We start from the raw sequence: 72,089 nt of genomic DNA, 5'->3' as shown, positions 1-72,089 counted from the left end.
CCAGCACTTTGGGAGGCCGAGGAGGGTGGATCATGAGGTCAGGAGATCGAGATCATCCTGGCTAACACGGTGAAATCCCGTCTCTACTAAAAATACAAAAAATTAGCCGGGCGTGGTGGCGGGTGCCTGTAATCCCAGCTACTCGGGAGGCTGAGGCAGGAGAATGGCATGAGCCCGGTAGGCGGAGCTTGCAGTGAGCGAGATCGCGCCACTGCCCTCCAGCCTGGGTGACACAGCAAGACTGTCTCAAAAAAAAAAAATTCAGACTCGCTCTGAGTGCAATTCCTTACCATAATCTATCCAAACCCCAACCTTCTATCCCAAAGCTTGTTCCCAAATTCTTTTTCCAAATAAGAATTTTTCAGTCTAGTCAGTGAGTTTTTCAATTTCAACAATATGTTCATTCTAATTGTCTGCCTTTAATCTCGTCTCTCCCAGCTGCAAAAACAAAAAAAACAAAAAACAAAAAAACAAAAAAAACAAAAAAATAAACCTCTTCAAGCTTCTCATCTAAATCATGTAAATATTTCTAAACTACAATTATCCTTCAAGGATCACATGAAACCATCACACTCCATAAAGACTTCTGCTGACATTCCAGCCTGCATGAATTCCTAGTCATTCTCATGTCATCTCTCATATCTATATGGAGTAATACAGTATTTAACTATAAACAAAACCTTTTAATTCAATATTTTGTTGGCATCAAAAGTTTGCCAGCAGATCAGCTGTTGGGAACATGAAGCACAATTTTCTATAGAAACAATGGTAGATTTGTGTCTGCCTCTCACAGACCCACTTAACCAATAAAGTGGAAAACATCTGGAATTCTCCCCGCTGGCAGTGGTGCTACACAAATGAATGCAAGCACGCCCTTTTAAAGAAAATAAGCAGGTTTTTGCTGTATTGTCAGGCCCAATGCAAACCTTAAAAAAAAATTAATAGAACTGTATGAGTTTCTTTTTAAAACTAAATGCTGCTGCTTAAGAAAAACACAGTTTAGTTACAGAAAAAAGTTGATAGAGATATTTGTGAAAATGCTGAAAGTTTCTTTCAGCTTTAAAGGTTGAGGCTAGTTCTTGTGATGTCTGATTTCAGAAGTAGTCACATTCCTTGCCCTTAGATGCCTTGACGTGGGAAGAGGGGTTACAGTTTTGACACGCAAATGAAACAAATGGACACTGATATATTTCATTAAATCAGAAAATTAGAAGTCACAAATGCAGCGTGGCAGCCACACATTCTACCTCTATTCTTGCTTGTCTGCTTCTCTCATGTTCTACCTGCTTCCCATCTGCCTGTGATTCTTTCTGAGAAACACCAAAACCAAGAGACAGCACATACATGCAGTTAGACATGAATGTTATTCAGTGTTGAAGAGGGGTTTCTGACCTAAATTGATGTAAAACAGCTTATTTGAAATATAGAAAAATCGTATGTTTCAGTTTTTCCTAATTTAGCTGCACCCTTTCTGCATAGGGTGCTTTAAAAAGAGATTCTCCTCACTGGTCTGGGAAACAAAGGATTAACCCCATTCTCATTCTCTGACCTTGGCCCAGAGCATAGCTAGCCAAGTGTCCTGGCACACTTTCCCCTGGCATGGATGTAACTCTGAAAATGCAATATTAATGACTCCTTCGAGACCTCTAGGGAAGTTTGAAGTTTTATTTCTAGCCAATTTTCTCAGAGGGTAAACAGGCTAGCTAAGACTAAATAGTCATTGGTTTTTTGGGGGGGACATATATTTTTTTTTTTGGACATAAGCAGGATATTTTTTAAAATCACCCCTGGGATGTACCCAGCCCCTGCATTTCTATTTCTCTCTCTACGCTCCTTAGAGGGGAACAGTGGTCTTGCCCCAGGCTGATGTGGCTCAGCTATCTTGGCCTTTTCAAGGGTGTTCTAGCTGCTGAGGTCCTGCACAGTGCTTCCTTGTTTTGAACCTATGTAAAAAAATGTTTAATTTCTCATTGTAGTATGTATTAGTCTGTTCTCATGCTGCTAATGAAGACATACCTGAGACTGGGTAACTTATAAAGGAAAAATGTTTCATTGACTCACAGTTCCACATGGCTGGGGAGGCCTCACAATCATGGCAGAAGGAGAAGGAGGAACAAAGCCATGCCTCACGTAGCTGCAGGTCCGAGAGAGCTTGTAAAAGGGAAGCCCCATTTATATAACCATCAGATCTCGTGAGACTTATTCACTGCCACAAGAACAGTATGAAGGAAGCTGCCTCGTGATTCAATTATCTCCACCTGGCCCCACCCATCACACCTGGAGACTATTACAATTAAAGGTGAGAGTTGAGTAAGGAAACAGCCAAACCATATCATAATGATTGCATACTGGGATTAGAGGTTAAGGAAAAACAAAACCTGATTTTTATTCAACATTTTTATTCAGAGGAGGATTGAGAACAGTAGGAAAAATATTCAGGCCATCATCTGAAAGGGGATGTTTGTACCAATAATTGCAACCACCCCAGTTTGTGACCAGGGCTCACTCCTTTTAGAAAGCCATGCTCTCTAACCCCTCTTCCCCACTTCCCACTGCAATCCCTCACCATCCTGTGGCTCCCATCTACGGGAGCAAAGCCAGCTCCCAGATGTATCACCTCATCCAAAAGTAGTTATATCAGAACTGACTTACCCTTTTTTGTGTTTTGTTTTGTTTTGTTTTGTTTGGTTTTCTTTGAGACAGAGTCTTGCTCTGTCACCCAGGCTGGAGTGCAGTGGTGCGATCTTGGCTCACTGCAAACTCCACCACCCAGGTTCCAGCGATTCTCCTGCCTCAGCCTCCCAAGTAGCTGGGACTACAGGTGCCACCACACCCAGCTAAATTTTTTTGTATTTTTAGTAGAGACGAGGTTTTGCCACCTTGGCCAGGCTGGCTCAAACTCCTGATCTCAGGTGATCCACCTGCCTCAGCCTCCCAAAAGAACTGACTTATCTTTCATTGGTTCCTAAGACATGGCCAGAGAAGTGAAGTTCCAATTATCACTAGTTTAAATATTTTCTCTTAGAGAGAAGAAGAATTAACTAACATTTAGAAATTAAAAGTCTTCTTGTAGCCAGGACTCGCTGGCTAGCATAATTTCATTTCTCATTTATTTTACATTTACAAACAAAGCATGCACCATACCTAATCCTAGACTTGCTATTGCTATCCAGGACAAAATTCTTCAGAAATTTCTTTATGCAGGCTTATATATGTTTTTGCTTTCCTTATCCCCTAATCCCAATGTGCAATCATTACAATGAGAAGTTTAAAAATGTTTCCATAGGCTCAAAATGAGGAAGCACCATTTGCAGGACCTCAGCAGCTAAGACACCATTGAAAAGGCCAAGGTAGCTGAGCCACCATCAGCCTGGGATGGGACAACTCTAAGGAGGGTAGAGAGATAAATAGAAATGCAGGGGCTGGGTAAATCCCAGAGGCTACTTTTTAAAATATCCTTCTCATGTCCAAAAAAGAAAAAAAGATTTTGAGGTTATTTCCCTAATGATTCTTTAGGCTTAGCTAGCCTGTTTACCCTCTGAGAAAATGGGTTAAAAATAAAGCAGACAAGGGGAATGGCACTGTCTTCATAACAAATTAGTAATGAATCACTTATAACAACAAGAAAGAGAAAGGAGGTTAACATTCCTTGAACTTCTATTACGATATGCAAGATTCAGTGACAAGCACCAAACGTAGAGCATATCATGTCATCATCTGTACAACCCTATTAGGTAAAAAGTTATTCCATTTCACATAGGGGGAAGTTGAGGCTCAAAGAAATAAAGTAACTTTAATCACCCATCTAGCATGCATTAGAGCCAAACTTTGCCAAGTGTGTGTAACATCAAAGTCCATGCTCTTTCTCCATTATGCTACTCCGTCATATAATAATATTCCTAATAATAATGAAATAACATAACATTTGCAACACTCATAGCAATTTATGTAGTGATTTAATATAAATGTCATTTAATTAACTTTCATGATTAACTCTCAAGGTAGGTATTATCATTATCAGAAAGTATCTGTACAGTGGAAACCGTATTTAGTATCTGTTTTTATGACCATTTCCTACTTGTTCATATATACGTGCTTTATTCCTTCAGCAAGAATATGAAATATAACTATTTGATTTGGGGAAGGGGGCAATGGACTGTAAATTACCCTCCTCACTTTTTAATCTCCTATAGGTGCCAAGCATTGCTTCTAACACCCAGTAGGGAAACACGATACCTTTTATGTTTGTTGCTTTATTAGAAAACTAAGTCATTTGAAGTCCTGTTTTTTATTTGATTTTTTCTGATTGCACAAATATTTCATATACCATGAGCAATTAAATGCATTACTTAAGGGAAAAATGAAACCACCAAATTGTACTGTACCTGAGGTTAAATATTTTGACCATTGCATTTTAACATGAATTGCAGATCAACAATTATTTATTGGTGTAAAATGCCATCTTTTACATAAGTTTTCAGTATTTTATTTGTAATTTGGGCATACTTAGTGCTTCATACAAGTCAATTTAACTGTGATTTTTCAAGAAATTAATTTGCCTTGATGGGAATGCTGAATCTGTATCAGGGACAAAGCACAGCACAACATATCTCTATTTACTTTATATAATTTATTCTATCAATTAAATAATTGAAGCAAATATCATGCAGTTTACTTATTATTTGATGTGTATTCTGATATTATGTACACTTCCTCTAACTAGAAGAAATGAGCCAATTTTTGTTTTGCTCTCTTTGTAACTAAACAAGGGACTTTATTCAGATTTCACCAGTTTTTCTACCAATATCGCTTGTCAGTTTTGTTAAGAATTGACATCTTAACAATATTGAGTCTTTCAATTCATGAACACAGCTTATCTTTCCATTTCTTTAGCCTTGTTTGATTTCCTTTATCAGCACATTGCAGTATGTCAACATATAGGTTACACATGTATTTTGCTGGATTCATTACTATTTTTGTGCTGTTGTTAAATGCATTTCTTAACATTTGAAATTCTACTTATTCATTGCTAGCATATAGAAATACAGTTGACATTCGTATATTAACCATGTATCGTGTGATCTTGCTAAGCTCATTTATTGATCCAGAGCTTTTATCGGACATGTTTTGGCTTTTCTGCATTGTCTATCATATCAGAGCCATTTTTGTTTATCTTTTTCCAATTTGAATGCCTTTTATTTCTTTTTTGCCTGACTACATTAGCTATTATATTTTTTAAAGAATGCATTTGCAATATTTTCAGAAAGAAAAATTATCCTAAACTCAGTTAATAGAGTTTTTGAGTACATGCTTTCATAAAGTCCTTTTTTGATTAATAAAATCATATTATTTTTCAGAAGCAGCACCTGAGTAAAGAGAAGACTTCTTAGTCTGGCTGTCAACAAACTGTGGGGTGTCGCTGAAATCAATCTTATCTCTCAGAATCTCAAATTCAAACTCATAGATTGCTTTTTATTTAAAATGTCATAGAAGGCCTTTCAGGAAGGACCTTCACACTCTCCCATTTTACTGATAAAGAAACTAAACAATGGAAAAATAATGAGATATGCTTAAGATTACAAAATAGAGTGCCATTGCTGAGACAGTGGCATTACAATGACTTGAAAGTGGACCTTCCAATTGCTACTCCAAGGGCTCTATTTGTATATATCAGAAATGTGACAGACCACCTTTATGACTATTATTGCTCCATGTTCAGATAGAATCTTGTCCTTGGTTTTCCTGTTCCATTTTCTTTATTCTTCTAATCATCTGTTCACTAAATCGTATGAGAACAGGAGTGAAGATTTGCCTCTTTGCTAGACTGTGAATGCCTTGAAGGTCGGGACCATGACCATATAGAAATCAGCTCTTTTCATCCCTAGCTCTTAAGTAAGAGATTCAGAATTTGGCAGGCTGTTTGCTAGTTAGATATTAATTGATGTATATTGAAATTTAATTATTGAAGAATGACAATCTGAAAAAACAGAAAGCGTAAAATTTCAGATAGTGCAGTGTGGTAAAAACATCAGGATGTCAGTGACTGGGAGTTTATCCATGATTCATTACATAAATCCATGACCCTTAGCCTATCAAACCACCTCTTCAGGTCTCACAGTAATGTGACAGTGATAATGCCTCAATGATTTGAAAGCAAAGAGCAGGACCAGCTGATAACCTAAGATTCTATCCAGCCTTAGGAGGCATATTTCTGTGAAAACAGCACAGCCACACACATAACATTGTGTAAAACACATCAAGATATCAATATAGGTGTGTTCGCGTCCTTGTCCCCTCCCCACCTTCCAAAAGAAAGGAGTGTTTGTTTGAGAACTACTCGGCTTGGCATGTTTTGGTGAGACTATCTACAAAACCAATAGCCAGGAGAATTGAAAAAGATCCAGAAAGGCTTGACTTATTTACACTGAAATAGGGAGACAGGCTCAGGAAAACAGATTGGAATCCTGAAAGAGGAGGGGAGGTGCGGAGTAATCAACACAATGTGGAATCACCCTGATGCAGCATGGAGTCAGCCGAAAGAGGAGCGGAATAAGTTTCGTGAGGGGGAGGCAAATGACCTTCTGGAGGCAGCTTCTGTGCTTTTTGAGTGAGAGAGAGAAAACAAGAAAAATTGCTAAGTTTTTAAAATGTGTTCTCTGAAAAGAATCTCCCATACTTGCACCACACAAAAGTCTTTAATATTTTTTCCATGTAGGACTAATGATTCTTTGAATGGTAATATCATGCTGAGACAGGTTCACAAAAAGAGTCAACTATATTCAAGTAACATTTGTTTTCAAAATTTAGTTAGTTTTACAAGATACATGATTTTCACAAAGCTACCTCAATCCCAGATGCTAAAATGATACTCCTCAATAATATTCCAACTTAAATGTCACCTTCCCCCTGAAGCTTTTCCTGTCATTTCCATCAGGATACAATCTCTCCTGCTTTAAACTTCTATAATGTTATAGTCATTAAAGATGCTCACATATATTCTGGCTTTCCTGCTTCCAAGAACATGGTAGGTAGAACTTGCTTATGCCCTTAAAATCAGTAACCCACCTGACTTGTCTTAAACCAATAGCATGTGGAGAAGACTAGAAAAGCCAGTGGATTTTCATGTTTCCCCTATCCCTGCTGTTTCCTCTGGCACACAACAGTAACATTCCAGGTGGTGGAGTCTCCCTTAGGCTGGGTGCAAGTGTAAAGAGACACAGAGCAGAGCCTCCAGTGGCCCCAGAACAGGCACATAATATGCATGAAAAATAAACACATGCCATTACAGGCCATTATGACTTGGGGGCTGTTTGTTATCTTAGCACAAGCTAACCTTTCCTGACATATATAAAATCTATGTGAGTCTCTGATGCAACTCATCACTTTCGATTCCATGATAATACTTATTGACCATAATTTTTTAATCTCATAGTCAAAACTATAAGCCCTTTGAGGATAGAATAATTTTTTAATACATGTCTTCTTATTTCTCATCATCGTGAGTGCTATGATATGGGTAAGAATTAGTGAATGGATAAATATATAGTAAATGCATTATTTATTTTAGCTATTATAGATATATGTTATTATTATTTCCACATTGTAACAAAATTATGGTGAATTAAAACTCTACATACAGTATTTTCCTAAATTTCTTGAGCCTTTCTAATGCCCTATATTGAATGAACCTCTATGATCATAATTTATAAATAGTTTTTGAAGTCACCCACTGACATACTGAGATGATCTTACAGAGGTAATTATGTCACTGTCCTAGGATAATAAAAAGCAATCATGAAAAAACTATTTTAAAGTAAATATTAATGAACATAAGAAATGCTCACTAAAGAAGAAATCAATAAGAATCTCCAAAATATACCCAAAAAATGAGCTTTAAAAGAAAACATGAATGAAGTAAAGCTCACCAATATTTAAATGGTTTTAACATTGCAATTCAAACATCAGACTTACAAATTAACAAAGAGATTTTGACAAATAAAACTGGTAAATTAAACTTAATGATTATTTTATTATGAAAACAAAATTTTAGTGGTGAATGTCATGCATCAGCTAAATAAGTTTTCCTTTTCTTGACGAACAACAGCTCAGTAAAAATCAAATGTGTAGAAAAGCACAGAATAGCTTAAGGTGAAAAAGTAAAATGTTTATTTGAACTTAGATTCTTTAGCAATCCTCATAAAGACAAAATTTTCTCAGATTAAAAGTGAAACCTAGAGAACTGACAAAAACAATACAGGAAACAAATTATTTATTATCCACATCTGAGCAATCCCAGAGCCACTCTTCACTTTTCTAAAACAGAAGTAAACAGATTAATATTGCCAGCCCCCGCCCTTTATCTCATTTATCAAGACACTGGCCAACCCCACAATCTGGGGCATCTACACAATTGGAGCTGGTGAAACCTCCCTAGCAGCAGGTCCTGCCCCTACTGGCATCATAAAGAGAAATTCTTTTAAGATACAGTCTGAAAAAATAGGGGAAAAAAGTTTACATCACCTAAAGGAAGAAATAAAAGAATTATCAGAAACTTATTTTTAGAAACTTTGCCAGCTAGAAGACAATGGAACAATATCCGAAAGAAATAGTTAACCAATAATTTTATATTGAGAGAGAAAATAAATTTCTGAATTAAAGGTAAAATAAAGCATTTTCAGACAAGTAAGTTCTAAGAGTCTTTGTTACCAGTGTATTGTGTAAACAACAAACGTTAAATAAAGTTATTGAGGTACTCCAAATAAAGCCTGAACTTTAGTTAACAATAATGTGCCAGCGTTGGTTGCCTAGTTTAACAAATGTCCCCTGACAATATAAAGTTCTAACAACAGGTAAAAACTGGGTGAGGAACTCTCTGTAACTTTTCTGTAAATCCGAATGTTCTCCAAAATCAGAAGTATATTGAAAAAAATTTACAACTCCTGCACTTTGAACGAAACAATTATGGAAATAGAAATATAAGCCACAGAATGTGATAAAATATTTGCAAAACATACATATAATAAAGAAGTTATATCTAAATGTATAAAAACCCTCAGAAGTTATTAATAAGAAAACAACCCAAAAGAAATAGACAGAATATTTAAACAAAGAACAGATACAGATGACATATAAACACAAAAAAAAAGGATGTTCAATATCATTAGTTATTGGGAAAGTACAAATTAAAACCACGATGAGATGGTACTACACACCTATTGGAATGGCTAAAACTCCTAAATCTGACTGACAGGCAAGAATATGGAACAAATAAAACTTTCACACATTGCTCACAGAGATGAAAAATGGTGAAGGAACTTGGAAAATATGTTGACAATTTTGTATAAAGTTAAACATACTATTGTCATACTAATCATAATGTTATCCCTACCATTTAGCCAAGACACATGAAAATATATGTCCGATCATAGACCTGTACACAAATGCTCACAGTATTTTTGTTTATAATTGCTAAAAACAGGAAACAAGTCAAATGTCAATGGGGAGCAGATATACCAGCTATGTAATGGAGTGCTACTCAGCAATAAAAATGAACAAGCAGCTGATACACACAACAGCATGGATGACTCTCAAAACCATTTATGCTAAGGGGAAAAAAGCTGGATGAAAAGCTACATACTACAGGATTTCATTTTTTTTTAAATGAGTAACGATTTTATTTTTTTAAATTTTTTAGTTTTGTTCTTTAAACTTTTATGTTCAGAGGCACATGTACAGTTTTGTTATATAGGTGAACTCATGTCACGGGGCTTGTTGTACAGATTATTAGTACTTAGGTACAAAGCCTAGTACCCAGTAGTTGTTTTTTCTGATCCTCTCCTTCCTCCCACCTTCCACCCTCAAGTAGGCTCCAGTGTCTGTTGTTCCCCTCTTTGTGTCCCTGTGTGACATTCAGATAAAGGCAAAGCCACAGAGAGAGAAATCAGACCACTGGTTGCCGAGGGCTGGAGGTGAGGATAGGTTACCGTTTAAAAAGGGTGTAAAGGAACTTCCAGGGATGATAAAAAAATATTCTATGTCTGGATTATGGTGAATGTGTATGACTATACACGTTAGTCAAAATTCATGAAACTATACAACTAAAAAGGATAATTTCTTCTGTATATAAATTATACCACAATAAACCCGACTTTTAATTAAAAGACAAACAAACAGATGTCTTTGGAAGTGAAAGGTAAACTTTTCATAAGTGTTTATGCTTTAAAATAAAAATTCAAAGAATCATTTTGCTTGTTATACTTGGCTAAGGCTCTGCTGACACTTATGCTGGATGTATACAATCACTTTCCTTTGCTTTTGAAATATTCCAGTAGAAAATATTAAGAGAAACTGGTATTCTGTGCAATTTGTCAGGCCTTGAAGGAAAGTTTGTTTAGAACTGTCCATAAAATATCTGGGTTATACATGTCTGAGTGGTTTTTAACCTGAGTTGAAGAATATATCGAGTATGAAGAAAAATTTGTACAGCTGCCTTCAAGCAATGACAATATAAGGTAAATGTCACTGAAAGTGTGTTACTTTGAAGTGAGTTGTTTAAGAATTACCAGGAATTGTGCTGGGTTGAGATCTTTTTAAGTTCCAAACAAAAGACTAATATAATAAAGATAAAAATTGATAAATATATGAACATTTAAAGCTATTGGATGTCAAAATTATGAAAAGTAAAATTAAAAATCAAATTAAAAACTGGGAAAAATGTTAGCAAACCACAAAATGGACCAAGAGTTAATAAATTTAGGGCTCATAAATAACTACTGAAATAAAAAAACCTAGTACAAAAAAACCCTAGAGAGGTATAAATTGACAATTCACAAAAGAATAAATTGATTATTCAAAAGATAATGAAAACATTTCATCTGATTGGTAATAAAAGGAATAAAATTTGTGTTTATTGCATTGGCCAGAATTTTTAAATGAAAATTATCCATGTGGTGTAATAAAATGGTATGCCAACATTTAATTTTTTCAAAGATTTTTAACGATGGTTGAAATGCAAATTAACACAAATATTCTGGAAAATACTTTGGCAATATGTATCAAAAACCTTTCAGCTGTTCATACTGTTTGCCTTAGCAATCGTATCAGTATTGATATATGCAAATATTTAACACATGGGTATTCACTCAGTGTTATTTATAATTCTGAACTGGAAATAAACAATAGAGTTATTTAAATAAATTATATCATACAATGGGGCTACTATGCAAATATTAAAATAATGTTCTAGAAAAAATACATTATGAGATATTTAATAAGAAATGTGTAGAACATTTCAGCAAGTAACATACAAAAGTTTGATCCCATTCATTCATTTATTTTTAAATGGAGAACAGAAAATGTACAAGATAAGCCTGAAACCTTTTGTCATATCAAAAAGCCAAGAAGCATCTGCACATTATGAAGGTCTTTATAGGACTCTGAAGTAATTCTACAAGAGACTCTTTCCCTGCAAAAGTTTAAAATTTGGGTATCTATAAGCATATCTACAATGGACTTAAAAATATCAAATATATTTACATCTATGTCCGTAATACTCCAAAAGAAAAATGAAACTCATTGATTACCTTTGGACAATATTAGGAAACCAACTGATTATTTTCTGAGCTGGCACATAAGGGAAATTAAGAATTTATTCTCTTTTCTATATAGAATATAATTTGGGGTAATCAAAAGAATAATATATTTAAATATATAAAGTTAAAATGTATTTAAATATATAAATATATTTATATTTATACATTTATATGTTATGTATATTTGTATTTATTTAAATATGTAGAATATATATATTTAAATAAATTTTAAATATAGAATATATAAGCACATAGAGAAGTATTTTTATAGAAGCACTATGGCTAACAAATGAAGAGTGATAGAATTAGGTTACCAAGCCAGGCACCGTGGCTCACGCCTGTAATCTCAACACTTTGGTAGGCCGAGGCAGGAGAATCACTTGAGCTCAGGAGTTTGAAATCAACCTATGCAACATAGAAAAACCCTGACCCTATAAAAAGTAAAAAAAAATTAGCCAGGCATGGCGGCACACGCTTGTAGGTCCAGCTACTTGGAAGGCTGAGATGGAAGTATCATTTGAGCCCAAGAGGTCAAGAAGGTAGTGAGCTGTTGAAAGGTGAAGCCCGCTGGGCTTCTGGGTCAGCTGGGGACTTGGAGAACTTTTCTGTCTAGTTAAAGGATTGTAAATGCACCAATCAGCGCTCTGTGTCTAGCTAAAGGTTTGTAAACGCACCTTCAGATGAAGGAACAAACTCCGGACACACCATCTTTAAGAACTTTAACACTCACCGCAAGGGTCCACAGCGTCATTCTTGAAGTCAGTGAGACCAAGAACCCACCGGAAGGAACTAATTCTGGACACACTGTGATCACATCACTGTACTTCAGCCTGGGTGACACAGTGAGACCCTGTCTCTAATTTAAAAAAAAATTAGAATATTGCTCCTGTGCGATATCAAATGCTTAGTGGATCTAGGTGATGATTGTCAATGACTGCTAATAATACATGAAGAAACAACTACATATTATATACTACTAATCTATGGAAATAAGGGAGGGAGAAATACGTTGAGAAACACTGCAGGAATGCTATCAGAAAAGTCCAGAATATAAGAAATTCTATATCAAATAACATTTTTCAACAAAAGAAACTGAGAGAAAAGAAAAAGAAATGAAAGCACGATTTGCAGGTTAAAAGGTAAGCTATGTCCACCAAACTGCATACTTCATTTAGATCCTAATTTGAACAAATAACTATAAAAATAAGAAAACATTTATGAAACGAATCAGGGAAATTTGACCACTGAATAGATATTTGATTTTATTAAATTATTATCTTTAATATTTTAGAAACACAACAATGGTATTGTGATTGTGTTTTTTAAAATATACCAGTCTTATGGAAATATATACTTATCTATTTATGGATAAAATTATACAATGCCAGGAACTTGCTCCAAAACAATGGAGAGAAGGGGCTTACATTTGAGTGGGGGAAAGATGAACTTATGTCAGAACTAATAATTTTTAAAGATGAGTAACGGGTACTTGAATGTATTATATCATTTTTTAAAAATGGTGTGTGTACTTGAAAGGTTTACTACGTTTTATTACAAATGACAGATTGAATCTGTTTCCATTCAAAGTACAGCACTCCTTTATTGTGAAATTGTATTGCCACAGGGCCTATTTTGATCATATTTACGGTAGACGTTGCTATTCACCTCTCAATATTCGTGTTCTCTTCTTTCCCATTAATAAAATTTTCAACTTAGAATTCTCCTTCCTTCTCCTGCAACTAGGTGTAGCCATATGACAAAGCTTTTGCTAATGAGATGTGAGCAAAAGGAAACTGTGCAACTTCCAGGTTGCGTTAACCCTTCCCATCCCGCTTTCTGCAGGTTGGAATGTGGAGGTTGTAGCCAATAGCTCTAACTTAGGATGCAGGGGTGGCCTCTTTTCCTGACAAAACCACTGTTCATTATCTAATATATTCTGCTGGTGTTTGAAACAGCAACTCCATCAATTACTTCCCCTCTGTACTTTTGACAGGTTGGGCGTTTGGGGTTTTTTGTCTTGTTTTGTTTTGTTTTGTTTTTTGTGTGTGAGAACTCTTACAATCTACTCTCTTAGCAATTTCCAAGCATACAATACATTGTTATTAACTATAGCCACAATAGTGGAACAATAGGTCTTTTGAATTCTTTCCCCTTAACTGAAATTTTGTATCCTTTGACCGACTGCCAACTCTACCATCCAATCCCCTGACAGTTTTTAAATTGAAACTCCCAAGAGTGAGGAAGTTTATTTCTACAGCATGCACAAAGTCCTGCCTGTTTGTAGAGTGTGTCTCAGCAGCTTTTGCCTTCTTGGAAGAATAATGTGAATTCTCATTCACATATCAAGTAGAGGAGCAGAAGATGTATAGTGTTTGCTCTTTGTTTCTTTTCAAAATGTCTTCAAGAACAGCACAAGTAGGATGTGACCTAGAGTACTGGTTTGATGCAACTTCATACATTTGATTCAATTTAGATCAACTTGATTTGATATTTTAGATGAGTTAGTCAATTAGGCTTCTAAAATAAAGTCATAAATTGTTACCAAGATCATAAGCAAAGCAAGACTGCCATGAATTTTTGATAGCATTAAGAGGAACATGTAGTTAGTGGTAAAAAGTAAACTCCAAAAGACTTTGAGGTAAAAAAAAATCAAGTGATCAAGTGGAAAATTGATCTTAGATAGAATAAACTCATTTGAGTATTAATGCAAAAGTAAAAAATAATAAAATAAATCCTGAAGCACTTTAAAAGAATAATAAAATAGAGACACTGTAGGCTCTGAAGCTCGACTGCCTGTATTCAAATTCCAGCACTGTTGCTTTTTCCTCTAGCTTGGGCAAGTGACTGAGCCTCTCTCTACCTTAGTTTTCCCGTCTAATTATTGGAGAAAACAAATATACCTCCCTGCTATAGCCTGAATGTTTGTGCACCAACCCCCCCCAAAAAAATTCACACGCTGAAATCCTAACCCCCAGTGTGATAGTATTGGTAGGGGATAGTGAGTGTTGGGAAGAGATAGGCTGTAACCACTTTGATTGGTTATAGTCACATGGCTACCTTATTTAATCTACTAGTGCCCTTATAAAAGTGACCCTAAAGAGCTTCCTTGCTCCCTCCAGTATGTAAGGACACAGCAAGAAGGTGCCATCTGTGAACCAGAAAGCGGGCCCTCACCAGACACCTAATCTTTCTTGATCTTGGACTTCCAGCATTCCTAACTATGAAAAATAAATTTCTGTTGTTTATAAGCCACCCACCAGTTTATGGTTTGTTATGGCAGCCCAGAAAGACTAAGATGCTGTCTTATATAGTTGGGTTGACTGTTGTGTTAATAGGCACACTGAGGCACAATCAATTTTAGTTTGTTTGAGCAAACAGTGACTCATGAATCAGGAAGCACTAAACCAAACTTGGTTTTGGACTCTGCAAAGGAACACAAGGGGAAGGCTTTTATTGGATGAACATGGATGTAAAGCAAAGAAAATATTTGATTGGTTATAGTCACATAGTTGCCTTATTTAGTCTATCCTGCTGGAAAATTCCTACTTATATGAACTATTTGGTAACTTTGGATTGGTTATCCTTAAGTTTTATTTTTCTTTTACATAGGCATTTATGAGAAATACCTTAAGTTTTGCTTACGTTTGCAAATTAAGCAAGGTTAAGGTCACTTCTGAGGCCTACCTAACTGGATTTGTGGGCTCAGGAGTGTTCAGGACTGAGCTCCATTTTAATTTACTTTAACAATTATTATGTGTGGAGTTGTATTTGCCCAATATTTCTATGCCAAAGTCCTAATGCCCAGTATCTCAGAATTTACCTTATAGTAAATTTACCTTATAATAGCATGCACATAACAAATGCTCAATAAAAGTTAACTATTACTATTGTTTAAAATTATGTCTTTCATTTTTGTTTTTATTTGCATGACTCTGCACAGTAGCAATAACTGTAATAAATGGGAAAAACTAAACTATGAAACTAGAAAGTTGGTGCATTTTACCAAGACTAAATGATTTCTCTACATTCAAAAGAGTGTCATAGAATTATGTCAATTGGAATAAAACATTTTAAAATAATCATTTAGTTATAAAGTATGCCATTTTGCATATGTTTTTAAATGAAATGATGCTAAATTAAATTATATTCAGTTACAGGAAGATTAATATGTAAATCAACAAAAGAGCCTGAAGACAACTCTTTGGCTCTTATTTGTGGGAGTCAATTTATACCTTGAAGAAGTGCAATCTCTTGAATACTAATTTATATCAATTTATTATACTAATATCAGGCATTTTGTTATTTTGTCAGGTTTTTCTTAGAAAGTATAATTCTTTTGCTTTGTTTTTTATACATGGGAATAAAACTACAGAGTGTGTTAGGAGCCTTGTGAAGAATTTAAGTCATCCTTGACTTTCAGCATAATTTCTTTAGAGAAAAATGGCTCACGTTATTTTGCCACTTTTCTATTTCACAGGTTTTTGGCTACTGACCAATATTCTTAAAATTAAACATTTGGATTCAAGTAAAAGCATGACTCTTTTAGCAGTTATGTCACTTATAATGAAAATTTTCAAAAATGAGTATTTAGGGCAAAATAGAGTGTACTTAGGGGAAGGATGAAAACCTGGAAAAAGTGTTTGAACAAATATATAAGGCCAGGGCTAGACAATGGCAATAAAAGTCCATCATTTAAAATAAAAGGTAGGGTTACCTAGCTAGCATCACAGAAAAAAGAGCATTTGTTAACTGAGTGCTTATTTTGACTTTATATAGACAAAGCCCGAATCTCAAACTACAATCACACAAAAATTATTCAGAAACACAAATGTTTAAGAGCAAAAGGTGCCAAAATGTTAGACAACATTACAGGGATAGCATAATGACCTTTGTTCTTAACAACTCAGTAGCAAAAGTTATATCTGAAGTCAAATGAAATGTTTTGAGATTTAACAAATATTCAAGCATAACATGGCCATTCCTTCCCTTTTTTTCGTGAGATCTATAAAAGCAGGTATGTAACAACATATATGTTAATATATGTAACATATATTAAATTTGTTTAAAGTTCAGAAGATTGTTACGTAATAGATGTCATTTGTGTAAAACATACTTATTTTATTGTAGGTGCACTGAAATCTCCAGAAGAGTCCTCAAGAATCTGGGGAAGAGAACTGAATGAATGAGAGCTCGTGGCAGGAGGGAGAATGTCCTCGTAGTAAGGCTTCTCACAACTCTTGTATTTGTACAATGTGCCCTATTACCTAACTGATATGGTTTGGCTGTGTCCCCACCCAAATCACATCTTGAATTATAGTTCCCATAATCCCCACATGTCATAGGAGGGACCTGGTGGGAGGTAATTTAATCATGGGGGCAGTTACCCTTATGCTGTTCTCATGATAGTGAGTTCTCATGAGATCTGACCGTCTTATAAGGGGCTTTTCCCCCTTTGCTCAGCACTTCTCCTTGCTGCTGCCCTATGAAGAAGGACATGTTTGCTTCCCCTTCCCCCATAATTGTAAGTTTTCTGAGGCCTCCCCAGCCCTGCAGAACTGTGAGTAAATTAAACCTCTTTCCTTTATAAATTACTCAGTCTTGGGTATGTCTTTATTAGCAGCATGAGAATGGACTAATCCACTAATCAAAGAATGAATGAGGTAAAATAAATATTAGAATTATATTTAAGACAACATAGTCATTTCCATAATTTAAACAACATGGGAAGTAGCATCATTCTTCCAGTAATGATCTGAAAATTCTATGGTAAAGTTAAATTTCAGGTGCCTTACATAGACCTAGGAAAATTCTTCTAAAAAATATAATAAAATACACAGACCACCACCACCATCACCACTACCACCACCATGTAGCTTCTAAGAGCTTTTCAGGAAGTTCACAAGAAAATACAGTGGAAACTCTGACTATTTATAATTTAGCAAGAGGGGATTTTCACTAAGTGAAACGTCATATCTGAGCCTCCTTGATTCAATTATATGAAGATTAAATTACTTTTTCATATACCACTACAGGTCAATGGATTCCATAATCTTTTCTCATTTCATTTAAATCTGGATTACCACGATGCCAAATAAGAAGAAATTGGATAGATGAGACTTATGGATAAATTTTACACAAACATCGGGTCATAGGTCACTTAAAGCTGCAACTCAAATTTCAGACTTTTAACTTGATCATTTTGAACTTATAAAATAGACTTTATTTTTTAAAACAGTCCTTTCATTTCTTCTTTTTTATTGCGATAAAATTCACAAAACATAAGATCACTGTTGTAATCATCTTAAAGTTTATATAATTCAGTGGCACACAATACATTCACAGTGTTTTGTAACCATCACCACTATTTAGTTCCAGAACATTTTTATCACTCCAAAAGGAAACTTCATACCCATTAAGCAATCACTCACCATTCCCTCCAGCCTCACCCCCAGCCCCTGGCAATCAGTAATCTGTTTTATATCATTATGAATTTGTCTGTTCTGGATATTTCATATAAATAGAAACATACAATACATGGCTTTTTGTGTCTGGCTTTTTTCATTTAGTTTATTACTATCAAAGCTCATTCAAGCTGTAACGTATATCAGTACTTCATTCTTTTATGGCTGAAGAATATTTCATTCTATGGATAGACCACATTTTGTTTACCCCTTAATCAGTTGATGAATATCTGTATTGTTTTCACCTTTTGACCATTATGAACATTATTGCTATGAACATTCATGTACGAGTTATTTTTTTTTGAGCTCCTGTTTTCAATCTTTTAGGTATATTCCCAGAAGTGGAATTGCTGGGTTATATAGTAACTCTATGTTTAGCTTTTTGAGGAACCAACAAACTGTTTCCCACAATGGCTGCACATTTTACATTCCCGCTGGAAATGGTCAAGGGTTCCAGTCCATGTCCTCACCAATGTTTATTTTCCGTTTTTGATTATAGCCATCTTTGTGGGTATGAAAAGGTATCTCATTGTGGTTTTGATTTGTATTTCCCTAATGACTAATGATGTTGAGTGTATTTTCATGGGTTTCTTGGCCATTTGTAAATATTCTTTGGGAAAATGTGTACTCAAATCCTTGGGCCATTATTGCATTCGATTTTCTCTTTGTTTTTGAGTTCTAGGAACTCTTTATGTAGTCTGAATACTAGATCCTTATCAGCTAAACGACTTGCAAAGATTTGCTCCAATTCTGTTTTAATTTCTTGGTAGTGTCCTTCGATGTAAAAAGTTTCATACTCGAGTCCAATTTATCTATTTTTTTCTTTTGTTGCTTATGTTTTTGGTGTCATACCCAAGAAACCATTGCCAAATCCAAGGTTATGATGATTTATTCCTATATGCTTTCTTCTAAGAGTTTTACCTCCATTATTTAGATCTTTAAGCCATTCTCTGTTAATTTCTGTAAATGATATAAGCAAGGGTTCAAATTCATTACTTTGCATGTAGATATCCAGCCATTTGAAATTTGGACTAATAAAGGTAGCACATGTCAACTTGTACTACCTTTTTGTAAGTACTGCATTTTATGTGGTAAAGTATATTTTAGTGGTTAATTTGGAGTGTGATATACATTGAAATAACCAAGGAATATTATATATATATAATATTCACTCACATTTGAGCATCCAAATGTTTATTAGTAGTAGTAAGAAAAACTTACAAGCAAGTATGTGACTTATTTGCCACGATGAAAATCACATGGAATAGTCACAATGCAAGCGCACACAGTATTTAACCTAAAAGACAATACATTGCCATTTAATTTATGGGAATAATAACAAGTTTTAGCACTGCAATGGTTCTGTGTAAAATAAGTCACAACGACTTTGGTTCTCAGTGGTGTCAAAAATTTTTCAACACAAAGAAAATTTTTAAAATTGAGATAACGTTTCTTTGGTGAATATATTCATTTTATTTCTTTTAGAGTTCATGTTATACTGGTGATTCTTTCGTCTATCTCAAAGATGACAGCCTGCTATACACCTTGTTGACCAAAAGCAATATCAGGTAGAGAAGTTTAAGTCAAACCTTCACTAGTATTTAAAACTTTCTTTCCAGTTACAACAATGTGATCTAATCATACATGTTAGAACTAAAAGGGTTTAGAGAGATTCTAATATTTTTTACTAGCAGAGAAAATGCTAGTATCACTGCTTTCTAGTCATACATTTTCCCAGTTACATAACTAGTGAGTGGTTGTGAAAGCACTAGAAACAGATCACAACCAGGTGCACGTCTACTACTAATACAGTGCATTTTCAACGACAGTGATCAATAATCATGCTTTTAGTAGAATACCTATCCTAATATTCCGAAGTCCCTTTTTCCCCTAAAGAATAAATTAGGGACATGAAAAAAAAATCAGTGCTTCAATTATGCTAGCATCCTTGAGATATTCCAGAGACTGCTCTAACTATAACAGGTATGTTAAAATCTTATTAATAATTCCTCCGCTCCATAAAAATCAGTTTCTGTAAACACTAAGTTAAAGGGCTAAAGGGTCGCTTTATGAGCTGATAATGCTTACTATTGGACATGATCTCACAAGTAATTACTTCACTTTATATAACACAGAAATGTGTATGGGAATTATATATTTGATAATTTACTATTGATAACTTACTAATAACGTTAGTATTGAATGTTGGTATAAGCAGGCATTCAGTGTGTTTTAAAGGACTTGTGCCATTGAATGGAATCACACTTCAAAAGATAGTGAAAAGGTCCCCCGCATCCTGGGTATCTTTTAGCCCTAAAGTTGTCCCACAGGCCACACTTATCCCTGTCCTCCCTCTTCACTATGGTTTAAATGTGTTCCCTCCAAAATTGTTGACACTTAATGGTCAATGTGAGAGTATTAAGAAGGGGGGCCTTTATTTGAGGTGATTAGGCCGTGAGAACTCCTCTCTCATGAACAGGATGAAGGCCCTGATACACAGTGTTTGAATCTCTTGTCCTCTGACTTCTGCCACACACAAGGACACAGCGTTCATCCCACTAAGAAGAAGATGAAAAAGGGGATAGCATGCAGCCACAAGGGACAATCTCAAAAGCAGAGAGCAGCCCTCACCAGACAACCACACCTGCAGACACCTTGATCTTGAACTTCTCAGTGTCTAGAACTGTGAAAAATAAAACTGTGGTCTTTGTAAATTACCTGGTCTAAGGTACAATCACGTGTCACTTAACAATGTAGGGATGGCCGGGCATGGTGGCTCATGCCTGTGATAGCCCAGCACTTTGGGAGGCCAAGGCGGGCAGATCACCTGAGGTCAGAGTTCAAGACCAGCCTGGCCAACATGGCGAAACTCCATCTCTACTAAAAATATGAAAATACAATTGGCCGGGCTGGTGGCACATGCCTGTAACCCCAGCTACTCAGGCTGAGGCAGGAGAATCACTTGAACATGGGAGGAGGAGGTTGCAGTGAGCCAAGATTGCACCACTGCACTCCAGCCTCAGCAACAGAGTGAGACTCTGTCTCAAAAAAAAAAAAAAAAAAAAAAAAAAAAAAAAGACAGTGTGGGGATACATTCTGAGAAATGGGTTGTTAGGTGATTTCCTTGTTCTGTGAACATCACAGAGTGCACTTACACAAACCTAAATGCTGTAACCTACTACACACCTGGGCTCGATGGCAAAGCCTATTCCTCCTGGGCTACAAACCTGGACAGTATCTTACTATACTGAGTACCGTAGGCAACTGTACCACAATGGTAAGTATTTGTGTATCTAAACACAGAAAAGATACAGTAAAACTGAGGTATGAAAGAGAAAAAAATAGTACACCTTTACAGGTGTACAGGCACTTACCATGAATGGAGCTTGCAGGCCTGGAAGTTGCTCTGGGTGAGACAGTGAGTGAGTGGTGAGCGAAGGTGAAGGCCTAGGACATTACTGCACACTACTGTAGACTTTGTACACACTGTAGGCTTTGTAAACATGCTACACTTAGGCTACACTGAATTTATTTTAATAAAAACCAAGTAATTGCACTACGACATTATGATGGCTATGACATCGCTAGGTGATAGGAATTTTTCAGTTCCATTATAATCTTATAGGACTACAGTCACATATGCAGTCCGTTGTTGACCAAAACATTATGCATCTCATGATCGTATTTTATTACAGCAGAAGAAATGGACTAAGACACTCCTGCCGCAGGGATACCTACTATGTCAGCAGAGCCAGCAGCACCTTGTCTATGTCTGAGAGAGACTCCATTGTGGCCTCCTCACCAGTTCACTAGGTGTCTCCTCCAGGATCCTACAGACTAAATCCAATGATGGGTGAAGTTCCCACAGACAGCCTTAAGAGGGGAAGTACTGGCCAGCAGCAGACAGCCACAACCTCAGAGAGCCAGGTGGGCACCAGATGTTTGCCTACTGGGTGCCGGATCTACTGTCGTGGTCCAGGGACCCTCAAGGGTGGGGGCCACACACAAGAGCCCCAATGACCTACCTGGTGGTTTGGCAGGTAGAAGAGTCCCTAGACAGTGCCCAGTGGGCCTCTTCAAGGACAGGCCAAATCCATGTTCAAGATGTAGGCCAGCCCTCTAAGAAAAGAGGAAGAGGAAATCCAAAAAAAAAAAAAAGAGGCCAAAAATTCAAGACTTTGGGGGCACCAATTTGTCTGGCAATAACCAATCTGAAAGTAATACTGGAATGGGGTGCTAGAGATCTGCTGAGGTGCCAGGCATTACTTCTTTTGTTGCTGGACTAGAGAGGAGGTCTAGAATCCCTTCCCCCTTGGCCCTGGAGAAGGAACAAGGATGGCCATGTAAGTAGAGGACATTGGCTACCTACCAATCAGTAGGTGAGTTTTATAATTTAATATATGGTTAAATACCAGATCTGCCCTGGAACACTGTAAGTGTTCAACAAACATTAGTTATTATGATATATGCTATGATCATAATATGAACTATATGATGATGATTTTTTTTTGCAGTGTGTTGTTATTTTAAATAGGTAGGCTAAGCAACTACTGTCATCTCCTTTAACAAATGAAGAAATTGAGGCCAATGAGGTTAAATAACTCAAATTCACAGTTAAATACATCTGTGTCTTCTTTTTTTAAGACTAGGTCTCACTCTGTCACCCAAGATGGAGTGAATAGTGCCATCGTAGCTCACTACAGCCTTGAACTCCTGGGCCCAGGTGATTCTCCCACCTCATCACTCCCCTAACCCCAAGAACCTAGGACTGCAAGTGAATATTGACATACCCAGCTAATTTTTAATTTTTTCGTAGAGACAGAGTCTCGCTGTTTCCCAGGCTGATCTTGAACTCCTGGCCTCAAATGATTCTCCCACTGTGGCCTACCAAAGTTCATGGATTACAGGTGTGAGCCACCATGCCCAGCCCATGTCTTTTCATGCACATTTCAATGCACCTTTCCATCTACCCTCATGCAGGTGAAGGATTAAAATGATGGGGAAGTACAGATGTGAAAGGGTGGATAGAGGGATACAGCTGAAAAAATAACAAGCTTGAAATATATGTATATCTAAACCAGATTCAAGAAGTAGAAAGCAACTAAAAATAGAGGAATACAATCAGATATGGCAAGGTTCAATGTGCAGGAGAAATTGAGAGAACCTATGGCTTCATGAAAGATACATCAAATTTTCTTAACCTTGTAAGTTATATATCCACAGGTCAAAAAAAATTCAACATTTTGTGATAAATCCTAGTTTAAAGCCAATGACATAATATGATTTCTATTGTTTCCTTTTACTTTCAAAAGTGTTCTAATTTGGGCAATAAATTATATGCTTACTCTTTATACTTAAATTGATGATATGTGGTCTCATGGAAGGTGGACCATTTTTTGAAAGCCCTTTGTCATCAGACTGACTGTGGTTCTAAAATACGAACAATTCAGAGAATAAAGTAGTCTGAAGATGGGTGGGAAAGACCACAAGTATAGACAGAGGGCTACTGGAGTTCACAGGAGCGAAAACCTTTGAGATGGTTGAGAAATGAATCCGTACATCCCTATAAGCAATAAAAGGACACCATTGACATGAATAGTTCAGTCCTTAAGCAGAACATCACCTCACTCTGAGGACAAAGGAGGTCACTGGCACTCTTGTCCTTTTCCTATTTTCTCTCCCTGTGAGAACATCAAAGGATTAGGAGCTGAGAAATTTTGCAAGCGATCTGAGATGATAATAAAAGGGTTGAAAAGAGGCTCTTTGTGATGAAAGAGGAGCCAAGAAGAAGGAGAAAACTTCTTTAGCACAATAAAAAAGAGTTATGTTTTATAAGAAGTAGAATCAATGTTACACAATAAAATCAATATACTATTTTCAGATGAACATAAGCTGCGCTCTCTTTGGAATAAAATTAGTTGTTCTTGTACAGAACAATTATCAATTTAGGGCTACACTGCATCCATTACTTTTTCCCAAAGGCTCTTCATTTTTCTATATGAAGACTGAAGTGTTTTTATCATTCAGAAGCTTGATAAAATTCTATATTCAAAGAGCCTTGAGCTACCATTATAAGGCTAAAGTGGTCTTAGAGCTCTTTCTACAAGATCCTTTCTCTTGCTGCCTAGATCGACAGTAGCCACATGATCGAAGTTCAGCCAACTGATCACTGTTTCTTTCCTTAGGTGTGGACCCTATAACCACCCAATGGGTTTATCTTGCCCGTTGCCTAGACAGAGCCGATTTATCAAGACCAGGGAATTGCAGTAGAGAAAGGGTAATTCATGCAGAGCTGGCTGTGTGGGAGACCGGAGTTTTATCATTACTGAAATCAGTCTTCCTGAGCATTTGGGGATCAGATTTTTTAAGGATAATTTGGTGGGTAGGGGGCCAGTGAATTGGGAGTTCTGATTGGTCATGTCAGAGATGAAATCACAGGGAGTTGAAGCTGTCCTCTTGCAAAGTCATTTCCTGGCTGGGGGGGCGGCGGGGTGGGGCCAAAAGACCAAATGAGCCAGTTTATCAATTTAGGTGGTACCAACTGATCCTTCAAATGCAGGGTCTGCAAAATGTCTCAAGTGCTGGTATTAGGTTTTACAATAGTGATGTTATCCCCAGGAGCAATTTGAGGAAGTTTAGAATCTTACAGCCTCCAGCTGCTTGACTCCTAAACCATAATTTCTAATCTTGTGGCTAATTTGTTAGTCCTGCAAAGGCAGTCTAGTCCCTAGGTAGGAAGGGGGTTTGTTTTGGGAAAGGGCTGTTACCATCACTGTTTCAAAGCTAAACCATAAAGTAAGTTCATCCCAGAGTTAGTTCAGCCTCTCCGCAAAAATGAACAAGGACAGCATGAAGGTTAGAAGCAAGATGGAGTCAGTTAGGTCAGATCTCTTTCACTGTAATAATTGTCTCAGTTATAGTTTTTGCAAAGGCAGTTTCAACCCTCCGAGAGGTGACACAACGAGAGAAAATGTTTAGAGTTCATTTATTCTGTGAAAGTAGGTGAGACAATCTAGAAGTTTCTTTCAAAAAGGTGACGTAGAGTTGCCCGGTTTCTATCTCTTCCAAGCTTGATTGGTGTCACTTGCTTTAAACCAAAGTTGTGGGGTGGGGGGAGGGGGGAGGGATAGCTTTAGGAGATATACCTAATGCTAAATGACGAGTTAATGGGTGCAGCACACCAGCATGGCACATGTATACATATGTAACTAACCTGCACATTGTGCACATGTACCCTAAAACTTAAAGTATAATAATAATAAAATAAAATAAAAAAAAAAGAAACAACATATTCAAGTTGATAAGCTGTGTTTGCCCTAATCAAAGGGAAAAGTTTCTGATGCCGTCCCTGGAGGAGGAAATTGAATGGAATTGGTACTATATTCTTCCACCTCATGATACAAGAGCCCTCTGATTTGACAACCAGTAGAAGCATGGTCCAAAGAAAGCCTACCACAACATTTGTTCTAAGCCAAAGATGATAGAGTTTGCAGGGCACAGGGAAAAAAAGATGGCCAGAATCTCCATCTCTTACGTAGATGAGTATTCCAGGAAATGGAATACTAAGGCAGAGTAGGAGAGAAAATTAGGAGTTGATGTTAAAAAGTGAGGGTACATCCACACAGAGCACTTCCAAAGGCCTGTATCTTGTGGGGGCACATTTTAGTATGTACTTACCCTTCAAGTGCTTAAACCACCATGGAAATCTGCCTATATTTTCAGTGGGGGGTGACGTCCTAATGGTTCTTAGGAAGATCGGTGCCTACCTGCTTCCTGTTGAAATAGGGCTGCTGGGGTCCCACCCCCACCCCACCAATCATAAGGAGAAGAGGCCACAGATCTGCATGTGTGTAATTCACTGGCAGTAAGACTCCAGAGCTCTTTTCTTTGTTGGCTCCCCTATCCCAGCAGTGTAGTATGGGCACCTTCTCTTTTGTGGGACAGAGAGAAAGACCATTGACTCACCCAAGTAAACATTTCTCTCCACTTTGGAATCATTTGTGGTAATTGTTAATTTGACTGTCTCATTTTGGAAACTTCTATTTCTCTTGGTGACTGTGGGATCCCTCAAAGCTAAGAGGGACTGGATTAGGGGTTAGGGTTCACAGCAAGTAGCCAGCAGATTTGAATGGACTCTATGTCGAGATTTCCCAGGAATAAGGCCAAAAAAAAATCTGGAGATTTCCCTCTTGCCAAGAAAGCAGAAACTCAAGCAAGGACTTGAGACAGGTGACCTGGTTAATAATCAAGTGTCTCCCAACCACAGCACTTCCCTTGTGGTCCCAAGCACCCAGGCTTGGCACTCAAAGACAAGTGACAGAGTACAGGATACATCAAATACAGTATTTGCACATTATGGTTAAAAATGAATCCTCTTTTTTCTTTTTTTAAATTCTGTCTCTGTAGAGACTGTCAAAAATTGCCAATGCCCATTCTAATGCAAGTCATCACATCGTGGTATTGGGAAATGTTTTTAATTAGCAATAATCGCACCCTGGAGGAACCTCAGTAGCTACAATAGTGCCACTGCACAAAGCTTAAACTAACTTATTTTTATTATTCTGCTAGTGCTAATTTATTAAAATACAGATATGGTGTAAATAATTCAATTTCCTGCAATATGTCTTTTCTATTATTGCTTCTGGAACCATTTGATTCCTTCCATTTTCTTCTTATCACAAGCTAGTCTCTATTTATCTTGACCTATTTATTGTAACAAATAATGTTTTCCTAAAACAAATTAGGCCATCAGGCAGGTATTTTAAATGTTTTTTCTTCCCTTGTCATTTAGTAATTCTATTTGGCAAGAAAGATGTTCTATTGAACACTTAGAGAAATGTTCTTCTCTTGGGCTGCAGACTGTTTTATGAGCTTTGATCCGATTTTCTCAGTTGACTCATTCTTGAGCAGAATGCAATTTGGCCAAGCTTAGTATTAGAATATAGTGTGAGTTTTCAAATTTCTCTCCTTGTGGACAAGTCAACCTCTCAGTTCACATGCTGGAGGATATGCTATAAGGTAGAATGCCTACCATATTCCCCCCAAAAAATAGAAGGCCTTAGAAAAATTTGGCTTCCTTTTAGGTGTACGACCCCATCTTTTCACTCAGTATAAGAAAAGACTCCATCAAAGTTTCATATGTTGAAAAAAATCTTTCATTGGTTTGTGTGTGTTAGAGACTCATGATTTATCAAGTCATACTTACTCTAAGCCTTGCATTAGAAGTTACTGTGAGAGGATTTGTTACTAATTCTCCTCTTCTGCCTCTCAGAGTTTGCCCAGGTACTACCAACACTGTTCATTTAGAGTAGGTGAAAATCCTTGATATCTGATTAGGAAATGACGAAGAATTCTCAACTCTGTGTGCATATTGGAAACACCTAGGGATCTTTCAAAAATTGTCAACGTCCTACTTCTATCACAAAGATAATGACATCAGTATTTTTTACAATTCTCAAGTGATTCATAAAAAAATACCCAAGACTGAGAACCACTAACCACAGTTAACTTCCTAATTTTAGGTAGTTCAGAATAACACCCTTAATTTCCTCTCAGCTGCCATGGAGAAGAGAGACCTTGTAATAAAGTAGTTCTCAAAACTTGGTCCCCAAACCAGCAGCAACAAAATTATTTGAGAACTTGTTAGATGCCAATTCTCAGGTCCCACCCCACTGCATTAGAAACTCTGGAAGTAGGACCCAACAATTGTGTTTTAACAAGTCCTTCAGGTGATTCAGATGCACGCAAAGGTTTAGGAATCACTGCCGTAATACATCAATGCTTTTTCTTACTTTTAAAGTGCCACAGCACAGAATGACAAACAGAACATCAAAGCTGTGCCACTTCAGACTCGGAACTGTAGAATAAGGAAATAGGCCAATGCTGTTTCTTAATCCTGTTTCCTGTATTGTTGTCCATAAAAACTCCTATCTGAACCCCACATCTGCTCAATTCTTAATGTAAATTTTTGGTGAAAAATTTCCCCTTCTTCAGTTATTTTAATGGACAACATGGTAGAAAGTTAAGCCAAGGGGTTTGGGCCCTAAAACTCAAATATCCTCTTCCCCAGAGTTCTTTAAGTGATCTCTTTATTTTGCAAAATTGAATAGGAACAAATGACTTGATATGGAACAGTTCTTTTTCTAAAAGTTTGAAACTTAAACTGGCAGCTCAGACATGACTTGGCAGTTAGAAGCTCAATAAAATACCATTAGGGCAGGCTGTGACTCAATCACTCCTGTGTTTGAAAAAGAAGAAGAAAAATAAGAAGAAAGCTGACAGAAGGCTTTTCTTTTAAATCCATGCTTGTTTTGTTTCTTTGATTATTCTTCTTCTCATCCTCCTCCAGGTTCCCTCCCTCAAGGGAATTACATAATGGCAGGGAGACCTATCCATGGCCAGTAGGGTGTTGATGGCTGACAGGTGATCTCTTCAATTTCTTTGGTGATCACTCCAAAAAGTAGCTCTAAAAAATAACTTCTTGAAATATTTTTGAATCAATAAGAAGAGTCAGTGGAAAACTATAAAAGAATAATAACCACAATGTACATTTATAGACTATTGGTTTCCATTTTTTAGAAAAAAAAGACTGGGGACAGTTTAAAGTTTCCAGTTTTATGGTGGCTTTTTTTACCCAATAATTTTATAGTAAGTGTCTAAATTGTCTCCCTTAAAATAATCACAACATACAAAATATCCGAGACAAACATGCAGCTATTAAGAAAAAGTATTTTTTAAAAATTCACACAGCAATAAAGAAGAAAGGTAAGAACTATTTCATTTGATTATTTTAAAAAATAGACTAAGATAAGATTCCTAAAAGGAAGCCAGTAAAAATCACTCAAGACAAATTCTATCTTACTTAAGATATACCTACCTACATTCTGCATATTTGTTTCTTTCGGCCCTTCTCCAAAAAGAAACCTTTCTGTAATTCCAATTTGCACTATCAAAAGAGTAATCTGATGGATTGATGACAGGCCTCATCTCTTCCGTGTGAGACCATGATGTTGTGGGTACAATAGAACACTGCTGTCCACCCTTAGGTCATGAAGCCATTTCTGGTCATCTTGGGAAGATATCCCTGGGCAAAGAACAGCCTGGGACTGCTTCTTTGAGCAAGGAACACTGCTAGGCAAATTTATACCAGAAAGGAAAGTCAGGAGGACAAGCAAGTACATTGACATAGCCTGTAGAATTTCTCACTGACCTCTGGCAGAGCCATGCCTAGAACTCAGGCCATCTTAACCAAGTAATCTTCCAAATTCTCACCCCAACATGTAATTTTATTCAACGATAAGTTTAGCTAATATCACAGAGACAAGAAAGCAGCATAAACACAATTGCCTATTTCTTAGTATCAGCATGGCTGAAGATGTGTTTCCTGAGAAGGTGGTATTCTATGAGATGCGAATAGGAATTGCTTGTAAAAAAAATTAATGCTACCAATGTATAAATATTTAAATACATGTAATTCATATTTACAATTATATGTGGGTGTATATGTAAATATGTAATTATTAAATGTTTATTTTGTTACAAGACAATCTGCCTCTTCAGGAAGTGGTATGACATGTAACTAAATTTTTGATAATTGCACAGCTCAAGACATTTGATCTGAGTATTGACTCATCAAAAACACTTACTAAGAATCCTTCATTTTGTCAGGCAGCAATATAGTTACCTTTGGTGAATGTGCTTTTTTTGCTCCAATTACAATATGTATTTCCAATATTGGATATTTTTCGATAACCTCATTGCAAGTGTGTATTATAGCTCAGCAGCTCCCACTGGTGTGCCTTTGGTTCATTATAATGTACAACAGTGTCCCCCGGTCGAATATCCTGGAGAAATGTTGTTGAAGGTGATACTTCTAGCTTGGAGGAAGAGGAATAAACGGAGCTAGTTGCACTCAATATAGAGAGGCACCATAACTAACCATAACTAATCAGATAAACAATGTAAAGAGAGCAACCATTATTAAATGGCTCTTTTGTTATATGACAATCTTCTTCAGGAAGTGGCATGACATGTAACTAAATTTTTGATAACTGCACAGGCTCAAGACATTTGATCTGAGTATTGATTCATAAAAACACTTACTAAGAATCCTTCATTGTGTCAGGCAGCGATATAATTACCTTTGGTAAATGTTGTGCTTTTTTTGCTCCAATTACAAATATATATTTCTGATAGTGTAGAGATAAAGAATGCTCCATGACATTCCTGCATCTGCTTCATATCCAAGAAGTAGGACTCAGCCATTCTTACAGCTTCATGACCACTGCTGTTTGTCATCAGGAGAAGGCTGAAACACTCAGTGCTACTCCCCAAGAAGTTTGCCTGCTACCTGCTTGCATTCTCCCTTTCCACCCGCTGTCCCCAGTCTCCACCACCACTCCACCTCTCAGCTAACTCTAGTCTCCTCTTCCTCCTCATTATAGAGGGAAGCATGCTCTTAATTCTCTGGGTTCTCAGCATGCTGTTAGTTCTCTGGGTACAATCACAACAGAGGAGAGCGAGTCAGTACTCAACACTGTGGCCGCCCTTCCCTTGGAGCCTTAAGCTGGCTTGGGTAAATAAATGGCTAAGCATAATGGTGCTTTAAGGGAAAACAAAACTGATGTGAAGTGTGATGCAGTCTAAATGTAAGTATTTTTAAAATAAGAAAATACAAGATCTTAAAAAGAAAGGGAGTACCTCAAGAAACTTGAAGATCGTAAAATTTCTATCGAAGATAATATTAGAAAGCAAACCAAGTCAGTGTCACTGTGAAATGGGGTAACCCTTTCAAGACCTAAATCTAGGAGCACAGTTTGGAAACATTACATATTGCAGGTGGAAAGTCTTTTTTTTTTTCTTTTGGGAAAAATTTAATTTACCTTTAAAATAGCCCTTAATTTTAACAAAACAATTCAAGTAACCTCCTTAGGTGAACAAATATAAAATAAATATTCACACATTCTTATGGGGGAATAAAGTCACCATTAACTGAAAAGCAGATGATTTAGAATGAAAATGTACTATTTTACTCTTTTAATTATTCTTCCTCATTACACTATGTGCTCTGTGTTGGCAAGAGTCATAGCAGTCTGTTTTACTCATCTTGGTCTTCTCAGCCCACATAGCACAGGGTCCCACATACAGTAGGACCTCACACACTGTGGGATATATACACATATGAATAGACTATCGATGCTATGAGCATGACTTACAAAGTACTAGGGCAGTGCTTATCATGAGGAATTGTTAGCTCCAATTAGAGACATATCATTATGAATGCTTTTCAAACATGTTAAAATATGACACAAATATTATAGTGATATTTAATGTAATATTGAAGAGACTAAAGTTTAGATCATTCATCTTTCATTGTTTTCTATTATCTCAAATTCAGAATAATTACTGATACATTTTTTCTGTACAGTAGCACCTATTGAAGGTCATTTCACTTGTAGTTGCCTCACAATAAGCCCTCTTATTTTCTTTTATTGGACTCAGAAAACTGTGTATGTGCTGGTTTCAAAGTCAAGGGGTACTTTCTAATTAGATTTTACATGCATATTTTTTGTCATATCAAGGGTCTAATAAACTAGGGCAGGCAACAACACAAGAAATACACCTGAGTAAAAGTAAATACCTTCTCTTATCATCTTACCATGATTTCTGAAAAGACTTCTTTATGATAATCTGGATAACTTTATTTTTTCAATTTGATATCAGATGTTAAAATGAGCCATTTTCTTAAGCAAATTCCTTAGAGCCCTATTATGGTAGGACAGTGAACTGGATCCCAGCATAGTCATTTACTAAGCTGGGGCAAGTGTTTAACCATTAAGCCTCAGTTTCCTCATTTGTAAAATGCAGGTTTAAAAAACCTACCTTAAAGAGGTATTTTAAGATTAAATGATACGATGCATACAAGGTAGACAGATTGTGCTGGCATCTTTAATGGGCTCAGTGAAGACTGGGTGTCCTTGACAATAATGGCCACCCCCCCACTCCGCCTTTTAGACGTCATGTACAGAGTACCAGATGTGGTTCTGAGCACATGACAAATATACTCATTGAATTCTCATGTTACCCCTTTCAAGCACTATTATTATTCCCAGCTTACATAAGAGGAAGCTGGGGTACAAAATGATTGAGTGACTTGCCAAGATTTACACGGCAGGTAAATTGCAGAACTGGAATTTGGAGGCAGGCACTCAAGCACTACAATGCATGCTCTTTATAATTTCACTCTAGCCATTCATGTGACAGTTTTTAAAACCAGGTCACTCTACCATATACAGAAGAAGTATGCCTGTCCTATTAGATTAAATCAACATGCATGGTAAGTATTCTGAAGAAATTACAGCTGTTACTTGTGCAAGAAAGTTTTTTAAAAGGCACAATTTTCTGTGATTAGAAAAGGCCTCCACAGCTGCCTTTTCACTTGTGAATATCTATTTTTTAATTATTTGTATTGATACATAATTGTGCATATTTATAGGGTACAGTGCGAAGTTTCAATGCTTGTGTATGTTGTATGATGATTAAATCAGGGTAGTTATCATATCCATACTTTAAACACTGATCATTTATTTCTTTGTGGTGGTAACATTCAAAATCTCTTCTTGCTATCTTGAAATATACACCACATTGTTATTTGCTATAGTCACCCTACTGTGTAATAAAACAGTAGAACTTATTCTTCCTGTCTAACCGTAACTCTGTGTCTGTTGACCAACCTCTCCATGTCCTGTCCTCTCTCCCCTTCCCTTCTCAGTCTCTGGTAACCATTCTACTCTCTATTTCTATGAAATCAACTCTTTTAGATTCCACATATGAGTGAGATCATGTGGAGATTGTTTTATTGTGCCTGGCTTATTTCACTTAACATAATAACTTTCCGGTTCATCCATGTTGCTGCAAATGACAGGCAGGATCTTATCCTGCTTTATGGCTGAATGGTATTCTATTACATATGTGTGTATACATATACATATATGTATACATACATATATGTAATAGACATGTATGTCTATTATGTATGTATATCTAAAACACGTATGTAATATACATATATGTATGTGTACATACACGTATATGTAATAGAATACTATTATTAAATGTGATTATATATATATACAACATTTTCTTTATCCATTCATCTGTAGATGGACATTTAGGTTGGTTTCATATCTTGGCTATTGTGAATAGTGCTGCAGTAAACATAGGAGTGCAAGTATTTGTCACCATGCTGATTTCGTTTTTTTCGGTTTTTTTTTTTTTTGAAATGGAGTCTTGCTTTGTTGCCCAGGCTTGAGTGCAGTGGCATGATTTCGGCTCACTGCAACATCCACCTCCCGGGTTCAAGCAATTCTCCTGCCTCGGCCTCCTGAGTAACTGGGATTACAGGCATATGCTACCATGTCTGGCTAATTTTTGTATTTTTAGTAGAGACAGGGTTTCACCATATTGGCCAGGCTGGTCTTGAACTCCCAGCCCCAAGTGGTCCACCCACCTCGGCCTCCCAAAATGCTGAGATTACAGGCATAAGCCACCACACCTGACCAATGATTTCATTGTCGTTGGATATAAACCCAGTAATGGGGTTGCTGGATCATACAGTGGTTCTATTTTTAGTTTTTTGAGAAACTTCCACACTGTTTCCATAGTGGCTGTACTGATTTACATTCCTACCAACAGTGCATTAGAGTTCCCCCTTAGCCACAACATCACCAGTATTTGTTGGTTTTTGTCTTTTTGGTAATAACTATTCTAACAGGGGTGAAGTGATACCTCGTTGTGGTTTTGATTTGCATTTCTCTAATGATTCGTGATGTTGAGCATTTTTTCATATTTGCTATTTGTATGTCTTTGTCTTTTTTTTTTTTTTTTTTTTTTTTTTTTTTTGAGATGGAGTCTCACTCTGTCACCCAGGCTGGAGTGGAGTCGTGCAATCTCAGCTCACTGCAACCTTTGCCTGCCTCCCGGGTTCAAGTGATTCTCCTGCCTCAGACTCCAGATTAGCTAGGATTACAGGTGTGCACCACCACGCCTGGCTAATTTTTGTAATTTTAGTAGAGACGGGGTTTCACCATATTGGTCAGGCTGGTCTCGAACTCCTGACCTCGTGATCCACCCGCCTCGGCCTCCCAAAGTGCTGGGATTACAGGCGTGAGCCACCACACCCAGCCTATTTGTATGTCTTTTTAAGGAAATGTTTATTCGGGTCATTTGCCCATTTTAAAATTGGATTATTTGTTTGTATTGGCACTGGGTTGTTTGAGTTCCTTAGATAGTCCTGATATTAACCCTTTGTCAACTGCATAGTTTACAAATACTCTCTCCCATTCTGTAGGTTGTCTCTTCACTCTATTGATTGTTTCATTTGCTGTGCAGAAGCTTTTCAATGTGATGTGTCTCATTTGTCTATTTTTGCTTTTGTTGCCTATGCTTTTGAGCTTTTATTCAACATCCATTTATGTTTTATTCTGTCATGTTCAAAATACACATTTTCATGTAATTATTTAAATGCAGTGCATTTATAATCTTTCTTAAAACTGTATTTGCCATTTGTTTACACAGGATGTTTTCTGAATATCATTCCAACTATTTTCATTTAAGTATCTAGTTCGGCTTGATACTGAATTTGTCTGTGTAATTTTCTTGATAGCCTAAAATGATTTAAACCATGGAGTTGGCTTCAGAGGGTAAAATGTTAATCAGTGAATGCATTGTCAAGAGAGAAAGAGGATTTCTGGAGACATGTTAATAAAGAAAATGGTTAAAAAGAAAAGAGAAGTGACACAACCTACATCCTGTGCCTCTATGCCTCAATATCTTAAAGAAATAGAATTGGGATGGAGGTTAACTTATCCCTTTTTATGAAACATTATCAAGAACTGAGAGTATTAGTGATCCTCTTCTGGGTACTTACTCTGCCAATACCAAGTAATTATTATTCCATTCTGAATAGATTTTGTAATAGAAATTTTGAGGACTGGAGTCAGCCTACAATCATGTCAGATTGTCAGATAATTCCACTGAAGGGAAAAATAAGATAATGAGAATCCCAATTAAATGAAAAAAATGGGGCACCATTGAAATACGGAAACAGACATAGTCCCTAAAGTAATATACGTATTCAGATTGCTTACACTATTGACCATAAACAGACACATTTAAAGAGAAAGACGTTTTCTATTAATAATTCATCACTTTTTAAATGGCGGCAATGTATCAGACACGTTATAAACTACAGCTACAAAGGACTAGACCATGTTTTTAAAGTTCTTGCCCAAAAAATGCAGAGACAGGCCTGTGAACAGAAACTTAGCATTTAACACTAAAGCAGGCAGAAAGGTTTCATACTTTTCCTCATAAATGAAGACAGTATGGCAGTATGGCGATTCCTCAAGGATCTAGAACCAGAAATACCATTTGACCCAACAAGCCCATTACTGGGTATATACCCAAAAGATTATAAATCATTCTACTATAAAGACACATGCACACATGTTTATTTCAGCACCATTTACAATAGCAAAGATGTGGAACCAACCCAAATATCCAACAATGATAGACTGGATGAAGAAAATGTGGCACATATACACCATGGAATACTATGCAGCCATAAAAAAGAATGAGTTCATGTCGTTTGCAGGGACATTGATGAAGCTAGAAGCCATCGTTCTCAGCAAACTAACACAGGAACACAAACCCAAACACTGCATATTCTCACTTAAAAGTGGGAGTTTAACAACGAGAACACATGGACACAGGGAGGGGAACATCACACACTGGGGCCTGTTGGAGAGTTGGGGGCAAGGGGAGGGAGAGCATTAGGACAAATACCTAATGCATGCGGGGCTTAAAACCTAGATGACGGGTTGATAGGTGCAGCAAACCACCATGGCACATGTATACCTATGTAACAAACCTGCACATTCTGCACATGTATCCCAGAACTTAAAGTAAAATAAAAAAACAAAAATTAAAAAAAAAAACACTTCAATAAAAAAAAAAGATGTCTGTGAACCAAAAAATGTTAAAGTCCACTGAAGATTTCATGTTGACATGTTATGAGTCTGGATTTTTATCCTGAAGGTTATGTGAAGCTATCTAAAGATTTTAAACAGGGGAAATCTTTTATTCAGATGTGAGTTTCGAGTACAATCAGCCTGATTTGGGGTTACAGAAAGGAAAGCTGTGGGTCAGAAAGGAGGGATGCTGACAGCTGTTATGAGGGTCTGCAATGAATAATCAAGGTAAAACAAGAGAAGCGACTGAACTCAGGCAGTGTCAGTAGAAGTGGACAAAAGGAGACTGATTACAAAAATATCTAGGAGGTACAGTCAACAGGATTTTGGGGGAGGTAGGATTCAAGAGAAGAGAAAGAGGACTTGGACCACCGGGTATATCTGAGGGGCCATTCAGTGATATAGAAATGAAGGAAGTGAAGCAAGCCAGGGGAGGGGTCAGTGCAAAGAGGAAAAAAGTTAAATTCAGTCTGTAATATCTGAGTTCAAAATACCAACGAGACAGCCAATAAAAATGTTTACACAGTAATAACTGGGTGTATGGAACTGGAGCGCAATAAAGAAATGCAAGCTGGAGATCCAGGCTTGGAAGTCATCAACTCATTTAGGCTATACTTGCTGCCAAAGGAGCACATAAGATTGCACAATGAAGAGGAGTAGCATGCAGAGATGTATGTCAGGAACCCAGTGAACCCCAGACATATAGGAGGAAAAAGCTGGAAGAAATAACAAAAGAAATCAGAAGAAAACCAACAGAAAATGTTGCCCCAAAACTCTCCTCAACTGGCTTTCAACAAGAAGGTAGCTATTAGTAAACAATGACAAATCTTATAGCATTTTAGAAGACACAAAAACCTAAGTTTCTTCTCTAAGATTACTGAACATAGCAGAGCGAATGAGTTTCATATATGGTCTTGCTTTATCTACGGAAAGTGGGCCGAAAGTTTTTCTGGGACATGTCCTTTTCTCCTCCAGATGGTAGGCGGGGATTTGTGGCCTGGGTCTTCTTATGGGAAACACCAAGAAGAGGAAGGATAGCACCAGAGATAGTGGGGCAACTGCCCGAGAGCGAGGCGGCACTGGCTCACTATCCCACAGCTATGCCCGCCACCCTTCCTCCGTATAGGAAGGGCCAGATTCTAGAGACAGGCTAAAATGCCTGATAGTTGTTTTGCTTGCTTTTATTCAACTAGGAATAAAAAGAAACCAACATGAGGAACACTCTTTGCTGCAATTTTCCACTGCATCGCTTTTAACCCTGCCCTTTCTCCTGACTTCAAAAGAGTGTTATGAGGACATGATCCTACAATCTTTTACAACTATCTTGAGTCCGTAGATATAGACATGACATCACTGACATATTGAGGATGACAGAGCTTACAGATGGAAGGAAAATGGGTCTTGTGTACTATTATTGAATGCCTAAAACAAACTGGAACACACTAACGTCTGGACTTTTTGTTACATGAAAAAAGAATCAAGCCATATCATTTAATTCTATTTCAGTAAGCTATTCTGTTACTTGCAGTGGAGCATTCTACCTGCTAACCCAACATACTCAAGGCCTAAGCAATGCTATTTAAACATAAATAGAGTAAACATACCTGCTCTGAACAGAAGCCACAGTGCTACTTCTGGAAAAAAAATCAGACTGTGCAAAATGTCTAACAAACAGGGCAATTTCATATACTTTCCTATTATAATGCAAATGCCTATTTTGACAAAGGCAGTTGAAGCATACAGCCTGAAGTATCTATCATGGTCAAGTTTAAGATTAATGATTCCAGGAAAGATTTGAGCTGAAACACAACAAACTAATAAGCTCTGCACATATCTGTTGTTGAGCTTCCACAGAAAAAGAACAAAGCGTGTCAGAAGAACAGATTAGAATATACAAACAGACTCCTCCCTGTGCCTTAACTTCAGGTTTGAAGCCAGATTGTTTGGTTTTTAAATTTTAGATGTAGCGTCTTTCAACAATCAACAGTATAAATTTCTATAATAATGTTCTCAGAGATAGCAGCAAATCAGACCATTAGGCCAGAATTAAAATGAACATAGAGGCCAAGCACGGTGTCTCATGCCTGTAATCCCAGCATTTTGGAAGGCCAAGGCAGGAGGATCACTTGAGCCCAGGAGTTTGAGACCAGCCTTAGCAACATAGTGAGACCTTCATCTCCATAAAAAGAAAAAAAAATGAACATAGAACGAAATCAAGTTAATGGACATTATCAGAGCCTGTGCCTCCATTTGGCAGTTATCATCCAGGAAAACAATGCATAAAACAAACATTCTCTTTCAACTTTCCACACAATTAAACTCTTTTAGAGTAATAGTAGAAGTCTGCAACTTCCAAGGATACTTAGGAAGATTGCTTTTCCTTCCTAAACATCTTCTTTATTCTTACAACCTACAAAATTAGCAAGGCACTATCTATGGGTACTTAAAAAATTGGTGAGTATTACTCATACTGACCTATGATCTCAGAGTCAGCAAACAAAGAGAAAGTTCTCATAAAAGCTGTTAGCCTGACCTTATTTGATGTTCAAGATCCGCACTTAATGCAAATATATTCTTGTGATGATTTCTTTGTCAACTACCGTGATGTCCTACTGATGATCAGTAAAACAGAATCCCCTAAGCATGCTCTAAGATCACATAAAGACTTCTCTTGCTTTCCTTTAGCCCCAACACAATCCAGCTGTCTGAGCCACTGGGCAAATATTGTCTGCCTAAAATCTACCCAGTGACTTTAACCAAATTATCAAGGCCTCTGAATGTCAGAGGCCAAATCTGTTGCATTGAAATCCTCCATTTGTCCAAGAATTATCTATTTCCATCTAGCTCATGAGACACACAAATTTCAACAACAACTATTGGGTTCTGAAACAATAATTAAGGTGAACAGGAGACTGTAATGTGCTTATAATGAATAGAAAGATGGGGTGCACAAATAGATCTCTCCACATGTAAATAGCAGCCATAATGCTTTTCTTCCAAACATCATGTTATTAGTGTTGTGAGAGATATATTGCCTTTTCTGCAGTCACAGGTATTGTTACTCACCAGATAAGTTGTTTTTGAAAAGCAAGATTCCTCAATTGTGAGTGTGTTTCTGGATACTAAGACAAAAAATAGCCCTTTTGAAAAATTTGGCGAGTTCAAAATTATAAGCTTAATATAATGCTCTTCCATTAGGAGTAAATCCACAGGCAGAGCTGGAAGCCACTTCATATTATTTTTTAACAAAGCCTAACTATAGAGAATTAGTAGGATTATCGTTGTATCAAGGAAACCAGAAACATTATTTCAAACAAGGTCTCTGCAAATCAGCAGCTAGAAGAACAAAAGTTCAAAGCATCCTGGGATGCTGGGTGCCAGGAAATTCCTTAAAGTCCTCCACTGAAGTGGATATGTTCATGACAACAATCCTTATTTTGATGGAAGTAGCTTTTCAAGATCCATTCTCCAAGGTCACTAGGTCAAGAAAAGTCTTTCCTTACATTGGTTTTGAATGTTTATTTAATCCTCCAATTCACCTATCTTGTAGCATTTTTTACTGGTATTTGATAGTACATTAGAATAACCAAAGTGCTGTTCATTTTTTATTAGGGCTGATTAACTGGAGATATTTTGTTTGTAATTTCCCTTTTTATTTTTATTTTTTTACAAATAGCACTTTTTATTTGCCACTATTTGAAGTCTGAACTTTAAACAGATTCTTGGACTGGTGGTTCATATCCATCAGCTCTTTCAACTTTAGCACCTGTCTCGTCCCCAGCAGCTTTTCCAGAACTACTGCCTTCACCATGAAGCTCCATGAGCTTTCCCAGTTCAAACTTGGGCTTCTTCAACATTTTTACTTTTCTAACGAAGACATCATAGAGAGGATAAATAGATTGGCAAGTCTTTTCTATGTCTTTTCCAATGCTGTCTGGAATCAATTTATTGACCACTTCTTTCAAGTCATTTGTCTGCACCTCTGGAGTCATGATTTCCATCATCTTCTTCCGGATTTGGCAGACCTGTTGTTGCTGAGCATAAGAGGTCTTCCGTATCTGATTGCTGCATTTTTTAGTAAAAGCAACACAGAACAGACAAAGCAAGTAACCATCGGTAGTCTTGACATCAACATGAGCTTCAATCATTGTCTGCCATTTTTTGACCATGGAACACATTTTGTCATGGGTAAGATCCATGCCATGGAAGTTAGTCAGGCAGTTTTTGCCCTGAACATCTTCAGTAATCAGCTGAATTTTCTAAATGCAACGTCGTCATTCTGCAAATCAGCAAGACTCACTTCAAACACACGACCCTTGAGACCATCAGATGCAATTTTGGTTCCCTGGGTCCTGGTGATGAGCGTCTTTCCAATATTTCTTATATTGAATATAGTAGGTGCTTTCGCATCAAACCAATCTTTCTTAGAAAATGGATCAACCACTTTCTTCTTGGCTCCCTTTTTGCCTCCTTTCGTAAGGTGCTTGTTCTTGCCCACCACCATGGTGCTGGTCAGAGAGCCAAAAGGGCAGAAGTCTGTAATTTCCCTTTTTAATATGGGCAACCTGCCAGGAGCCTACAGTTGCCTCTATCCACAGGCAAAGCAGAGTTCTAACAGAATGACCTAAGGGTGCAATGCTAAAAGCCTTTATGTTTTCTACTTATGTGTGGCTAAAATTGTCACCTGTAGCAACTGTGTATCTTTATCTTCTGTAACTTGCAGTAAGGTAGTTTTTGTGGAATTTTTCTTTTAAAATACAAATATATCATCTTGCACTCTAGTTAATGTCTGGGCTCATTAGTAGTCACTAAAAACTATTGCATTTGATGAGCAAAGAAAGAATCCTGAGAGTGAAGACAGATACACTTTGAGGAGAGCTAAAGGCAGAGGATGACAAAAAACTTCACAGCATGAGAAGAGCCTGATGACAGCTGTTAGGGACTAAATGTATCTTACCAAAATTCACATATTGAAACCCTAATCTTCAATGTGACTGTATTTGAAGACAGAGCTTTTAGGAAGGTAATTACAGTTAAATGAGGCCATAACAGTGGGGCCCTAATCCAATAGGACTAGTGCCCTTACAAGAAGAGGATAGACATCAGAGCTCACCCATTCTCAGCCCCAACACCAGCCCTGAGTACGTGAGTTCAGGGGAAAGGCCATGTGCAGACACAGCAAGAAGGTGGCTATCAACACCACAGAAATGGAGGCCTCACTAACCCTGCAGCAACTTGATCTCGGATGTATAGCCTCCCAAAGTGTGGCCAAATAAATGTCTGTTGTTTAAGCCACCCAGTCTGTGTTATCTTATTATGGAAGCCCAAGCAGACAATGGAAAATCCTGAAAAAAACAGAAAATATCCATCCCTACCTTCAGAGAAAAGGAAATGGAAAGACAGAGAGAAGCCAAAAAGTGAGGTGAACAATTTAGAAAAAAAGAGGCCAAAATGTCTCAATGTTGCCCCTTAGCTTAGTGCCAGCCCAATATGAGTGACAGATGAATCAATAGTCCTATCTTTGAGTTAAAAGTTACACTAGGTAAATCATAGATATTTTGAACCTTCTATATTTTAGATTCATATGCTATTTCAAAATGAATTTAATAGTACTGATATAATAAAAAATTGCAAAGGTACTTTGTTTTTAATCCAAACATTTGGGCAAAATTCTGAAACTGTGGGCACCAAATTTTAAATGAAATTAATTATGAATGACACTTAGAACAATGTCACCCAGTAAAGAGGTTCTGAAATATTATCTGTATTTTGCAGCACTGTGGATTCACAGCTCGTCAGAGCTGGAGGCAAACTATGAGATTAGCTTAACTCCCTCATTTCAAGCATTTATTTAACATTACTGAAAATCCTATTTTAAGAAAATTGTTATTATTAATTTAAGAGAGTTACTTAAGATCATTATTAAGATAACATTACAGTGCCTTTAGAAGGGTAGACTTTATTATTTTAAAATGATTGATGGAACTGCAGGTCATTATCTTCAGGGAAACAACTGAGAAACAGAAACTCAAATACCTTATGTACTCATGTATAGGTGGGAGCTAATAATGTGTACACATGGATATGGGCTGAAATAGTCATTGGAGACTCAGAAGGTGGGACAGCGAAAGTGGGTTGAGGGATGGTAAACTACTTAATGGGTACAATACACACAATTTGTGTGATAGTTACACTAAACACCCAAACTTCACCATTACACAACATATCCATGTAACAAACCTGCACTTGTACCCGTTGAGTTTATATACATTTAAAAAATAATAAAATAAATCTAATCTATCAACTCAAGTACAATCATTTTCCAGCTTAAAGTAAGTTTTAAATTATTAAAGCATCAGTTGAGTGAATAATATAGACAAATACAGAGATAGGCATAGATACAGATGTTGATATTCCAGGTAAAAAACTCTGCAAGCTCATTTTAGCTGGCTTCCATGCCGAAACTGTGAAAAAACGTTTCTTTACTTCCTCAGCACCCCCTTGAGCATACATCTCAAGAAGCCTCTGAGAACACCATGAGGAACGGCCCCTGACTTCAAGTGGCTTTGCAAACCCACAGTACATGTGCTGCGGTTATGTGACAGTTTAAACCTGTTTTCTCTTAAAGCTGAACTGTATTTGAAAAAATATAATAGCTCATCCCTGAGAATTTTCTTTTCCAGGGAAATAAAAACAATTCTACTCCAGGACTGCTTTGTTTCGTTTTCATATCTGGTTTCAAATGAAGAAAAAGATTAGCAGCATTTATATTAAATACTGTTGAATCAATAGATTCCCGACTCCATTGACTAATATAAATCAACAGAATGGACTAAAGTAATTCTAGCCTGAAAGGTTTGCAAATGCATACTTTTGAATTGATTTTTTGTTATTTACTCTCATGTTCCAAGGCAAGTTAAAGAAGCCTGTATGTGTCTATTCATTATCCATATTTGCAAATATGTCTAGGTGCTACAGGAATAATATTTGGAATCATATCAAAATTATTTGTCCTCTGTCTAGCCAAGGTCACACATGGCTGAAAGGAGAATTAGGATCTTTTGAGCAAGAATACACATAAAATGAGTCAGTTACAGCTTTTGACTTACAACTTGGTACCTTGAGACACAAAGTCATGCTACAACCTTGAAAAGGAGACTTTGTGGAAAGGAAAAAGAGGGTTTATAAACAACAGAACTTCTTTTTATAGATCAAGAATCAAGATTAGTGAGTGAGCCAGAAGCCTTACTTCCCATTGGCTCTGTCTCAGGAGGCCCTGTCATGGGGCGCCAGCACAGGGGAGTCACTCATGGTAGCATGGAAAGGGAGGTGTAGCATCTTTAGGCAGGGAGGGACCTTGAGACTGCACTCTCCAGTTCTTCATGGCCTGTGAACGGTGCAGAAGAGATTGTGAATTTCCCAAGTGTCCCTCGAACCATGTGAAACTCAGGAGAAAGGTGAAGGTGCTGGCTATGTTCTTGAGGGGTGTGCTGAAAACTGAGAAGGGTCTGCAACTTTACCCTACTTGCCAGCTAATAAGTTAGACTGCCACTGTTTCATAGATCCTGGAAGAAATCATCAGACCCCTGGGACAGAGATGAAGGTCAGGTTGATGAGTCAGAGTAACCATCATGGTCTGGCTATCAGTACCTCTCATGCTGCTTCTGCAAGCCCCAGTCCCACAGGGAAACAGAAAGAAGACTGAATGACGGCTGCACGCGGGTTAAGGAACCCAGCTCTTTCATACGGGCAGTAAACATCCCTGCTCTGTGCTCCAAAGAAGACAGTATCTCTACCTCCTAAGACTGTTGAGATCCTCGAAATGACAGTCCAAAACAAAGAGCTATCCATTCATTGCTCACAAAACATGCAGAAATGTCAGATAGCCATGGGAAATTGTCTCCCAACAGGGTAAAGTGAGCCACTAGCTGGGTAATGTAGTGAAGGAAAATCAGACAAGAAATCACCTGGGAGTCCCAGCTGAGAACAGAGGAGCGAGCCTGGTTTAAAACCCTGGAGCGATCACCATGTATTGCCCATGCCCTGAGAACAGAGCACAAGACACAGCAGTGAGGTCAAAGGCCTCTATACAGAGACAGCAGGATAAGACAGCTCCACTGGAGTTAAGCACTATTGCCATGAACGCCAGGGGGATATCTGGGATCTTCCAGCACCCGATCCATTCTTAACAAGGAAGAGGGAAGAGAGAGGCCTGCAAGAGAGGGTAGAAACTTACCTAGCAGAGAATTAAGCCCTGAATTGTCTATTTACTCAAATAATACTGAATTAATCTGAAAGAAATTGTCTTAAGTGGAAAAAGAACTGGGTTATTGTTCTTTAATTGGCATGTTTAATTCCACTGCTGGACAGCCTCAGTCCAGCTTCAGTATAAATGGAGACTCCTGAACAAGATGAGATCAGCTATAGGTAGATAGTAACTATTTTTTGCCTGACTGTAGTGTGTACATTTTGACCCAACACTTATGTGTTAAGTTTGTACTTCATTATTTAGTATGCCACGATGACAGGATACATTTATCCCATCAGGAAGTTTTTAAAGGGTGTTTTAATATACAAAAATATTACTTTATAGAGTATATTTATGAAATCCAAACATTGTAGATAAAAAAAAAACCAAGAACAAAAAGTAGGTCTTTGAAGAGTTTAGTTGAATTCACACATGATTCCACAAATCAACTAAGGGAAGTTAGAAATTTTTTCAGCTACAACCATAACCTTTTGAAGTCAATGTCACAGAACACAAACATGTCCTTTCATAAAACCTGCCTTGAAGACACTGTCATGGCATAATCATAGCGTGGCAGACTATTAATCTGATCACATTTTCTAGTCTTCTCCACAAAGTCCAATTTCCCATTGCTTAATAGTCAGTGGCTCTTCTCTGACCTTTCTATAACATTTTCCATTTCCTTAGTTTAAGCCAGCACCTCAGACACTACTGTGAGAGGGCAATTTTCAAGTATTATGTTGGGGTTTCTATATGCAGCCTTCATATTAATGTATACTGGTGTCAACTGGTATAATGTAAAGAATCCTGGCATAGAAATTCAAAGGCCTGGGACCAAATTCTGCTTCTGTTCACTTGCTGGCTTTGTGATTTTAAATAAGTGACAATATCCATGCCCCTCATCTTTCTCACCTTTAAAACTGAGAAGATAATTTATCACTAAAACCAATCAATTAGTTACAATTATTGAAATGTGCAGCATAATCCATGTAAAATTAGTATCTTGTACAAATATACATTTCTACCCTAAATTCTCTGTGAAAGAAAATTAAACTGTTATTCAGGGCCAAAACTGACTAGAGGAATTGTACTTCCTATGTAAGCGACGTTATTTCTCTCTAGGATAAGTGGCTCTTTATTTAAGCAAAACTATTAACAGTAGTTTTAGATTTGAAAAGGAAATGTAAAAATGATAATCTGCAAGGGAAAAAACGAAATAAAGAGAAATAAATTTGTACAATACACTACATTAAAAGGAATTTGGAGGTTCTCCAACAGCTTAAGAGAGAGACACAGGGAATTTGAGGACCTGCAGAGAAAAGAAGGAGGGGCCCAGCAAGATGGCCAGGAGCCAGGGCTCTACACGGTGAGATGTTCAGGGAAAATGGCCAAGTGACTTTAGTAGGCAAGTTATGTTACTTATTTTATTTTATTTTTTGAGACAGAGTCTCACTCTGTTGCCCAGGCTGGAGTGCAGTGTGAGTGATCCGCCCGGATCAGCCTCCCAAAGTGCTGGGATTATAGGCATGAGCCACCATGCCCGGCCCTGTTTTTCATTTTATTTTATATTTTATTTTATTTATTTATTTATTTATTTATTTATTTATTTATTTATTTATTTTGAGATGGAGTCTTGCTCTGTTGCCCAGGCTGGAGTGCTGTAGTGCGATCTCAGCTCACTGCAACCTCCGCCTCCCAAGTTCAAGTGAATCCCCTGCCTCAGCCTCTCAAGTAGCTGGGATCAAAGAGGTGCGCCACCACGCCTGGCTAATTTTTGTATTTTTAGTAGAGAGAGGGTTTCACCATGTTGGCCAGGCTGGTCTCAAACTCCTGACCTCAGGTGATTCACCCACCTCGGCCTCCAAAAGTGCTGGGATTACAGGCGTGAGCCACCACACCCAGCCCAGTTCTGTTATTTAATTTTAACTCACTCGTTGCATAATGCTGTGTAATACATCACCCACCTAAGCCCTAAATTTTATTAAAATCCATTACAGACTCTCAGCATGCGTGTGGTCATTTGGATGACGAAAGAATCTGGATGTCAGTCAATGGTGGACAGCACTAAGGGGAAAATACCTGCAATAGACAAGACCTCAGGCAAAGGGAAGACATGGCTGGAGGCAGTGAGGAAAAGTATCACTTCCAGAGCCCCCACGACTTTTGGAAGAGACTCGGGTTTCTGCTTTTTGTAGGGTGAGAGTTAAATTGTTTTATTTAAATCAAAAAGGCAAAATGACTTGGAATAGACTGACAGTTAACACCTGGTTTTCCTCACTATTACCACAAAACAGCATGGAAATACCTAAGAGAAGGTAGGAAAAAATAACATACAAACAGCCAAATACTTTACAATCGTTTCTAAACCATAGCCTCCTCCCAGCTCATATATTTAAAAGTTGATTTTTATAAATGTCCAAATTTTACGTAATTTGTATTAAATAATTTCACAAAATGACTCATTTCACCCAAATTTGGAAGTTGTTGACTTCAAGGCATTAGAACACTATCATACTTTTTTTATTTTTTCCATGGAAAATGCTGAAGCCTAGAAATATGTTGTAACTAATCAATTTCATTCTTTGTCTTTTTTTTTTTTTCATTTTATTTTGCAGAGTAATCACTTGCTGAGAGTCAGTAATAAAGGTCTGCTACCAGGGCACAGGATTCATTTAATGCCTATGGGAAGATGGGCAGCTAAGAAAGAGTTCCGATGACCATGTTTGATGAGTTTTGGGGTTATTTTTCTTCTAACTGTTGCCATAGTAACTAAGGAAGATGAAGTAAAGCATTTTTTTTTTTTTTTTTGGAGATGGAGTCTCGCTCTGTCGCCCAGGCTGGAGTGCAGTGGCATGATCTCAGCTCACTGCAAGCTCTGCCAAATCTGTAGTCCTACCATTGGTATGGCTGACAGATGCAAGATTATGAGGAGGGAAAAGAGAGACCCAAGAGATAACTCCAAGAAGATGAAGAAGTATCTGACCTAGCGAAGGAGATTTACCAACAGTTGAGAGAACCTCAGAAAAAGTGGTCACAACTGGCATAGCTCGTAGAGGTTTTAGCCTTAGTGAGAAATAATTTGTGATTTCTAATGTAAATAAAATATGAAATATAAAGGACAGTACAAAACTATTAATCACACTTGTTCTTACATGTGTTTACGAAAATTTTTCTTAGAAAAAAGGAAGAATGAATACTCTTTAAAACATTATAAAAGCTACTAATACGGCTGTCCACATACTTTTGTTCATATGATTTCAACTTATTGAAGTTTCCTGGTTCTAGAGCAAAAACCAAGGAGGAATTATCTTTTGTTTTGGTTTGTTTGTGGCTTTTCAATTGCAGTAAGAACACAACATGAGATTTACCCTCAACAAAATTTTAGGTGTAAAGTACAGTAATGCTAACTTATAGGCACAATGTTTTGCAATAGATTTCTGGAACTTGGTCATTTTGTATAACTGAAACTTTATACCTGTTGAATAGCAGCTTCCCATTTTCCCCTTCCCTCAGCTCCTGGAAACCACCATTCTACTTCCTGGTTCTATGTGTTTGACTATTTTATGTACCTCACATAAGTGGTATTTGTGTAGTATTTGCCCTTCGATCACTGGGTTATTTCACTTAGCATAATGTCCTCCAGGTTCATCTATGTTGTCACATATGTCAGGATATCCTGCTTTTTTAAGGCTGAAAAATATTCCATATTTATAAATACCACTATATATACCAATATATACCACATTTTCTTTATCCATTCATTCACTGATGGATATTTAGATTGTTTGTCCATCTTGGCTATTGTTAATAATGCTGTAATGAACATGGGATATAAATATTGTTTGAGATCCTACTTTTGATTCTTTTAGATAAATGCCCAGAAGTAGGTAATTCTATTTCTAATTTTTTAAGGAACCTCCATATTGCTTTCCATAGAGGCTGCACCATTTTTCATTCCTACTGTGTACAAACGTTCCAATTCCTCCACTTTCTCATCTACACTTGCTAAATAGCTTTTGTGTGCTTATCCTATTTTATTTTTCTTCATGCAAATCTTGTCTATCTGGTGTTGAACTTCATGTGCTTATTCATTTATTGTATTTCTTCGCCTAGAATATAAACTCCATAACAACAGGAACTTTGTCTTTTTTGCTCACTGCTGTGTCCTCATCATCTAGACAAGTGCCTGGTGTGTAGTGTGTGCTTAACAAAATTTGGTGAATAACTGCTTGAAATTTGTATTAGAAAAATAAATTTGCAATTTAATGTTTAAAATACATTTTGAAAATGAGATGAACCCACCTACCAAATATCCTCCAATTTTTATCATATTATTTTTATATATCTTAATCTTTAAATCGTTTAGCTAAAAGGATAGCCAAGGTAATTGTTACCAACAGTTTATCTAATACAAAATGAACACAGACACAAGTTTAAGGATTATGTTAAAATTAAATTCCTTGGCCAGGCGTGGTGGCTCACGCCTGTAATCTCAGCACTTTGGGAGGCCGAGGCAGGCGGATCACAAGGTCAAGAGTTCGAGACCAGCCTGGCCAATATGGTGAAACCCCATCTCTACTAAAAATACAAAAATTAGCCAGGAGTGGTGGCGGATGCCTGTAGTCCCAGCTACTCAGGAGACTGAGGCAGCAGAATTGCTTGAACCCGGGAGGCGGAGGTTGTAGTGAGCCGAGACCAGGCCACTGCACTCCAGCCTGGGAGACAGAGTGAGACTCTGCCTCAAAAAAAAAGAAAAAATTAAATTCCTTGACTGAGCGTGATGGCTCACACCTGTAATTCCAGCACGTTGAGAGACCAAAGTGGGAGGATATCTTGAGTTCAGGAGTTTGAGACCAGCCCTGGCAACATAGTGAGACCCCCGTCTCTACAAAAAATACAAAAATTAGCTGAGTGTGGTGGCACATGCTTGTAGTCTCAGCTACTTGGGAGGCTGAGGTGGCAGGATCATTTGAACTTGGGAGGTCAAGGCTGCAGTGAGCCGTAGTCACGCCAAGGCACTTCAGCCTGGGCAACAAAGCAAGATATTGTCTCAAAAAAAATTAATTCTTTAATGTGTCTCTCATTTTTCTCAGGAAAACAGTTTCAACTTAAAGAAAACTACTGACAACTCATATGAGTTGCCCATTATATGCTCAGAAGTTGGCTACTATTAAAAAACATCTATTTCCATAGGAAAGCACCCTTGAAGGTAAAACTAAATGTAGCCTGTCTTACTGGGGTATTTTCATTCATGGAGTTTGCCAAAGAGAATATCCCATATTCAACACTACAAAGGCTAAATATCACACTTTAAAAATAATTATCAATCCATTTTAGTTTCCTTTGAATGAATTTCTGTATCCTGGTTTAAAAAGTGACATCAGCAGGGAATAGTTTGAATTGGTAGCCGTCCAAGATATTTTCTGTTGTCTCAAAGAGTATATTCTTGTTTTGTTTTGTTTTTTTTTTTTTTTGAGATGGAGTCTCACTCTGTCCCCCAGGCTGGAGTACAGTGGTGCAATCTCGGCTCACTGCAAGCTCCGCTTCCCGGGTTCACACCATTCTCCTGCCTCAGCCTCCCAAGTAGCTGGGACTACAGGTGCCCACCACCATGCCTGGCTAATTTTGTTTGCATTTTTAGTAGAGACGGGATTTCACTGTGTTAGCCAGGATGGTCTCGATCTCCTGACCTTGTGATCCGCCCCCCTCGGCCTCCCAAAGTGCTGGGATTACAGGCGTGAGCCACTGCGCCTGGCCCTTCAAAGAGTATATTCTAATATTACTTCTACAATGTCTGACAAATCAGTTCTTCTTAACCTTTTTTGGTATTGAGGATATCTTGAGACTATAATGAAGGCAATGCAGCCTATTCTAATAATTTTTCTAAAAGAAGCACAAATGTGCACAGACCAAACACTTTCCATACAGTTTTGGGGGTGTTTGGATGACTCTTACCCCCAGCATCGTAGTCCAGGGACACGTTGTCAAGAACCTGTCATTAATAAAGCAAAGTAATGATGATATTTTAGTCTTTGAGATCTACCAGATAACTTATTTTACAAACTTACTTTTCCAAGGAAGCAGGAAATTAAACTGTTCAAAGATTGATTCATAGAAACACAGCATTTTGGCTCTCTTGAATTAGGCTTTGAAAAAAAAAAAAGCAAAAACTTGAGAACTAGAGGAAGAGCTCCATTATGGCATTATTTTATTTTGTATTCAAAAACTTAGCTAGGAATCACCAGCTGAAGCTTAAGCTAATTTCTTGTCTTATAAGGGTAAATGGAGCTTTTAGCTCAAGAGAAATAAATGGGACATTCTGCCCTTCGGTAAATGAGAAGGACAGGCAAACCCTCCATCAATGTATCTGGTAAGTAGTAGACTGGGTTTATGAATACAGTGCATTTTCATACAAATACTTGATTAGCAGAGTGAAGTCAGGGTACATTTTGATCCTGAGATAGTAGAAAAGCCAGTTGAGGTTGGGTGTACTATGTTCTAGCTGTGTTTTTCTCTCAAGTAACAGTTTTTAAATTGAGCAAGCCATTATCAAAGTGACCATAGACTTAATCTCTGGGAAGCAATGTGACTGACAGCATTCTCCCACCAGACCTTGGAGAGGCGATTCACAGCCCTGTAGGGTCTTGCCTTCTCTGGGATACTTTCTTTCCCTCTGGGCTTTTTCTACATAGTAGGAAAAGGAAAATGGCTGTAACGGCAATAGCTACACACTGACAGTTTCGTTAGAGGACATGTGTCCCGACTTATGAACAAGAAAAGGTTTTTTCCTCTGATGAGCTTCCCACTGGTGCTAGTTGATTGATGGTAGAGTTCTCACAGCATAGCATCAATGATTTCACCACCTTTGCACCTGTATCAGCTCTGGGCTTCTCTTTCTCCTGTGTGCACTGCCCAGGATGTAATGAGAAGGGTCTGGTGCCAATGGGGAGCAGGACATCTCTTCTTCCCCAAATAGAGCCATGAGAAGAAAGCTGTGTACACCCAGTCAAGCCCTCTTCCTCCAACCTCGTAGATCTAATGGGTAGCGCTAATGGTTTCCTAACAAACATTTTATAACTTAAAGATCAAAATCTTCACTGAAAACATTTATCGTGAATACATTGATCATAACATTCAGGAAAAGGATATATTAGACCATCAACCCAAAAATGCTAAGAAAGTCCATTGTAGAGATTATGAAACTTGAGTTATTTTATATTTCTTCATTTCCATTTTGTTAAGGTTTTAGCTTATGGATTACTATACAGCATTTTTATATTCTATTCTAACTTATCCCAATGTATATAATAGTCTGTGAGATTTAGATGACTATGAATTGTTTCTAATAAAGATTTTTATTTTTCCTGTTTTTCCTTTTTTCTGAAGTTTTTTTCAGAAGAGACCTATTATTATTAAGAACCATTACACGTGTCAGTAATAGTCAAAACCTCAAATAAGCATGGTCACACTTATTTAACATTTTTTCTCTCATACTGCCATGCCTATTTAACTACAGAATTCCATGTAATGGGATTTTAACTTTGCAAGTTCTATTTACTTCCTAGTTGCTGAGCTTGGGAGACCTAACTTAAGGACGCAACAAATTCTTTCCATCTAAGTATCCAAAGAAATTTCTCAGAAAAAAATCCATACACTCACTGCCTATGTCTAAATCCTTCATTGACCTGAAAATCTTGAAGGACTCAGAATGCTATGGTCATTGTTCTAAGAACTGTAGAGATCAGGGCTGTAAAAGCAATGCAGTTAGTTTCTCCTCAAGAAGATCTGGCAAATGTTTAACAAATACTGTTTTTATTAGCACTTCCAAACTAAGAATATACTTTTTGAGAAATGGATGTTGATATATGATGTAGCATTTGTATTACTACTAATAAACACTCAACTGATCATGCACAGTCATTCAATTCTGGCCTAATTTGCATACTTTGAATTTATTTATGCAACAAACAATTATTTGGTGTATATCAGGGCTTAAGCAGTGTATTGGTTTGGAGGGGATACTCAAAAGTATATCAAACATGCAATCCTCAAAGAAACATATCAGCAGAAGTCATGCATACAAAAAGTGCCACTAGAGTGAGGTAGAGATGGAAGTAGAATAAGAATCACATCTGGTTGTGGGATAATATGAACAGAGTCCCAAAGATAGCCTTCTTCTGAGGGCTCTGAGTGGGTAGATTTACTTTGAATGTCCTGCTGGAGATAAGGCCAGTTTACACTCAAATGCTCTTTCGGAGGTTTTTATCCTCATCCATCTGACTTTCAGAACCTACTCTCCATCATCTACCTGCAAACTACTCTCCTTAATTAAACAATTAGACAAGTAAAGAGTTTATATTTTTGGTTGTTGTTGTTCTACACTCCTTATTGGCCAGAAGTTCTGTGGCTCCATATGCTAGCTGCCCTTCTTTTTTTCTCTCCACTTAATCAAATCAGGAAAAAAATAAAACTTCTTGCTTTATTTTTAAATGCCGAAACACAAAGGAGAGCTGTTGGCTAACCATTCTACTCCATCTTGAAAGTGCTGCTTGCACAATTTCTACTGATGTCAACTTTTTCGAACATTTCTTTTTCTCTTATATTTTCACTTTATCATGTAAGTAATCATAAGCATATAAAATTGCTAATTGTTACTTATTATATTAATATAGAGACTAGTAAAATTTTCCCCACACAAGATGAAAAAAACATCTTAATATTTTAATACATTTATTTCAGGAGACTTTTTCCTGTGCAAATAGAGGCTTTTTTAAAACCATATATAGACTGTTTCTTTTTTAACCACTGGAAACATAGCATATATCTCTTGTTAGTGTTTTTTATGTCAATACACATTTATTTATTTAATGATTATTTATTAAGCACCTTCACTATCCTATATGTGAGTGTGTGTGTGTGTACGTGTGTGTGTGTGTGTATGTATATGTGTGTGTGTGTTCTTTTTTTTCTTTCTTTCATTTTTTTTTTTAAATAGGATCTTGCCCTATCATCCAGATGGGAGTGGCATGATCACAGCTCACTGCAGGCTAGGACTCCTGGGCTCAAAAAATGCTCCCACCTCAGCCTCCTGAATAACTAGGACTACAGATTTGTGCCACCACACTCAGCTAATTTTTATTTTGGGTAGAGATGAGGTCTTGCGATCTTGCCCAAGCTGGTCTCAAACTCCTGGCCTCCAGTGATCCACCCACTTTGGCCTCCCAAAGTGCTGAGATTACAGGCGTAAGCCACCATGCTCAGCCTACCTTCACTACTATGAACACGGAGAATACCATAACAAACAAATGTCTAACCTCAAAGAGGTCATATTCTGACCAAACTGGACAGATACAAATAAAAACAAACAAACAAGTAAACTAATGAGTAAGAATAATTTCGAAACCAGTAGGTGCTGTAAGGTAATAGAACAGGTAGATGAGAGAAGATGGCAAGAGGGATGGGAGTGTGGGTGCCCACCTTAGGCAGGTGGTCATGGAACATGGGTTGGCACAAGTAATATTTGAAGGAAGATAAAAGTGGCAAGAAGGAGCCATTCATGTGAGGATTCAGGGAGAGCATTCCCCACCCCCAAGGAAAAAAATGGGACAGCAAGGATGAAAAGCTGAGGGAGTTGTCAAATAAGAAAAAAAATAGCTGCTGATATAGCTGGGAATGGTGAACTAGAAAGTACAAGATTCCAGAGAGGAGGCAGCACCTAGCAGTTTGAGAAACCATGGTCATGAGAGTGGATTCTTACCTAATTACAGTGGGAGTTCTCAGAGAACTTCATCTCCGGACTCTCAGACTCCTCTCTTCTCTGTTGCCTCTCCCAGCACAGTTTTCCCTTGCAATTTTATGAACCTGTATTCAAGTTGTGCTCTCCTATCTTAATTTTTCTCTTTATATCCTGGGCTCTACTTTGCAAACTGAGTTTAATGACACTCTGTAGACCCAACTTTTTTTTTTTTTAAAGACAGAGTCTCGCTCTGTCACCCCAGGCTGGAGTGCAGCAGCACAATCTCGGCTCACTGCAACCTCCGCCTCCAGGTTCAAGTGATTCTCCTGCCTCAGCTTCCCCAGTAGCTGGGATTACAGGTGCGCATCACCACACCCAGTTAATTTATGTATTTTTAGTAGAGACAGGGTTTCACCATGTTGGCCAGGCTGGTCTCGAACTTTTGACCTCAAGTAATCTGCCCGCCTCTGCCTCCCAAAGTGCTGGGATTGCACCAGCACTTTGAGCAGTTTGAGAAACCATGGTCATGAGAGTGGATTCTTACCTAATTGCAGTGGAAGTTCTCAGAGAACTTCATCTCCAGACTCTCAGACTCCTCTCTTCTCTGGTGCCTCTCCCAGGCACAGTTTTCCCTTTTACTTTTATGAACCTGTATTCAAGTTCATAAGAGAGCCACCGGGCCCAGCCAAGACCCAACATTCTAATTTTCAACATTCCCCAAATTGCTAATTTATTCCCTCCTTTGTTCAACTATGAGCTCTGGTACATAACATATGCATGCACTAAAATAAAAAATTAATAACATTTGTGAAAAATAAAGTGAACAAAACACTTAAAATATCTGTTCTTTGGAGTACCATAGTTAATTTTATAAACTTGCTTCATTGTTTATTCAGATCACTGACCCCTCAACAACTTGGTGGAACATTAAATTAACACATTATTGTTCCACCTCTCTGGTTGTGCCTCTTTTTCTCCAATGTCAATGTTACAGTGTATGAGGGACCAAATCCACTTTGCATAAGCAGTTAAACTCACAGCCTAACAGGATTTGGAATCCCTAATAACTGTGTCTGGGGATTATGTTTTTCTTAAATCTCAGACTTTTGGTCAAGGATTTAGACATATGGTCCCATACAAAGCAATCTGGTACACGAGAACTGTTTTGTCTATCATGAGTCTCAGAAGGGTTATATCACTGGTTTGGATGAGACAGGAAAGAAAAGTAAAATTTTAGTTATGCTTTTGAAGCATTAATTCAAGACCCTGCACATCTGCCCACAGTTGACCTTCCTAACTTGTTCTGTAGTGAAGGGTAAGGCACTTTTCTATACTAATTTGTCTGGGCCCATGAGTATCCTTGTATTATGAATGGTTTCCATGAGAATTGAGGGCTTTCTAAAGATAGTCACATGCTGAAAAAAACAACAACTTAGGGCCCTGTGCTATGATGAAGAAGAGATACTTCCCCTTGGATACTGTAAAATAATTTTTGGGAAACCAAAATCTACTCAAATGTTTCAGTAGAAAATGACTAAAAGTAACTGGATCAAGGTGCATGGTTTTTGTTTTTGTTTTTGTTTTTGTGTTAGGAGGGAACTGGAGTAATTGTTTTGTTTTTGTTTTTTTTTTATACTTTCAGTTTTAGGGTACATGTGCACAACGTGCAGCTTTGTTACATATGTATACATGTGCCATGTTGGTGTGCTGTACCCATTAACTCGTCAATTACATTAGGTATTTCTCCTAATGCTATCCCTCCCCCCTCCCACCACCCCATGACAGGCCCTGGTGTGTGAAGTTCCCAACCCTGTGTCCAAGTGTTCTCATTGTTCAATTCCCACCTATAAGTGAGAACATGCGGTGTTTGGTTTTCTGTCCTTGCGATAGTTTGCTCAGAATGATGGTTTCCAGCTTCATCCATGTCCCTACAAAGGACATGAACTCATCCTTTTTTATGGCTGCATAGTATTCCATGATGTATATGTGCCATATTTTCTTAATCCAGTCTATCATTGATGGACATTTGAGTTGGTTCCAAGTCTTTGCTATTGTGAATAGTGCAGCAACAAACATACGTGTGCATGTGTCTTTATAGTAGAATGATTTATAATCCTTTGGGTATATACCCAATAATGGGATGGCTGGGTCAAATGGTATTTCTAGTTCTAGATCCTTGAAGAATCACCACACTGTCAAGTCAAGCATAGAAAGTCAAATATCACATTCTCACTCACATGTGGGAGCTAAAAAAAAGTGAATCTCATGAAGATAGAGAGTAGATCAGTGATTACCAGAGCCTGGGAAGGGTACTAGGGAGGTGGGATGAGAAGTTGATTAATGGGTACAAATATATGGTTTGATAGAAGAAATAAGAGCTAGTATTAGACAGACAACTAGGGTGACTATAGTTTACAACACTCTATCATATATTTCAAAATAGCTAGAAAAGAAGCATTCAAATTGTTCTAGCATAAACAAAAGACAACTGTTTAAGGTGACAGATAGCCCAAGTACACTGATTTGATCTTTACAAATTATCCAAAGTTATTAAGTTATCACATGTACTCCCAAACTATGAACATCTAGTATGTATCAATAAAAAAGATGGGGATAATGAGGATTAAATGAGACAATGCATTTAATGGACCTAGCACAGAGCCTGCCACACACTAATTTCTTACTAGATGTGATTGTGACTACTATCAAAAATAAAAATAAATACAGCATTTTAGAAAGAAGATTGTAAATCCATAAGAAGCAATCTTACCCAAGCAACCAAAACCATGATCAAATGATCAAAAAGTAAGTTAATGTGGGTAATCATTAAAACGATATATATTTACCTTCAACATTTTATTTCAGCTTAGAACATTTAAATGTACATTTATTTGCTGATCTTTTAACTTAGAAAAAGCTAGGCCTTTTCCTGGATATGAATCCTTGGGTTCTGCTTCATCTTTATACTTATGATGCATTTGCTTAAGGTTGTTTTAAAAAAATAAATGGAGTAAAAGACCAGCCTGGGCAATACGGTAAAACCCCATCTCTATTAAAATACAAAAAATTAGCCAGGTGTGGCAGCATGCACCTGTAATCCAGCTACTCGGGAGGCTGAGAGAGGAGAATCACTTGAACCCAGGAGGTGGAAGTTGCAGTGAGCTAAGATCGTGCCATTGCACCCCAGCTTGGGTAACAGAGCGAGACTCCATCTTTAAATAAATAAATAAATAAATGGAGCTAGAATCCAAGACTATATCTGAAGTTATATGATTACATATTCCTCTCAGTCTTTTATAGAGACCTCCCCAAAGCTAATTTGAAAGCAGTTTTCTAGCAATTCTTTTTCGTTACATCTTTTGAAAGAATCTACTTAGTTTTCCCAGAAAAAAATAACCTTCTTGCCTTTGATATTTAACATTAGCAAGTTTATACAATCTTAATTAAATGACATAATTTCCATATTAACTACACCTGGCACTAACAGGTTTTGGAACAAACAGAACCTGACTGTCAGCAAGCATACAAGTCAAGTGAGAAAAGCAGAGGTTTGCAGGCCTATTAAAGGGGTGCCCAGAAGTTGAATGTATTAAATTATCACATGTATCCTAAAACGAAGTACATCTACTACACATCAATTTTTTTAAAAGATGGGGTGAATGAGGATTAAATGAGACAATGCATGTAATGGAGCTAGCACATTCTGGACAGGTGATGGGGAGTGTCAATTAATCTAAAGAATTCCTTAGGAGGTGTTTGCTGAAGAGAGTATCTATGCCATTAATATCAAAGAATAAAAATGTAGCATTTACATCCCCAAAAGGATTTTTGGAGTGTCTCTGAACTATTTGTGAAGCAAATAGAGAAAAAAGCAAATAGAGAAAAAAGCAAATAGAGAAAAGAACATTCTCTGTCAGCAACCAATGCTACTGCCTGTCAACAAATATTTGGGGTCTATCTCCTAAGTCAAGAGTGAAATTGCAATAGTCATTCATTCATTCATTCATTCACTTATTTTTTCAAAAAATGTTTGAGTATTATGTACCCAACCTTGTGCAGAGCTGGAATTCTAAAAATGAAAAAGATAAGCTCCTTCCCTCAAGAAATTCACAAATGACAGGAGAGATAGTCAACTAAATAGTTAACAGTGCATGGGAACCATGATTAAAATGCAGTCCCTGAAAAGTAGGATTCAAGGAGCATGATTGACAACTAAAAACACCTCAGAGAACAGTACATTTCCAGTAGTCTCTCCAACACTACAGTAATATACAAGATTTATGGACATTTCAAAGACTTCCATCTTAATGGAGATTGAGAATTATGATTGAGAAACTGAAGAGAAAATAAGATACGTCTCAGAGACTGATGATGAGAAGTAAAGGAAGGCAGGGAGTCAAAAGAGGATATTTCTGGCAATTTATAAAACTGTAATGTTATAGTCTCTAAAGCATATCATTAGAGAGTTTTGTAAGAAAAATCAAACAAATTGTTAGTACATTTTTCAAAAAAATTATATTATGCTATTTATTTTACCTCAAGTGTGTGAATATTATTAATAACAGGATTTAACTTTTATTTTTAATCTTTTAACACTCTGGTACCTAAAATAAGGCCTAACATAAAATTAGTGTAAAAATAAAGTTTGAGAAATCAGTGAATAAATAAATAAATAAATAAATGGAATATTAGGGTAGAGAGTAAGATATTGTAAGGTCTGATGCATTTCTTTTCATCCAACTTTCATCCAACTTTGAGTCTTAAATATAGGAGTTCACTGACCCAAGCAGTGATGAGCATGTTTAAGTATCTTAAGATACCTGTGAATATAGCATATTTTGGGAAAGACAAAATATTTGGTGTAACTATTGTATAGGGTATACATAGAATTGGTTTTATCATCAAATGGTAAACAAAAGACATGCTGCGGTGATATGGCAGAGTCTTACAATTCAGGCTACCATACTTACAGGCAACGAGAATTAGTGAAAATTTTCAAATAGAGGAGATGCAGATGGGATCTCAGAAAAGATAAATCTGGCAGTAGTTTGGAGAATGAATTGGAATGAAAAGAGCCTGGAACAAAGATATAAGTTAAATATTAGCCATATAGTTAACTTGAGGGAAATTTGGTAAATTTTAAGTTCATATGACTCTGATCTCTTTTTTATTAAAGGTAGGAGGGAGGGAGAGAGAGACAGAAACCAGGTTACTCACAGTCTTTTCACTTTAGAGAATGGATGCGTAACTCTAAGACAAGAAAATCAAGAAAAGAAACGATGAGCTAATTTTTAACATGAAGATCTTAGGTTGTCTGCAGTCATCCATGCAGATATATGTATCACAGAGGAGTTGATTCATTCATTTATTCAACAAATATTTATTGAACATATACTATTTAATCCTCACAATGCAGAGAACTGGGGACTCAAGACAGAAATGATAGATGTTTTTGCTTCAATGAATTCATGTCTGATGTAGAGACAAAAAAGTAATAATATAAGATGAATAAGTCCAGGGTACATTAGGGTCACAGAAAGTGTAGCCTTTAAGTGTGTGGAGGAGTCTTGAGTACAATAACCTGACTTGAAAGATAAGCTTATGTTTCCTGGATGGGGAGGTGGGTAAGAGAGCTTCTTGGAGGAAGGCTGAAACATGAGATGTTCTGCTCAGCTGGTGATGGGACAGAGAATAGGAAGAAGCAGATGCTGAAGTGAAAAGGGCCAGATCATGAGGCCCCTTTGCAATGCAAGGAAACTTTACATTTTATCCAGTGACAGCAAGCAGTGGAAGAAATGTGAATAGGAAAATGATATATGAATTAAATCTGCGCATTGAAAGGAATACTTTGTTGGCAAATCAAAGACTTGATTGCTAGCAAGTCAACAAAGGGGTCGTTGCACTTTCTCTCAATATAGATATAGAAGATATTGATATTGATATCGATATAGATATAAAGATAACCTGCCCTGGTATAGTGACAATGACAGGGTAAGGGAAAGATGAGGAATGGAGGAATTCAGAGGTAGGTAACCTGGCCTAGAGATGATTGGATGAATGGAAGTATTAATAAAAGAGAGTGAATAATTCAGTATGACCTTTGTTTTCAGGTTTCGGCAGCTGAGCAGATACTGGTGCCATTTCACCAAAAAAAGGAAGATCTCTACAATTAAGTACTTAATAGACTTCTCTTGTCAAAAGTAAGACAGAAATACAAAATGTACATAAACACAGTATTCTCTGAAGGATGCTGAATTAATATTGTTCAAATTCATTACTGAGATTAAAGCAAAAAAAGAATCAGTTCATGATGAATCAGAATTTGAACAGCAAAATGAAACATTATTTTATTACTGACAAGGCTGTATTGGAACAACTGTCTTGAAAATAAAATGCCAACAGTTAACTTTCACTTACAGACTTACCCATTGTTTTATTCCAGCTCTGTCTGCTAGCTTTTCTCCATGAAATTTCTCTGTCCATTAGCAGTTTTTGTGGAATTTGCTCCACTGTCATGATGCTATATATATCAACTTGCCTCTATGCTGCAAATGATCCATGTTCTTGGCCAGAAGAGCTGTCTAAAATATGTACATATGACAAAGATATTTGGGACAGAAAATTTCTTAACGTGGTGGGATGGTGAAAAATTGGCATTAACATGCACAGGACACATAAACTTTGCATTTGAAAGAGAGACAACAGCATAAGATAATTTCACATGAAATCCAATTGTAAGATTTTGGTTTTTCAACAACTTATAGAATAAAATGACTAGAAAATAGTAGAATTTAAAATGATTTTTATGACCATTTCTAAATTATCTTTGATGAGTCCCAAGATAATTTTCCACAAAATACTTAATAGTTCTGACCTACATTTATTTCTCCTTTACATGTTTTCATTCATTCAATAACTGCTACGTATAACACACATGATGAATATTTTTTCAAAGAAAGGGAAAAAGAAAAAGAAAAAAAGAAAGGAAAACAAAGGAATGAGAGCGAAAGAAAGATGAGGAGTTGGGGAGAGAGAGAAAGAATACTCTAAATCTTTAGTAAAATTTTGGTCATACCTAATTACTATCTCTTTTTTAAAATCACTGATAATGAATCACTTCTCAAGAGAAAGTATGGTTGGACATAGTGGCTCACATCTATGATCCTAGCACTTTGGGAGGCTAAGGTGGGATGATTGCTTAAGGTCAGGAGTTCAAAACCAGGCAGGGGCAACAAAGCGAGATCCAGGGTCTAAAAGAAAAAAAAAAAATTGCTGAGTGTGGTGGTGTGCACCTGTAGTCCCAGCTACTTGGGAGGCTCAGGAGGGAGACTTATTTGAGCTCAAGGCTGCAGTGAGCTGTGATTGTACCGCTAAACTCTAGTCTGGGTAACAGAGTGAGATCCTGTCTTTAAAAACAAAGAAAGAAAGTATGGCTTGACAGAAAAATTCCACTGAATGATCTTCAAATGATTTACATTCTGCTAAATGTTGGAGGTCCAGTTCTCTCTATTGCTTCATTTCCCATCAATGTTGTTAAATTTTAGGAGAAATGAAAGTACTTTTAACTTTTTTAAAATGAAACATTGAAAAACTACCTTTGGAACTGATAATTTTCTTAATAAATAAACATTTAGAGTTTTTATATTTTAGGGAAATTTCTTTAAAGCTCAATACAAAAGCAAACTAAATGAATCTTATGTCAAGTTATAATATACACTAAATTTTAATTTTTTTAATTTCAGGAATAGAACAAATTCTCTTATAATTTTGCTAAATAACATGCACTATAAAATAATTGTCACTAATAATTACTTGTTATTAAACATTTCATCAACACCATCATTAGCATTGTCATTAACAAGTCCCTCTATTCTAACTCATTATAGGAGTCAGTCTCTCTCTCTCCGTTCTTCTCTTCCTCCCTACCTCCATTTCTCATTTTTCTAATGCATATTTATTTACCTGATTTGCCATTTAATCAAAGGCTACCCTATTTCGCCATTACTTAATATTATTGAATACTATAATTCTATTACATTAGTTCTAAATGTAAACAGACCTATTTTCAAAGCTGTGAATTCAATATATTTAAATAGCAAAAAATGGCTATTATCAAATGGAGATATGTATATACACATATAGTTTATAGTAACGCTTTACTGTACATATATATTCATAAATAATGTACTTTGAAACTATCCTGCGTTTATCCCAGACTCAATGGGATTATGACAAATAATAAACAATATAATTTTTAAGGGTTTCATATTAAGCAATTCAGAATGTTGGCAAATATTGCAAAATCATGACAGCTGATATGGTTTGGATCTGTGTCCCTGCTCAAACCTCAGGTCAAATAGTAATCCCCATTGTTGGAGGTGGAGCCTGTTAGGAGGTGACTGGATCATAAGGGTGGAGTTCTCACGAATAGTTTAGCACCATCTTTTTGGTGCTGTTCTCGTGACACACTCCTTATGAGATCTGGCTGTTTAAAAGTGTCTGGAACCTGTCTCCCTCTCTCTCTTCCTCCCGCTCCAGCCATAGAAGAGGTTGCCTGCTTCGCCTTTGCCTTCCACCATGACTGAAAGTTTCCTGAGGCCTCCCCAGAAGCTGAGCAGATGCCAGCATCATGCTTCCTGTACAGGCTGTGAAACCATGAGCCATTTAAGCCTCTTTTCTTCGTAAATTGCCAGTCTCAAGCATTTATTTACAGCAGTGTGAGAACAGCCTAACACAACAACGTTTAGTGTTATGCTATTATTTTCTCTATGTAGTATTACAGACAATTTCTATACAAATGCCTTCACAAAAGAGTAATACATAAATACCAAATAAATAAAATCTATAGTTTTTCTTAATTCTAAATTATAACCTCTGCAATAAATACAACTGTTTCATAAGAATTTCTGCCATTCAAAATAGATTGAAAATGGCATATTATAAAAAGAATATAGACAAATACCCGCTCTACCTTTCAATTTTGTAGCTTTAAATTGATACCTGAACTTCATGGCTGTCTATCTGTGTTTATTCATTCATCTATTCATTTGTTTGTCATTTTCAGACAGCTTGGTTCCATCTGTCACCTGGTTATCAGACTTCTAGGAAGAAGAATCATATTACCATATAATAAAAAGAAAATGGGCTTTGTAGTGGGAATATTTAAATTGGCATTCCAGCTCAATCATAACCCTGTAGGCAGAATCCTGCACTCTCACACTGGGGCTTTATCTACCCCTTAGGGAGCATTTGGAAAAAAACATACAAGTGGTTTTGATTAAGCTTAGATGTTAGTGCCTAGGAATAAGAGCTTCTAACTGTGATATTCTCAAAATTAAGACTTGTTCTGCCTAAAATGTTAATCATCATCCTTATGAATTTAAGAAATAAAGCCTGGCACGGTGTCTCATGCCTCATCCCAGCACTTTGGGAGGCCAAGGCGGGCAGATCACTTGAGTTCAGGAGTTCAAGACCCACCTGGCCAATGTGGTGAAACCCTGTCTCTACTAAAATTAAAAAAAAAAAAAAGCTGGGCATGGTGGCACACACCTGTAATTCAGCTACTTGGGAGGCTGAGGCAGGAGAATTGTTTGAACCTGGGAAGTGGAGGTTGCAGTGATCCAAGATTGCACCACTGCACTCCAGCATGGGCAACAGAGCAAGACTCTGTCTCCAAAAAGACACTTTAAGAAAAAGAAATTAAGAAATAAGCTACTCATTAAATATTTATTAAATATTGCTTTTAGCATTGCAGATATGCAATTACTCCACCAAAGTTCACCCTCACTTGGGTATGTAAGTTTCTTTGTAATTATGATATATAATTTATGTGTATGCCCATGTTAAGAAACTATTCATTTTCTTCTGTGCTTCAAGTACTCAGATAAGCCTTTTTCAAGCAAAAATAATCTTGTAGGATCACACAAAGTCAAATATTAAGCAACCTCAAAGAAGTGATGAAACTTTAACTGACCCTGATCGAATTAATCCTAGTTCATAAAATACTTACTATATTAAAAGAGAGATCTGAGATAATCTGTTTCAAAGAAGTTGTTTGAAAGTCAAATAGAGTACTTACTTGACCAAAAGTTGCTGGCCCATCTCTTTAATATAACCAATTTTAAAAATTACAAAGCCTGATTTCAACCACTGGGACAGAAGAGAAGAAATAAGGACAAGGCTCCTGCATCCACATGAGTCCAAAGTCAGGAAAAGACATGAGGACACATCAAGTTTGACCCTTGAACATTTGAACAGAAAGTACTGGACAAGCCAATAACCAGGAAAATATTTCAAGTTCTGGCCAGAGAGTCTAACCCAGGTTTTTACTTCCCCTCCATCTAACATTGGCCTGTAAACATCTGTCCTCCACCTCCTGAGTGTTCAATTCCGTTGAAGTGCTTTCAAATATCCTCCAAGTTACACCCAAAAACGATGAATCTGAATGTTCCCAAATGTTTCTTTCCAGCTGCACCAGAGTCGTGCTGAGTTCCACCTAGGCAGGTCCCAGTGGTCTGCAATACTCTTGATTTCTTCAATCTGAGAGTAGGCATCTCCAGACCCAGGAATGACTCAGCTTCACTTTTAATTTGAGATTTTATACTCTGCATCACTCCTAAATCATTTAAGAAAGCTGAAATTGCTTTTCCGTTTTCCAAACTCCCCAGACCAAATATAGTGCTGATTATACCCAACAGGTATTAAATAGGGGGGTGATTGCAGTTACAAAGTTGTAATGGTGTCTTTTTTTCTTTTGTAACGGAATGTGTAAATCAAAGTATATACATTGTGTGGTGTTCCTGTTTCTGGAGTTTCATGAAGATTTACACATGGCATTCAGTGTTCTCTATAGATCTGCCTACCTTTGCGAATTCATCTGTTAACCCCTCTTCCTTTGAGAGAGCACCGGCGATGGTGGTCAACTCCTTGTGTTTTCTCTCTCTCCTACTGGTTATTCTTGAATTAAGCACAGACTTGTCAGCTCGGTTGCTTTATCATGAATAATGTGTGTGACCTTGCAGTTCTTCCACAGTTCAGCAAACAAGTGCTAGCTTCAATGACCAAAAATTAAGGAAGGAAAACACAGTTTTTAAAATGATCCATCTTTTAACAGCCGAAACCGATGTGTCTATGGTGCGGCATCTTGCTGTTGTACTTCTGAAATACAAACCTGTGTAAATGATCATTTCTGACTTAACCATGAGATGCTCACGGGTACCTTTCCTGTTGTTTTGTTAGAATTGAAATCAAGACTATTTCTTTGGAATAGATACAACAGTGTTTTTCCACTGTATTTCATTTGCAAAAGTTGAGAACTGCTTTCTCTACCTTTTGCAAAATAATTGATATATTCCATATTGGATTCTCAAAGACTTTAATATGGTGAATCTATTCAACCTAGAAATTGTATTCATCCTTTCATGACTGTGGCCTGAGTTCCCCAGCTCCTCTCCTACTTTTTTTAGATGAGATTTAGCACACTCTCAGTTATTTAAACTGCAACATTTCTTGAGTATGTATATTGAGGCCACCTGAGCTCATAGCTGATTCAGTAACCAGTTTCATGCTGTGTCATTCACTACTTAATACTGCCAAGGTGAAAATGTGGAGGAAAAATGTATCCTTCTGTGTCTGGGAAGCATATACACTTGTACATTTTTTAATACTCTGATTCTGTAACATTTGTGAGTTTTGTTTTGTTTTACAGAAAAAAAAAGTGATAAAGCAATCAGAAGACCAAGAGGTTTACTATTGATGCTTAGGGTCGTCTGACCTTGGCTGGCCAATAGACCTACATGGCCAAATTAATTTAAGAGAGTAATAATTTTTCAAAAGCCAATTTTTTTTCTGTATTTTCTGTATGAAACTGCCAATATCATGAATAGAAAGGGAGAACCATAAAGGAGAAAGAATGTGATGTTCTGTTATGTTCGTGTGAACCTAAAGAAACAATGTGGAGGCAGGCGTGATCAGCCGAACTCTAGGGACTTGATGGTGTTGCTTGGAAGGCATCCATAGCTGCATTTTGCACTCTTAGTATGTAATCATATTGCCAAAGACAAACTATTTCATCATTTATTGTAAATAACACTTTTCCCCAGACCTACCATAAAGTTTCTGTGATGTATTGTCTTCCAGTTGCAATAAAAATTACTGAGTTGCATCAATTGAAGAAAAAAAAATAGGGGGGTGATTGTTCTATTCTAAATGTAAAAATGAAAGAAATATACAATTTCAGGCAGTATGTACAATACTTTCTGAGTTGGAAAACTTTATTAGAAAAGAAGAAAATAACCATAACTGCCTGTCTGTGGAATGATTATTTAGCTGAAAAATTCAATTTGTACAAGAGAATTGAAAAGTGCTTTGTGGAAGAAAAAATTGATTAGATGCACACTTGAAATCATTTGCATAACACTCTATTCTCATACTTTAAGCTTTAATAGTTTCTGAGTAAGAACTCTTGTCTTTCAAGGTCTGTACTTCCAGGCTTCAGGGTCTGTAGGTAATGACTTCAAGGCCTCGGCAATTAGAATATGGCATCCCTGAAGGAGAAAAAGTGGAAAACTAATAATTTGTGCCCCCTACAAGATGATCCTCAAGAAGCCTAGAGACTGAAAGCTTGGGGATTTAAATTTTCCCTGTAAGAACTAGGAGAGTAAGTATTTCAAAAGGCAGAGGTGGAGGTCCTTCTGCAAAGATAAGTGCTTAAGAGTTTAATCTTGAGTTTAAAATGGAGCAAAACCAGAAAGTACTGTCTTCCACAGACTTGAGGACAGGGAGAGTTAAGAGCTGCAGCCCAAGTTCCAAACAATGACTTTTAGAGAAGGCCCTGACTCTGAAAAACAAACTACAATGGGCAGATTCAAATATATCCTGGAAGCATCCCAAAATCTGTAGCATCATGGTGGGAGCTGGAAATCAATTCTGTAGGGCTGCAATTGTTTGGTTAGAAGGATATTGTTTCTTTGATGGGGAGTCCTTCCTTCTTTGATATAATTCATGTAATAAGAAAAAGAGAGAAAAATACCTGGAGACATCTGGAGGTTAATAAGCCTCATCTCAGTAATTACCAAGGGCAGAATCACGTAACCATACCACACACACACACACACACACACACACACACACACACACACACACACACACAGTAACACAAGAAAGGGGTGAGATGAAAAAGTTCTTGAGGATTGAATGAGCAGTCGGCAATTCCAAGAAGCAAGTATGGGGCATGGAGTGAAAGGAAGGAAGCTTCACCACCTAAAAAGCAGACAAAAAAAGATCATCTTCCCTGAAGAAAGATGAGAAGAGTCTATTTAAACTCCAAAAAATGTCTTGCCCCATACCTTGAAGGAAAGATGTGACAACAATTTCTTTTTACCATTCTGACCAGTATGACTTGACTTGTATTTGCTCAGGCTGGTGGAAATTGAGGAATATCTACTAAAATCAGGAAAGACTAGACATTGAAAGGAGAAGATAAGAAAGGAAGGGACTACTAGATTTGACTCAGCATCCTCACGGTCTGCCCAGGAAACCTCTAAGTCACCTCCTGCCTGACCACCCTCCTCATCTCACTCTACTTCTTTGCAAACTCTACCCTGTTTTACTATAGGGGCTTTGCCCTCCTCCTGTAGTTCCTGCTTAAAACCTAGATTTTCTTTAAGATACTTGGCACACAAAAAAGGAGGGGATTTTTTTTCTCCTCAAGATGAGGAAATGAAACAAATATTGCAATAAAAGAAACCCAAGAGAATTCCAAAGTATCAAAGAGAAAATCACATTTGAACTCATCTATTCCCGGCTCCAGAGTTTAATTTCTCTGCTTTATTCTTGGTACAGAGAATGTGACCTCTCCAAGCTTAATTTCTTTGTCCACTTTTATAAAAACACAAAAACACATCGATATTTATATTAAAATATAAAAACAATCTTAAAAATTGCAGAGGTATGGTTAGAACTCAGGGAAATATTAGTGAAAACAACTAGCTCAGTGCTCATTAAATATTAGAATTTTTTTCTCTCTACTCCCAGATAAGTCTGCCTGTTAAAATATAGGACACCCAGTAAAATCTGAATTTCAGAAAAACAACAAATAATTTCTTAGCATGGGTAGGTCCCAAATGTTGCATGCATTTTTATTTCCTAAATCTGGCAATCCTACACTCCAGAAAACAGAAATAAACAACATAGACAGTGTGGGGTGATAGAAACAAAACTAACCCAATATTTAAATTCCAGCTCCATCTGGTCCACGCTCTGTATTGCTTGTTTAAAGTATAATATTTCACCTCAATTTTGAAAGTTCCCAACACAAAGAAATGATAAATGTGTGAGGTGATGGATATACTAATTAGTTTGATTTGATAACCACACATTATATGTATTGAAATATCACTATAAACCCCACAAATATGTACAATTATGTGTCAATTAATTTTTTAATTTTTAAAAAAATTTCTTTGCCTCAGTGAAGCTTTGTAATCCATGGGCTGAAATAATGATCATTAAGGTCTCTTTCAAAACCAAAATTATATAAACCTATGGCAACCATTGAATATTAATAGACCCTCTCCTCTTCTAGAATTATGAAAATGTTTAAATGTCTAATATTAAAGGAAATTCCACAAAACCCTCTGTTGCAACAGGATACTCTACCAATGATACAAGACTATCACTGTGGAGACTAGGATATGTGTTAGGACTTTTGAAAGCAAAGCCATAGGAGAAAAATAAGTTGCTCTTCCGTTAATTTTTGTGATCAGAGAATTTTGAAGAAGTTGTTTTCATTTTGGCATATATGTAAGTTTGAGCTTTACTACTTAGTAATTTTTTTTTTTTTTTGAGACAGAGTCTTGCTCAGTCGCTCAGGCTGGAGTACAGTGGCATGATCTCAGCTCACCACAACCTCCACCTCCTGGGTTCAAGTGATTCTCCTGCCTCAGCCTCCTGAGTAGCTGGGACTACAGGCATGCGCCATGATGCCCAGCTAATTTTTGTATTTTTTAGTAGAGACAGGGTTTCACCGTGTTGGCCAGGCTGGACTCGAACTCCTGACCTCATGATCTGCCCGCCTCGGCCTCCCAAAGTGTTGGGATTACAGGCTTGAGCCACTACTCCCTTCCCTACTTAGTAATTTTTTAATTGATATTACATATAGGGACACAATGATTCTTTCAGCTTTTCTAAAGGTTTTAAACTAGTCCTGTATGCCATGGGGCTAGCCAAGGGGTGGGAGATTGTGAAGAACTGCCTGGAGCAAAACAAGTGGTGATGTGTCCAGGAGAGCATGAAAGAAACGATGTGATGGTCTAGAGAATGGCCTGAAAAAGTCTTCATGAAAAAGAGCTAAAACAAGATTAATGTTGTATTTCAAAATCACTGGGTAAGGAAAGAACGTGCTTCAAAGTAAAGGGCATGACGTATATCTAAATATGATGAATCAGCTTCCTAACTAAGGGAGAGAACCGTGTCTTTGCCTTTGCACCACAATGGTTAAAATCATGGTAAAGCAAAAGTTATTTAATGAGACAATAGCCCATGATCACTATTTTATAATCATTTCAAAGCAAAACATAATTTCCACTGATTGCATGTTATCAACTACAAAGTTCGTGCAAACATCGCCAGCTGGGAATATAAAGATAAATAAGCCTTTGTCCCCAGTGGTTATTCATCAAGTGGATAAGACACACCTATAAACATGTGATAGCATTAGAGGGAGATGGGGGATGGGGTGTGAGAGCAACAATAGCATTAGAGGGAGATGGGGGATAGGGGTGTGAGAGCAACAGGAATGGAGGATTTCCTGACACCTGAATAGTCAGAGAGACCATCACAGGGAAGGTGACACATGAGAAGAGGCTTCACAGAAGAAAAGGAAGAAACTACCAGGTAGGCACGTATTCTAAAAGAAAGGAACAGAATGTCAAAATCACGAAAGGCTGAAATAGAAGGAGAGTTTCAGACAACAGTTGGTGCAATGCCTTATTCAATTAAAAGTAATGGCAAAAACTGCAATGACTTTTGCACCAACCTTAAATGTACGAGAGAAGCTCCAGAGAAAAAATAGAGGCAGAGAGGAAAGATGAATAGAATAAATCATGAGGGACTTTGTGCATAAAGTCTATATGTTCAAATTTTATCCTGTGGGAAATAAAGGGCTATTGACAGCTTTAACTTGGGGGTAACTCTTGAAAAACACTGGGTGGATATGTAGAGTACTTAGGAAAAGAAATGCTACAAACAATATTCTGAGATTATTCTTGCCTTCCGTGTCAAAATAAAATGGGAGAATAAGATGGAAGGCAGATGCATCTCTATTTCAGAATGATTCTTCCCAAAGAATAGCAGCTCCTTTGGTGAGAACAAAACAACTGAGATTTTTTTTTCTATATTTCATATATTTTTATGTGTTCATTATTTAAAATCAAATGGTGCAGATATATACATAGAAAGTTAAAGTCTTATTCATGTCCCCAAATAGATATTGATTTATTTTTTGTTTGTTAGGTAGTTTGTGTTTTTTATTATAAACATTATAGGAAGAAACATTTTCATGTGTATACATACTCTAATAAGTCTTACTCTTCTTATTCATACAAAGTTATGTTACTGGATCAAAATGTTTATGTGCTACAAATTTGAATGACTAATGCAAAATTGCCTTCCAAAAAGGATGCAATGATTTAGATATCACCAACATTCTAGGAGAGCATCTGGTCCTCCATATCCTTGCCAACACTGAGTAATACTTTTTCTTTTATTCACAAAAACAAATTCTTGCTCTCTTATAATTGACACTGTTCACTCATACTAGAATCTCATTCGATAAACACCTATTGAATGACTATGACACTTACATTACACCACTAAGAATTTTTAGTGTATACAAAGACAAGTAAACTATGGCTGTCACTCCGGAAAACTCAGGCTGAAGACCCAATATGGACAATCATGTATCTTTAATATAACATGAAACTCAGTAAATAATCTAATGGTGTAAACAAGTAATCAATCAAAGGATGAAACAATTCCTTCTTGCTGGGGTGCTCAGGGAAGATTCCATGGAAGAGGTATTCTTTTATCTTTGTCTTAAATGCTGGCCAAGATTTAAATAAACTGAATGCCCAGAACTCTTCTCAGTCTATTGAACAGCATAAACTACAAGTGCTGCACAGACAAGCACAGGGCACGTATGGGCAGCAGCAAGGAGCCTCCTGGGACTGGGAAGCCTTGTCTGATTCTGGGCTTTCTGTTGACAAGAAAACACCAGGAAATCAATGTGAAGTCTGATTCCCCCTCTGTGTGCCCAGAATTTAGTCTGTGAAGTCTCTAGTCTTTCACTCACCTTGAATTACATCATGCATTTCTTTTTTGTCACCAACATTTATCGGCTCTTTAAAACTAGCACCGTTCTTGTAAGAGCCATAAAGAACAATTTTTCATTTTGTACAACAAATGACATAATTTGTATCTGTGTGGAAACAGTGGAAAGAGTAACTTATGGATTAGATGCAGAGAAATAAAGCCATGCTTATGGCTTTATTCTAGGTATATTCAATACCTTGCTCAATTTTTATTTAATATATTCTATGTGTATATTGATTCCAATATGAGAGTGTATTGATATGCTAGGTACTATGTCAACTTATGATTGTCTTTCTCCAGCTCTTGCTTACTTTCCTTACATACTGGTTGAGTTAAAAAGACTTCCTTCTCTACAAGAGTGATTATTCTTACTTAAAGTATTACCAAAGCCAAATAATTCTTTTCCAAGAAAGCTGATGTGAAGATGTTATATATTACTATGTTTATCTATGCTATTATCACCATCATATTGATTCTATTCTGCAAAACCCACTTTTTCTAGTGAATAGCTTCCTCTTTTGACCTATCCCCTACTTAGTGCTTGAAGTTAGGCTTACCAACTGAAACTGAATCCTAAACAAAGTATTAGCTCTGGGAGAAATTATGTCTCTTCTAATATACTTGGACAATTATTTCCCATTAGTTTAATAAATG

General features: G+C 37.1%; 1 long non-coding RNA gene, 1 other non-coding gene and 1 pseudogene across 2 annotated transcripts; all 3 read right to left on the bottom strand.

The window, feature by feature from the left end:
• Nucleotides 1–26,449: 26,449 nt before the first annotated feature.
• On the bottom strand, nucleotides 26,450–26,590 carry LOC112437835 (U4 spliceosomal RNA). Its single transcript, XR_003026337.1, has one exon. It is a non-coding gene; the product is annotated as a U4 spliceosomal RNA (small nuclear RNA).
• Nucleotides 26,591–28,957: 2,367 nt separating this feature from the next.
• LOC134729236 (uncharacterized) lies at nucleotides 28,958–65,117 on the bottom strand. Its single transcript, XR_010110123.1, has 3 exons — nucleotides 64,928–65,117; nucleotides 60,491–60,646; nucleotides 28,958–29,182 (listed from the first exon to the last, which is right to left on the bottom strand). It is a non-coding gene; the product is annotated as an uncharacterized LOC134729236 (long non-coding RNA).
• LOC100980005 (small ribosomal subunit protein eS1-like) lies at nucleotides 39,453–40,585 on the bottom strand (annotated as a pseudogene).
• Nucleotides 65,118–72,089: the final 6,972 nt, after the last annotated feature.

This window comes from Pan paniscus, chromosome 17 (genome assembly GCF_029289425.2).
Source record: "Pan paniscus chromosome 17, NHGRI_mPanPan1-v2.0_pri, whole genome shotgun sequence".
NCBI lineage: Eukaryota > Metazoa > Chordata > Mammalia > Primates > Hominidae > Pan > Pan paniscus.
The sequence above is the reverse complement of the archived record's forward strand: the minus strand, read 5'-3'. Positions and strand labels throughout refer to the sequence as shown.